The 71840-nt window shown below is 37.2% G+C and overlaps 6 protein-coding genes and 1 pseudogene across 13 annotated transcripts in view; 3 read left to right on the top strand and 4 right to left on the bottom strand.

The window, feature by feature from the left end:
- The window catches only part of LOC132133827 (E3 ubiquitin-protein ligase znrf1), a 29275-nt gene extending 14199 nt beyond the window's left edge, over window positions 1–15076 (bottom strand). Inside the window, exon 1 of the mRNA XM_059546822.1 lies at window positions 14176–15076. Coding sequence (XP_059402805.1) covers window positions 14176–14563 — 388 coding nt within the window. The 5' untranslated portion in view covers window positions 14564–15076. The remainder of the gene's footprint in view (window positions 1–14175) is intronic.
- Window positions 15077–26718: 11642 nt separating this feature from the next.
- On the top strand, window positions 26719–50320 carry LOC132133089 (protein NDRG4-like). Of its 8 annotated transcripts, XM_059545792.1 has the most exons (18): window positions 26730–26873; window positions 28291–28364; window positions 32950–33040; window positions 33635–33769; window positions 37364–37402; window positions 41459–41564; window positions 43297–43417; window positions 44022–44084; window positions 44163–44223; window positions 44312–44455; window positions 44710–44813; window positions 44964–45020; window positions 45097–45148; window positions 47956–48003; window positions 48107–48142; window positions 48633–48684; window positions 48962–49000; window positions 49991–50320. In XM_059545792.1, the coding sequence occupies exons 2-18, from the start codon at window positions 28291–28293 to the stop codon at window positions 50143–50145; spliced, it is 1377 nt and encodes a 458-aa protein (XP_059401775.1). In that variant the 5' UTR covers window positions 26730–26873; the 3' UTR covers window positions 50146–50320. The 8 variants fall into 8 exon arrangements, with proteins under 8 accessions (XP_059401777.1, XP_059401781.1, XP_059401776.1 ...); XM_059545794.1 differs by lacking the exon at window positions 28291–28364 and having other exon boundaries at window positions 26719–26873; XM_059545793.1 differs by lacking the exon at window positions 48962–49000 and having other exon boundaries at window positions 26729–26873.
- Window positions 50321–54139: 3819 nt separating this feature from the next.
- LOC132133507 (olfactomedin-4-like) lies at window positions 54140–56672 on the bottom strand. Its single transcript, XM_059546361.1, has 5 exons — window positions 56478–56672; window positions 56232–56354; window positions 55916–56134; window positions 55516–55669; window positions 54140–55424 (listed from the first exon to the last, which is right to left on the bottom strand). The coding sequence occupies exons 1-5, from the start codon at window positions 56532–56534 to the stop codon at window positions 54595–54597; spliced, it is 1383 nt and encodes a 460-aa protein (XP_059402344.1). The 5' UTR covers window positions 56535–56672; the 3' UTR covers window positions 54140–54594.
- A 123-nt stretch (window positions 56673–56795) lies between these two features.
- On the top strand, window positions 56796–59748 carry LOC132133508 (olfactomedin-like). The gene is made up of 5 exons (XM_059546363.1): window positions 56796–56905; window positions 57345–57503; window positions 57584–57796; window positions 58592–58724; window positions 58880–59748. The coding sequence occupies exons 1-5, from the start codon at window positions 56873–56875 to the stop codon at window positions 59689–59691; spliced, it is 1350 nt and encodes a 449-aa protein (XP_059402346.1). The 5' UTR covers window positions 56796–56872; the 3' UTR covers window positions 59692–59748.
- Window positions 59749–60872: 1124 nt separating this feature from the next.
- On the bottom strand, window positions 60873–61579 carry LOC132133319 (olfactomedin-4-like; annotated as a pseudogene).
- Window positions 61580–63715: 2136 nt separating this feature from the next.
- Window positions 63716–66363, bottom strand: LOC132133318 (olfactomedin-4-like). The gene is made up of 5 exons (XM_059546113.1): window positions 66307–66363; window positions 66062–66190; window positions 65702–65920; window positions 64775–64928; window positions 63716–64687 (listed from the first exon to the last, which is right to left on the bottom strand). The coding sequence occupies exons 1-5, from the start codon at window positions 66361–66363 to the stop codon at window positions 63861–63863; spliced, it is 1386 nt and encodes a 461-aa protein (XP_059402096.1). The 3' UTR covers window positions 63716–63860.
- Window positions 66364–68082: 1719 nt separating this feature from the next.
- LOC132133061 (olfactomedin-4-like) lies at window positions 68083–70066 on the top strand. Its single transcript, XM_059545754.1, has 5 exons — window positions 68083–68207; window positions 68338–68496; window positions 68584–68796; window positions 68935–69067; window positions 69202–70066. The coding sequence occupies exons 1-5, from the start codon at window positions 68175–68177 to the stop codon at window positions 70011–70013; spliced, it is 1350 nt and encodes a 449-aa protein (XP_059401737.1). The 5' UTR covers window positions 68083–68174; the 3' UTR covers window positions 70014–70066.
- Window positions 70067–71840: the final 1774 nt, after the last annotated feature.

Genomic DNA, 71840 nt, shown 5'->3' with positions numbered 1-71840 from the left:
TGACCCCATCCAATTGGATTGTTGCTCTTCAAGAGTTTTTCAAAAACCTTATAATCTCATCTTCATGTCGGTCTGAAACAGTATGACTTTCTTTGATCTTTGTCTTGAATGCTGCTTTTCACGTAATAACAATGAATCGAGACTGAAGACTGAGACTTCCAAGCTTTGAAAGGGATGAAAAATATCACAGACGTGGTCCATAGGACTTTTACACTATAACTTAGATTTTCTGAAGCAAAACGATTGCTTTGTTTAAGAGACTGTTAACTCACTGAGACTCATTGAGGCTATTATTGAGATTCATTGAGTCAGTGAATTGAACTCAAGAACCGAATGAGTGCAAATAGTGAACAGATCATTCAAACCAGTTTTGTGAACTCAATCAGAAGTCAGCTGAAAAAATATTTAGAGTAAATAGCACATTTAAAGCAACAGCAGTTGCTGCACAATGTAGAAAAATGAAGAAACTGTGTGAATTTTTTTTTAAAAGACCAAACTAAACAAACAAACAAAATAATAATAATAATGCAACTAATATATATATATATATATATATATATATATATATATATATATATATATATATATATATATATATATATATATGCACTTTTAAATATGTTAAAGCACATAAAATAAAATAAAAATCTCTTTTCAACTACAAATTAAAATATGTACGTACACAATATTTTGTAAGAATATAAGAATAAAACTGATTAAAGAGAAGGAAAGAAACAATCTATTAATTAAAAAGAACAATGTGAATTGTTACTTTTGAATGTTACTTTTCTTAAAAACTGTTGATGAGATTTTTTGTGACAAATTTCAGTTTGCTATGACTTTAGAAGACTTAAAACATAGCACACAAATTATATGGACTACGTTTATGGTATTTTACCTTCTTTACACAGCTAAAAAATACAAATGGACGCAGTCCCTTTTACAGTCCTGTTCCGCATGTACATACTATGTAATTGTTATAGTAATTACAATAACTGGGTAATAACCAGGTACTAACCCTGAATCTACTGAACGCAAATGAATAAATATAAATGTAACCCTAAATTTCACCTTAACCCAGTTGTTAACCTTATATTACCAGTACTCTCTTACAGGGGCGTCATGTATTCATGATTTTTGAGGGGGCACATTTGGGGGGGTGGGGGGGGGTCGTGAGTATAAGTCATTCTACGAAAGCACTGTATAACTGATATAGGCTTATTTTTTGTATTATTTTTTTTCCTTTTTATTCAAAACAATTCCAAACATGCTTAATATATCAGGAAATATCTCGTTTCTCAAATATGTGTAGGTAAACGCGTTTTGCACCTTTATAGATTGTTATTTGATCAATATATGGAAATGTAGTGTAATCTATTAACTACACATAAAAACCTGACTTTTTACTTAAGTGCCATATCATGCCATAAAATATTTTTAATACGACTGAATTTGCATTTAATGTAAATTTTAATAACAATATTGTAAGTTACTTATTTTAACACTTTCATTTTACAGAGAGTAGAGAACATTTACATTATCAAAAAACATTTTCATTCAGTCTAGCCAGAGTTCAGGCACTCTCAAAAACTCCTATTAAAATCACTGAAGCACTTTACATTAAACGAATATCTTACTTACATTCGTACGCACATCTGCACTTTTTGTTGTTTCTGATGAGAGAATTCGCTAAATAATTCAGTCAGCGAGCAAGTGAACATAACACCGCGTTTCAGTGATGACTCTTCTGGACGTCTCTCATTGGCCATTGCATCCATAAGTGCAACAGAATAGTTTCTGATTGGTTATCATGAAGCGTTGTACGAACGCGTCTGTCTCTGGCTCAGCGCCAGCCAGCGAACACAGATTTGAATTTAGCAGCTGATGCTGTGCACTGAACGATCTAATCACACCGCTGTGATTGTATCAAATATATAAAAAATATTATTCTGCAATTTTTTTTTTTTTTTCGTTTGGAAGCTGCATTTAAAATCCACTTGGCTCAGAAATCTGAGGGGGCACTTTGAATGGGCACGATGCCTCTGCTCTCTTAGGTTAGTACACTGTAAGTCCAAGTACTGTAAGATAAAGTGTAACAAAAACAAAACAAAACTATATTCATTGTAATTGAATGGAAAACAGTGATTAATGCAAAATTTGATGAATAAATGTGAATAAATAATGGCTTAGTTTTCATTTTTGAGTGAACTTTCACTTGAATATGAATTCAGATGCCAGGCAGCGTGGCTTGAACCTTTATAAACAGAGTTGGGGCTCTGATGAGGGGAAGAGTCTGTGTAAAAAGGCCAGAAAAGAGCCATGGGCCCCTCAGTCAGTGGAATCCTAAAGGCTGCTGGGAAGACCAGCAGCCTGCTCTCACAGTGCGTGGCTTAATTAGACACTCTATTGGTCTTTAATGAGCTCTGGCTCAAGTCAGGACATTAATGGGAGACTGAGCGTTTGGAACTTTGTGTGTATTTGTGGGTTAATTGCCACTGTTTTGTGTTTTAGTGGTAAATGGGAACAGTTAATAGTCAAAAAGACACTTTAATTTGAATTCAGCCTCGATTTACTATATGTACTTCATTTGTAGCACCAATCAACGTTCATAAAACAATCCAGGCTCAAGACTCAGAGAGCATCTCGTCGTGCTGTTTGATGAACCTGTTAAAGTGTCCCCTGACTCTTGTTCTTTGAGCTGACGTGTTTTTAAAGCAGAGCCGACTGCTCTGTCTGATATCCATGCATTTTTGATGATACTTCCGCATATAGTTCTTGCTCTGTTCCCCATGGCCGAAGATGAAGAAGTAAAAAAACTTAGACGGACGCTTTATGCTCTTGCTAAACAAAATTCCCAAGACTCACTGACAGTGTTGCACTGTACAAAATACCATTTTTTTCGTTAAAATTGAAATCATGGGACCTTATTCAGTGTATCAAGTCAAAGAAAAGCAGGCAGGGGCGTTGCACAAGATCCCGGGCCCTATGCATAGGCAGTCCTGATGGGCCCCCATGGCCCCGCCCATGAAAATATCCAGGTAAAGAAAAATATATTCCAGACTTTTCAAGGGCCCTCTCTTCCTTTGGGGCCCGGGTAATCAGTACTGGTTTTACCCCCAGTCCGACGCCACTGAAAGCAGGCAAATGTAAACATTTACTAAAGCACTTAAAAACAAAGGCAATAGTAATACTTTTTTTTGTGCTGTTTTTAAATATATAAAACAGATTGCAATATGCAATGATAAAAATTTGCTATCAGTGATAAACTGTCTACAGTATAGTCACACTGTCACATTTAATTTAGAATATACAATTAATATAGAAATAAGAAATTTTAAAATTAAAATAATAAAAAGTTTGAAACATAAAACAATTGAACAAAATAAAACTATCAATATTATTAATAATATATATTATTTGAGCTGTAACTCTGTGTAGTTTTGTATACTTATATTAACAAAAACCTTTGTTTTCATTTGCGTTTATAACCCTAGTCAACACTCAATCAAACGATTGATCTGTCTCTTCACAGGGTGGCTTGAAAAGATCAGTGTGTTTCCTAAACACTATTCAAACAAATGGGTTGATTACAATGAGGACATTTACAGACAGTAGAGATGCTTAATCAATCAGCGGCAGCATGAGTCTGTGAAAGACTCAATGATTACATCACAGAACTGCATTAGGAAGGACTCGAAGCACGGCTGACAAACCATTTGAGATGTCTTAATAAATCCACCAAGTGAACTGCACCTCCAGTTTGGTTTCTAAACAGCTTGAACATTAAGAATACACTGATATATAGGAATATATCATGATGTTTCAAACAAAAGCTATGAAATGAGTAACCATAGTCACTGGTAAAGACAAACAGGCCTGTGTACAAGCAGGAAACACAGCATGACTCAGCAGAAAACCACATACAAAACCAGGTCAAATCCTTAAAAGGTGTTAAGCGCCTCAGGACTGACTAGAAACCGCATCTGGCCAGACAAGTGATGACTTCCTGTGACCATTCATTTGTCATAACACACTACAGCTCAGCACGGAACACACATCTATCAATGCAAGCAGAACCTTAAAGCTCGGTTCCAGTCGCCAGCTTCTTTCCTTACAAAATATTGATCTGTAAAATATAGAACTACTCTGGGGACATAGTGAACCATCTCTAACGCTGAAGTCAGAGAACTTGGTGTTTAATGTCTTAGTGCCATTAAAATTCCCGCCTTTCAGTTAATGCTTGACGAGCAGTGCTAATTTCTCCCAGTCTGACCTTCATTCAGGTTTATAAAAGGACAACACAGGATGCACATCTGCACTGATTCAGTACTTCATTGTCTGCTCTTCTTAGGTGAGGTTTCTGTATATTGTCCATCATACAATGACTCTGACAGCAAACAGAAGAAGAGAGGCCATTTAAAGAGATACAGGTCTGTGACAGAGAATGTCCAGCAACAATACATTTGTTTCCAACTGAAGATTATATATCCATCTGTTCAAACTGTGTTCAGTAAGCAATGGATGATATTATAATGGAACAAATAAGTAGACAAACAACAGAATCTATATTCAGACATAGCTTTTATGATATCAATTTTAATGTGGGATTTACAAGCCTAAGACATCATCATAATTCAATATCTGTGATATTATATATGTATATATATATATATATATATATATATATATATATATATATATATATATATATGCACTTTTAAATATGTTAAAGCACATAAAATAAAATAAAATCTCTTTTCAACTACAAATCAAAATATGTATGTACACAATATTTTGTAAAAATGTACTAAAACAATTTGAAAACTGAGCTACACAAGGAATATTGTTAATTTATGCAGTTAACTGATTTTGCAAGTATGAGAAATCATAGCTATTCATACAGTAGATACATTTGGAATATAGCCTACATATAACAATATATCATATCATAAATTAATAAGCAAGATGTATAGGCCTGTATGTATTAAAGACATGAAATATATAGATATTAATAAATAAATAAAGGATTTTTTTATTAGAAATATAATTTTTCTCTACACATGATTACATGATTCAACATTTAATTTTACACAACATTTGTAAAAAAAAACAATCACTCAAAAATATTTGAAAACTGTTATTTGCCAAATGGGTTATTTATTCACTAAAATCCATGAAGAATATTGTTAATTTATGCAGAGTTAATCGATTCTCCAATTATGAGAAAAGCACATGGGATTTTGTAATTGGCTGGTTGGTTTACATATCACTTTCATACTTGTTCAATTGGTATTATAAGTTCAACACTCTGAAAGGAAATTTCAGCGAGAAAAGGGGAGGAGTGCTGGAGAAGAGTGAGACAAGGACGTAAACATGGTGACACAGCACTGTCGAAGGAGGGAAGAGAGCGAGCGAGCAAGCGAGAAGACAGCATGACAGCTTCTTTTAAAGTACTGCCCATCAGGACAGTATTCCTGCAGCTGCATGCCGCCGCTCAACAAGCGGCTTTGCTGTTTGAAGCCTCGGATTCGAGAGCAGATGAGTCAAGGGCATTCCCTGTCATTAGTTGCGAAGTTGTTGTGTATTAGCTCATTCAGTGACGTATTAGTATTATTCAAAAAGTGTGTTTGTGTGTGTGTGCGTGTGCAAGTGCCTCCATATCTCTTTGTAGGTCACACAAAAATAAAAATTTTAAGTGTTTATGCTTTACAATCTCAGAGGAAGCTCAGGAGCGTTTCATTTATGTCAGCTCCACCTCAGATGTTTTTCAAAAAATATTTTACACAAATAAATTATAATTCATTATATAAAAAAAGCTATAAAATAATTGTGAATAAAACAGATCTGATCATTTTTTCCAGGAAAAATTTGACCAGAAATATTTGAAATCTCATTGACTGCAGACTATTATGATTGTTGTCTTAGCACAGTTTGAGATATTGTAGAATTATTTTTTGAAACTCTAGAAAATACACGTGAGATTACAGAGATACAGTTATATTAAAATTACGGCTGCTACTGATAAGCCAATACATTTTTTTTTTCTAAATAAATAACCATACTACCTTTCATAAGTCTGGGGTCAGTAAACACACACGCACACACACACACACACACACACACAAACAAAGACTTTTATTTAGCAAGCATGCATTAGAACAAAAGTGACAGTTTTATCTTTCATTAAACTATCCCGATAACAATGTATCATGGTTTCCACAAAAATATTAAGCAGCACAAGTGTTTTCAACATTGATAATAATAAATGTTTGAGCACTAAATAAGCATATTAGAATGATTTCTTAAGGATCATATGATACTGAAGACTGGAATAATGGCTGCTGAATATTCAGTTTGACATCACAGGTTAGAGAGTTTGACTCCTAACTCTTAAGGTTGTGGGTTCGCGTCTCGGGCAGGCAATACCACGACTGAGGTGCCCTTGAGCAAGGCACTGAACCCCCAAATGCTCCCCGGGGACCACAGCATAAATGGCTGCCCACTGCTCCAGGTGTTAGTTCACGGTTTGTGTGTGTTCACTGCTGTGTGTGTGCACTTTGGATGGGTTAAATGCAGAGCATGAATTCTGAGTATGGGTCACCATACTTGGCTGTATGTCACTACATACTAAAAAAAATAAAAATTAAATATACTAAAATAGAAAAAATGATTTAATTGGAAACAATTTCACAAATTCATAGTTTTTCCTGTACTTTTGGATCAAATAAATGCATCCTTGGTGAGCATAAGAGAACATTAAAAAAAAAAAAGTTACATTTATTAGTGTTCTTAAAATATTCAAGTTTATAAAGATTAACTTTAAGTGAGCATTAAATGATAGCAAAAGTAATCTAAAATATCTGTGAAATATCTGCCAACATCGACAGATAAAACTAACCAAATTAAATAAACAAACAACTAAATAAAATATTTAAATGTATAAAAGATATAATGAACAAATTCCATAAATTCTAAGGCATTATTTTATTTAGGATAGTTTAGCTGATACTTGCTGACAAGCCATGATGTTCACCATAATAATTGCCGGTTTACCAAATAAAATGTTGCTAGTTAAGCTATTCAGGAAGCTGGGTCAGGGATGCCAGCACACCAACATCCAAAATATAACATAAGCAAAATAATTCTAGATTTTGGAAATTACACAATTTTCCCTTCATTCAGTCAGTCAGTCAGTCAACTAGACACTTGTTATCCACCAATTACAACAATCACAAATTTATCAGTCTGTCACTACATGAAATACATAAAAAGAAGGTTAAAGGTGCCATAGAATGCATTGATACAATATTTTAAATTGTTCTCTGATGTCCCCAGTGTGTGAAGTTTTATCTCAAAATAAATAGCTTGTTGAAATTGTCATAGTATGAGCCAAAATGCAGTTTTTTGTGTTAGTCCCCTTTAAATGAAAATGAGCTGGTGCTCCCGCCTCCCTTTTCAGAAGAGTGCGAAGTATTAAGTGCTCATGCTCGTGGGCATACCAGTATTACTGACCTCAAATTGCTTCCAAATGCAATTTTTAACTACCACATTCCGATTTACGATCATTCTGGTAACATGTGAAGGCAGCATTAGTGAAAACAGGCAGAGACAATGGGAGTTTTAGTAACATTAGCCTTACAGAGAGCCAAGAAGCTCTTTTGAAAAAAAAAAAATATATAACGAATGATGCTTACTTTGTCTGGAGTCTGGACGTTTGCGTACGAAGCATTGGTATCGATCCCTCTTTCAGAAGTAATCTCACAACTCCAGGGCTGAACTGACCCTCATTTGTCCAGTGTAAAATGTTAGCACAAACGTATAGGACTTTTCTGTTTTCTTCCGGGACATTTTCTTCGAAAATTACATTTAACCACCTTGTCCTCAGCGGTCTATGTTCGTTGGTGCATCCAAACACACAACACTTTTAATGGCTCTTTGGCGCTGACAATGTACCTCCAGCAGCTACAGCAAGAAAACAGTAATGGCGGACCGCTGCTTCTCACTCAGGGCTTTGTATATGCTAATAGAACAGGAAGCTACAATGGGCGGGACTTTCCCTAAAAATGACATCATAGTAGTGAGAAATCTGGAACTGCTCGTGTGGAGAGACTGTTTATAATTTATTGGGATTATAAAACAATTAGTGGGTGGATTTTTATCACTATAGGCTGGTCATTTTGACACACTGCAGCCACACAACTGTGTTCAAACACCTTATAAAAGTGATTTTTGCATTCTATGGCACAAATGCATTTAAATGTGAAGCACACAGAGATACAGCGCATAAGAAACTGAAAGCAGTAAAAAAAATTAATAAATCAATATTGCATGTTGTTTTCACCGCTTATCATCTCTCAAAGAACACTGTCTGCAAGGAGGGTTATTGTGTCTTGACACCAGTGGCGGCGGTGGAGGGCCATCTGAATCACAGCCTCCGACGCTCCTGAATGGAACGGCCAGGATGCCCAAACATGGGTGCAACGGTGTTCACATGACATGAGAACGAACTCTCCTCAACTAGTTTCAACTTATTACCTTCAGTGGGAAAAGAACAGCTGTTTCCATGGCAACAGCAGAAGAGAGGGAGGTAATGACATGGAGAGGGAGAAGAGTGTCTTTGAGTGTGTTTATATATCTATATATGTGTGTGTGTGTGTGTGGTTATAGATGCAGACATACTGTTTTCCTCTGTAAACTTCCTGATTACAGGATGTTGTTTTGGCCCTTGAGAGACAAGACGGGGCTATATTTTTCTCTTTGATAGCATGCGGACAATCACATAGCAATGTGTAAGGTCTCAAAAGACAAGGAAGTGAGCACACAATAGCAAAAAAAACATTGTAAAACTACATCGCAGAAGTCCCTTGGGCGACACAAGCCAACCTTGTGCTTGACACAGGTTTATCTTTAGCTGGTCTCCACTGTATAATGGCAAGGTTTGGTCAACGCTCCATGGGAACTGTTGTCATGGCCTCATCTAGGCCCTGCTAATTGGCCAGTCGTTTGCACTAGCAGCTCCTCCTTCAGTGAAGGAGCTCTGGCAGCTGTCATTCACAGGAGCTGCTACATGAGGGAAGTGTGAGTGACGGGGCGGGGGAAATGTCTCTCTCTTTCTCGCTGTCACTCTCCCTCCCTCTGGGTCTGAGTGAAATGAGTGTCTGAGTGTTGTGGGGGTGGCAGGCTTGTTGAGGCCGCATGTAAGACTGCAGCCTGAAAACAGTGGTGGCAAGCGACAGGGTTGTCACAGCAACAGCCAACCTTCTTTAACTCTGCGGTGTGTGTATCTGCGTTCCGATTCACAGGGGCGCTACGCAGTGTACACTGCTCCCTATATGCACTGACAAGGGGATATGTGTAGAAGTTCAAAGGCAACATAGTCAAACCTGAGTTCAGCAAAACAGGGGTTGAGTATGATGACAGATGTGTATATAATATAAAAAATTTATATTTAATGAATATATGAATATTGAATATAACATCTGATATATCATTTTGTATTATATGTTCTTTTATATCAAAATATATAATACTTAAAACAATACCCATAAATACCCAAAACCCCTAAATTAAGACCCTCAAATTTATCATACTTTTTTAAAATAATATAGTTTATTAACATATTCAATATATTTCTCAATGTAAAATGATATCAAATTGACTATTCATTTTGTATTTAATTAGATTTTTTTTATTACATAAAAATGAATGCCATGTATAGTTTATTTACATTATCATATTTCACTTTCTTCCCTTAAGATGGCCAAAAATCCAGTGAAATGCACTTCAGAGGATACCACTGGGTGAGTGGAACACAACCTGTATATCTGAGCATACGCGCGTGTCTGATTTTGTTTTTGAGACTCTGTGTGTTGCTTTTGTGTCAGTAAGATGCAGCGCAAGTGTATGTGCATCTGTGTCTTTGCATAAATGTATTACATCCTGAGCTGAGAGAGAGAGAGAGAGAGAGAGAGAGAGAGAGAGAGAGAGAGAGAGAGAGAGAGACCAGTGAGGCAAAGAAACAGCAGAAACAATTTGAGAGTGACCTATATTTCTTGAATCCTGCTGCCAGACAGATCAGCACAGATGTTCCACAATCCCAACATTCCTAAAAGACTTGCCACCAAAACAATTGCAATCAATGCAAAATGTTGATGTTGACTTACAATGTAATCTTAAAGACTTCTGTTGTGATATGAGGGCTGCGTTAAAAGCAGGAAACATGCAGCAGAGGAGGCCAGTGAATGATTACTCAGTTTTCTAATGGGTGAGCAATAATGATTAAACAGAGCACTTTTAGCAGAGCGATTACTGTTGCTTGTAATCAGCTTGCATGCAGCAAACAGGTGAGTGAAAGCCTCAATGAGCTGACCAGCCTTCAACACAGACGATACATCTCTAACATGAATGAACCAACTTTGAAATAAGCAAGCTAGTTACATTATGTAAAGACTGACATGGCATCACAGAATGTAATTCATTATTTAAACAAAAATATTAGCAAGAAATACCACTTTTAATTGGAAATTAAACAGAGTTACTAACTCAGTGAGCCTACAATTAATCTGAACAACTTCCTCTCAATAAACAACTATCAATGAGTCAACTTTTAATCACCAGCATGCTTACTCTTTAAATAAAAGCAATTATTGATGATTAGTAGTGCTTGCTAAGAAAAACATAACTACTATTGCTCATACTTCATTTCCAGCCCATAACTCATCCCACATGTTTGTGCTATGAACATGAATGACATGACAAGTTGTGTGGATTGTTGAGGAGAGGTGTGCTACTTTTCTAAGCAATCAATTTTCTCCTGGCAGGCAATAAAAAATTTCATATTATAGGATCAGAATATCAAAAAACTTGAGGACATAAGAAATTTCGTGCTACACCCCAGCCACCCAGAATTCACCGGCAACCATTAAGAACATCCTAGCAACGCCCTAGCAACCACCCAGAACACATTAGCAACCATTTAGAACATCCTAGCAACACCCTATATAAAAATATATTCCTATATATTAACAATCAATATATTAAATTACTTACTGCACATCGAAAATATAATGAATATATTGTGTTAATATATTCCAATATATTTAACAATACACAAGGAATTGCCAGTTTTCAACCATTCAGAAAATCACAGACAACTATTACAGTGTGGCAGTAAGTTTTCTACAGTTAGCACAACTTTCTTTTTCAGGTACATATTGTTTGTGTTTCACTGATCTGAACCATTTTCAGAATTAAATTCACCTTATTTATTTCTAAGAAAAAAAATGCCCCTATTATGCCATTTTTATGGTTGCTAATATTGTTTTATGAGTCTCCTAAAACAGGTTTACATGCATGCAAGTTAAAAAAATACATGAGTTTTCTCAAAAAATAGATTTAATTTGACCTAATTTCTAAATTATTTGTAAACGACTTGTACAGTTCACAGAATCAATCTCTCTAAACCCCTCCTTTCCATGACCCCTCACTTCTGTGATTGGTCAGATGTCGCAGTTCTTTTGTGGATTGGTCTACCACGTACAGCGCATGTCAGAAATGAAACGCCCATTGCCATGACGGAATGACAGCCCTGTAGATTTGTCAATACATAGAAAAGATGGTATCGATTGTATCTTACCAATTCGAGCCGGAGTCTGATGATGAAACGGTTGAACTGGCTGATCGACAAGAGACTGATTCACAAGCACGACTGGAGCAGGATGTTTCTTAGTGGTAAGTGTCAAGTGTTACCACGTTTATGGTAATTATAAGATGTGATAAAACTAATTTATTATCACAGCATAGGATACAGCATCTTCTCAACATAATGTAAACCACACTGAAATAGTTTCATGTTCACATACTGCTATATGACACATGAAAGTAATATTCGAAAGGCATAATAGTGGCACTTAAATTATCTTATTGTGAACAATTAATTCATGCAAATTTTTTGACTTCATACTTTTTAATCAGAATGTATTAACTGGATCTTCCAGTGAAATTACAGACTTCTCTCTGGTAACAAATGCTGGACTACTGTAATTATTTAGTCTGCATAAATATCACCGCTTTCTTACAATTGAAGTTTGACACAGTTTGACACAGGAGATAAATGAATAAAGCAGGTAGGCTTAAAGTTCTCTACAATGTGTTGCAAGTGGCCCAGCCACTCGTGTAAACAAAACTTCTGTTTGCCTAGTGAGAATAAACAGAAATTACTTGTAAGACACTGATTGAATCCAGGCTCATTCACGCCTTGTGGAGCCTGTAGGGGTTGAGCTCAGATATTAAAACTGACCGCTTACTTAAATCTATACATTTCTAATCTAAAAACAAAACTGTAATCCATAAATGTGCAGTCGTTAACTAAAGGTGAGGTTTATGTGGCACTGGCTGAATCGAATTGCAAAAAAAAGAGAGTGTCAAACAGGTTTCCTGACCACTCCCTCCATCTGCCATTGGCCAGCGAAACAGATAGTCCCACCGTGAACTCACACCATTGGTTAAGCCAATGTTTCTGTTGCTAGTTAGGATGCTCAAACCAAAAGACTATCTGTCTTAAAGGACTGCTATAGAATAAACATGTAGGAACATTTTATTACAAAATAAATAAAATAATTTTTAACGAATCCAACTGTTACAGTACAGTATGTACTTACAGTATGACTTATTTTCTTCTGTGCAACACAAAATAAGTTATTTTGAACAATGTTTTTAACACTGTAATGGGCAGAAAACCCCAATAATTTTTTTAATATCTGCTTTTGTCTTTATGAAAAGAAATTCATCAAGGTTTGGAACTACATGGGAGAGAAAAAAAGATTCCGGTCTCTTTAAAATGTATTCACATTTATGCAGCTTTAAATTATAGATAAACTGGGCTGATATGAGTGGGTATGTTCTATTCAGCGTTTCAGATGAGTCTTTCCCATTTCATTAAGTGTTTGACATGAGAATACCTATTTACTATGTCTTACTTTCAAACATAGGAGAACAGGCAGTACTTTTCCTAGAACAAGTTTCCCCTCATGATCCCTGAGCCCCACCCTTCAGAAAGGCACCTGACCTCTCATGTGTTCACTGTGACATTCATTATCTCACAGTAGCAACCTGTGGCTGATCACTGTTTAGAAGCCAGATCACACACCATGACATTCAAGGCTGAACCCCTCACCTGTTCACATGAGCGATGTTCCCTGAAAATGAGGGAAACCTCATTTGATGTCAGAGAAATAACCTTTAAGGGGAAAATGGAGTTGAATTGTTTACATCTGGCAGGTTTCCTCTGGAGGCCACATCTGGGGCTTGCTTAATGAGCACTGAGCAGCTGAGGCTGGAAGGCATCAGAGCGCTGCGGCTCAGGCCTTGACAAGCCCAGCAGTGGTGTTTCAGTCATTAATGAATCGTTCTTGTACACTTTCAAGTGCTGACTTATATTTCTGTCTTCTTTAGATGCAAGTGACCGTCCTAAAGGACTGATATAGCATGAATATGTAGCTTTCGAGTAGTGCTTGTGAAGAGCATTTTAATGGTTAAACTACTACTGTACGAATCACTGAACAAGTCTGAACAAGACTCAGAGCAACAAAGAATGAGACATTTTATTGAGAACAAACTCAATGAGTCGCGAAAGACAGACTTGGGCATTTATGTTTATTTACTGACTATTATTCACTTAGTTTGTCAAGTGAGTTAATCATGATCTCAATGAGAAGAAAAAGGTGCAGACTATGAATATGTTGACTTATAACCAACTGTGGTTAAAATAATGTAGCTACTGTAGGCTACTGAAACTCAAATTATGTTATGTTTTGAAGCTGACAAAAAGTGAGGAAATAATTGATCAAATCTTTAGAGTGAAGTGATTCAAAAGATTCGAGTCATTGTTATTAATTAAAATCCCTACCACAGTCGCCGAGACACATTGTGGTTCGAGCTAAGCGGATGATACCCATCGAGTCCCCCTCATTTTGTAATCCCAGGCTAATCGTCCCAGTAAGATTTGGCAACCTGGTTTATTCAGTCGTTGGTCAGACAGGTCTCGTGCGCATTGCCCCTCCCGCCAGCGCGTAAATTGGAGCAGCAGCGTGCCCCTCAAGTGATATTTCGTACTACATGTGGTGGCATCGATGGAGCTTGCCACTGCGCCCCGTTTATGCTTAAATTACCACTTACCGCTATGAGCGCTAAACCACCGGGGCGCGATGTGCAGGGGCAACGTGTCTGCCAGCGACGCCCGGGACCCCAGGTAAAGCATACCGTCCGTGTGGTGCCCGCCGCCCGTTTCTTGGTATCCATTCCCGCTATGAGCGGGATCTGAGCCAGACCCCCCTCCGGCTCTGTCCGAGTCTGTTCCCCTAGGGGTGTAAAACCCGAAGGGCACCGTGGCGCTGTGATCTATGCCCATCCCTGCCACGGAGCTCACCGAACGGCTGCGCAGTCCCATCGTGCCACCTGGCCGGTAGTGCCCGAAGTGGGCCGAGGGTGGCACCGCGCTGTCATCAGTCGAGACACCGGGAAAAGCTCCCCTGGGCCGCCCCGTCGTACTCTGTTTACCCCCCATCCAAAAGTATCCGCTAAATATGGGTGGGGGTGTCGCGGAAAGGGTGTCACGGATCTCCCTGCGGCGCTTCTCGAACCTCCTTCAAACAAGCGACACAAACAAGCGCTAAAATCCGCGGCTGTCAAGTCTGACTAAAACAGCTGTGTCTCGCAGACGCAACAGCCCATTTTCCTGGTCGAATCATGGACTTAAAGTCTTAATAATCACCTTAGGGAACAAGGGGGTGATAATAAAGGCGTTCGCGCGAGCAAAAACGCAACACGTTCTCCGCTTATAAGCAACTGACAGGACAGCCCAGAATCAACACGCGCAACAACACATCCGCAGTTCTCTGAATGCAGAAAGCTCTCTCTTATTCAGAGAGGACTGACTCAAAATACACCAGCCATGATACCCGTCCAGTGCACGGGTCCAGGTCCGCTCGTCCTTCCTCTGTCTGCCTGGAGATTCGGGTCAGCGTGTGCCGCTCCCCTGCACGCGCAGATCCGTCCGTGCGCTGCTGCTGCTGCTGCCGGGAGACAATAGAGACGGTTACTGCGCATACGCGGATTAAACAGTGGCGAGATGTGCTGTAAACGCGAGCATGGATTTACAATATCTAGCCCAATCAATCAATTTTTAAGAAGTGTCCTGTCTTTTTTTTTTTTTTACATAGACAACGTCTCACCTCCAACAGCCGATTGGTGATCTGAATGAATGGTGTTAAAGGAGGACAGAGATGTGACCCAGCTCTAACGAAGTTAACACAGAGGCAGCACTCAGACATGATTTAATTTAGGTTTTCCTCATGTTTTCATTTGCAACACTTCAGGCAGATGCCTAATAAATGCTTCAGTTGCTTTCTAGAGGAAAGTGATAGATTTTCATCTCCATAATGGGCCCAAAAATGCGAGTGTAGTTCAGCAGTAATGAAATCTCAGGGCATTTACTGACAGAAGGAAACCCATGGTTTATTGTAAAGATCACAAACTGATATGTGCATAATTTTCATTTAGTTTCCAGTATCAAAGTACTTTATTGCCATGATTTAGTATGTTGACAACTCATTAAAAACACACACATATACATAACAATTATCAGGAAAAAGTAAAATAGTACAAAAGTTAAAAAATGTATATATAAGCTATGCTGATAGATTGCAGGACAGTCAAATAATATGCAATACAGTCAAATAAACTTTCAGTAAGACAAAGCATCTATCCTGTATTTTACTCATCACTTGCAGTAAATCTATGTATAATGCGTATTAATATTTCTGCATTCATAAATTATGTATGGGCCACATCACTAATATCATAGTGTGCATTGCATAAATCTTTTAAGAAGACATGATCTTGTAAACAGGACCATAACAACCACAGACACTGATGTAATGATTACATTTGGTTCCCTTGGGGCTATTTAAAATGAGCATAATATATATGATTATTATATTACTTCCTACCGCCTGCCTATATTACAATACAAAAACATTTAAGTTAAAGTAGTCTACAAAATACGTTCAGGGCACTGAGCAATGTCACACTGTGGATCATTTTGAGTAGCCTATAATGTGCACAATAAATAAAAACATAATTTATGTCCATAGAAAGATGAAATAAAACAGTACTGAGTCTGTTCTGTAAATTTGGCAGTGAACTTTAGACTGCTATTCTGTGTTTTCTCTTTAAAAGAAGACAATGTCCTGGTATTGCCTTATCGTGAGCTTATTTTTCACATATTTCTGCTGTAAATCAAAGTGGAATTGAGTAGGCCTATATAATGTCATTTATTTGAAGATGAAGAGCACAAAAGCATGTGGCAGTCCAGATAGAGATAATATATTAACTGGGACCTTAAAGAACAGGGACAGACTAATTAAGAATAGAACTGACTTGCAGTTACGATACAAAAACTTAGTTTAATTAAGAGTTCACTTAAACTGTGTTGTAAACAACTTTTGAATTTACAATATACTAATAATAAGATGTTAATATTATAATTCTCTTTAATGTCAGGCCACTGATAAACTATTGTTATGTTTAGATGAGACTATTCTTGGAATGCTATCCAGTTGTAACTGACAGACAGTGATAATCGCTGTTTCGTGAGTAAATTAAAGCTATAGTGACATCTGATGGCCAAAGTGATAAATGCACATGATAGATTTATCAATCATCGTTTTATCCACACAAAACATAATGCAGAAAGTAGTATTGATTAAATGTTACTTTACTTTTTTGATCCTTATTTTTATATTGTTTTCTTTATTCTAAAAATAGCGTTGCTGATTAAAACGATTTTAACATGTTGTAATAAAATAAGTAGAGTAGCCAACCAAAAAATTTTTTCACCCTTTTTTACTGATCTGTTATTTTCAGTAAGTGTTCTATAAATTTTGAGGATTTGAGATGCTCTCTGTCCTCATCAATCTGTTATCGATTGGTCTCGCCTGTTCGATACTCCCTTTGATCGATGCTCTATAACTTCTTCTCATTTGAAGTTGCGCGCCAAATGCTGCTATCACAGTGCTGTTGCTTTGACATGTTCGTCTTTATTTTACTGTCTCTTTATTATTGTTTGCTCATTTAGAAATCACGTATCTTAAACAATAATAATGGACTTGCAGTCCTACATGCCCGTTCCTCCGGGTATCGGAATGGAGCAGAATTTATTTTCTCTGGATGATATTTTGCTCTCTCATGAGCGGCTGCCGAGCAGGACTGAAAACGCGTTCCCGCGACTCGGGTTCCTCGAGAAATCAAACGAGACCAGCGACATACCAGAGGTACTCGAATACATCTATATTTTTAAAGGTGCTCTGTGTAAGTTTTTAGCGGCATCTAGCGGTAAGGTTGCGCATTGCAATCAACGGCTCAGTCCCCCGCTCACCCCTCCCTTTAGAGAAGCTACGGTGGCCGACACAGGTAAAGATATCGTCGGTAAAGACAGCAGAGCAATGAGATTTCTGTACAAAGTTAAATCAAGGAATTCAATTTACTTTATTCAATAAATCAGTGTTATTGCAAATGTTAATGTACTTGTTCATCATTGTGTAAGTGTTTTATTTTCATAAACGAAGTGGCGAACTTCCATGTAAGGGGACCCGCGCGGTGTATGTAGATAGAAATAGCTCGATCTAAGGTAATAAAAACATAACGATTCATTAAGAAAGGTCTTTATACACCTCTGAAAACACACACACACACACACACACACACACACACACATATATATATATATATATATATAAGCTATATTGCATTTCTGTAAATAGATCTTTATTTCACATTTAATGTTAGTATTAAAACAAAAAATAATAAGGGTATTTAATCACATTTCGAGCTCTTGTGTACAATAGGTTGAAACTAAGTTTGCTGTATAAAGGTAACATTAAAGCGGCTATTCAAATGTTATTGTTGTTTTAGGTCTCAGATCTAAAGTCCTATGAAAACCATTTAAAAAAATCAGACTTTTGAAATATACTAAAATATTTTTTGTTTACAAAATTACCTTTTTAACAAATGAATACATTTTTCAAAAATTGTAAAATAATTTTCTAGACAATCAACAATTTTGTTATCACCAAGAGTTTTATTATTGTACTCCGTTACAAGTGAGACCGCAGTGTAAGTGAAGAGAATTGAACGATTATCTCTTCTGTGCATTTTTTATTAATTGTGCGTATAAATGTCTCAAATTGTGAAAATATTACTTCTGTTTAATATGCATAAAATGCATACTATGAAGTTAGCCTCAACAAGACAAAAGTTGTTTCATTAGACAAATATTAATTTCCATGACTGTAATTTTCACCACAGAATGTTACAATTACAAGTGGCACTGGAAATATTCATGACAGAAATTATATTGTTAACATGAAAATCGGCTAATTTGGTTTGATTTTGGACTGTGTTGCATGAATAGAGAGTTCTTTGCATACTCATTAAATAGAAGTCCCTGACCATGACACATTTGTTTTCCGGTTTAATGTCAACTTCATATGAGAAAGAGCTTCTGTCCTTTCACAAACATGAGTACGTGATTGATTTATACTTGTGTTTTTTATGTTTCAGGCCACAAAGATGGAGATGCCACTCTGGCTTGCCAAGGGCCTGTATGAACGGAAGCGAAGAGTGCTGTCTGTATAGCTGCCAAAGGTGTATCGTGACAGCTGGAGAACAGTGTTTGGAGAGGATCCCATTGTTGTAGACTTTCTCAAAAAGATAGGGCCGTATTACTATGGTTTAAGCTCCCAGATGCTACTTTTTGTCAACCCAGAAAGCCCAGAGATTACAGGTGAGCATCTCTAGATAGGTAGTCAATCCACAATAATGTCTGTAAAAATCATGCTCAATCATACGTAAATAATGACCATACAAGACATTACCTTAACCTGTTAGTAATGGGTGGTTAGAAGAAAGCTTGGCCTTAAGGTTCACAAGCTGAAATCTTGATCTCATGAAATTGCGTATAAATAGTACGCCAAATAAAAAGGAACACTTGTGGTATTGATAAGCAAAAATGGACTTTGGCGTGCATATGCTATGCGATGGGTAGGTCTAGGGTTGTGGGGTAGATGTGTATCATATATGTACGCGAAACCTGCGTATCATATGCACACGGACAACAAATTTTGTATCATATGCATGGCAAAGTCTATTTTTGCGTATCAATACCACAAGTTTTAGTTTTTATGTGGCGTACTATTTACGTGTTTTCATGAGACTGGGCTCTTATGTCCTGTAATCCATCTGTTATTTCTTAGCTCAACCAGTAGAGGGAGCAGTATGTTTATAATCATTACTAGTACTGACCAGTAGCTGGGCTGGTTGATAATTAATACTTTTCACATGACCCTTACAGGAAAGCCCACATGGAGATTAAAACAAGGCTTTCCTCCACTGAGCACCAGTTATTTTTATGAGGTTTGCATTAAGTAGTAATATAGTAAGACAGTGATATTTAAAGGCCAAATTCAGTACACACCTTACTGATGATGCATACTTTGTACAGGCAAGCAGATGAACCAAGAATATAAACACAATGTGCAAAGTTACATTTTTTATGTTTGTTTCCCGTAGAAAACCATAAAGAAGACGCTTAACAATTTAGCACATTGCACTCATATTCCGAGCTCATCTGTTTGCCTGTATAAAGCACGCATCATCAATAAGGTGTGTACTGAATTTGATCTTTTAATGTAACTGTTTTAAAAGCATTTTAAGTGTTTTCACATTAAATATTTTAAAATGCCCTTCTGTTTTTAGTGATTAAAATGTTGTGGTGGGTGATTTATATGGATTGCTAATTTATGGATATTTATATGGATATTTTTCTTACAAAAATGCATCGATTAACCCCCCAGAGTAGGAGCACTTTTTTTATTAGGTGGATTGGCATAGTTTATTGTACATTACTTACGCTGGCCTATTGAAAAATAACACCCATTCACTGCCATTATAAAACTTGGAAGAGCAATTTTTTGTAATATAACTCTGATTCGCCTGAAAGAAGAAAGTCATATACACCTAAGATGGCATGAGAGTGAGTAAACCATGAGGTAATTTTAATTAAAAAATGGCTGGTTTCTGATAATCCATGAGCTCTTATATTTAGAATACTGGAGGTGACATTTGTATGCGTCATCAGGTTGCTTGTGACTGTGTGTGCGAGCGAGACTTATTTGCATCAGTCAACACAAGGACAAATCAAATCACTGCATGTCTCCACAATTCATTTCCCGTTTCTCTCTCCTCTCACCTCTAAAAACAAACACTTATCCTTCAGATCTTATGTATATTTGAATCGGATATCTCTTGATTAGATTTCAAATGTCTTAGGCTTCTTCATTTTAATGAGCATCTTTATAAATACAGAATCCTAGCTGCTTGTTCTAGTGTAAAATGTGGGTCAGCTGATGTGGACAACCTCATCCATGATTTCGGAATGGAAGTTATTGATATGTCCCTCTGGGATGGTCATATCGACCTTGTTATCTCTCTGCAGCCTCAGCTGAGTTGGCTTGGGTAGGGCAGGAGGGATTTATTGACTTTCTGAAAGGTCTAAACTAAAGAAAAATAACTTATTGCCCTACAGTTACCTTGAAGTTACATCATTTGGTGGCTTGATTACAAATGAGGCAATGATTTATTTGAATAAGCATACATATTCAGACAGTAAAATAAAAGTGCTAATGTTTGCAAAGAGTAAATTATATTTTTTTCATTAGAATAAATTAAGAATCATTAAAGTGTTCTCACTCTCTCTCTCTCTCTCTCTGTACCTTAACTTCTTATCGAATGGTGTCAAGTGTTTTACCATCACCCATGCTGGGTCTCCTAGAACATTACTTTTTAACAACATTTCTTGTTGTTGCTCAGTGAATCACTCCTGACCTGGATTCACATTGTGGCTTTTCTGGCATGAGCTGGAGACATACTACTCCTCTTAAGAGTCACGAACATGGAGCTAACCCAACTACTGCCAAACAACCCTGTTAATAGTCTGTTTTTCTTTAAGAATCTGTGACTGTGGCATTTAATGTGCAGTGACAGTTCATTACCAAACCAAGGCTATCACAGAGACTGTATGCAAGCACAAAGCAATGCTGCATATTTTGTGTAGACTGTGCTAGAACATTTCATTGTTCCTTAAGATTGCATTTCATTTGAATAACACACAGAAAATATTCGGATGTTAACTCAAAACGTTAAAACATTTTTTTAAAAAGCACTGACGTCTTTCCACGATCCCTTCCTCACTCAATAGACCTCTAATTCATTGTAGAATTATTCATGTTTTTGACTGTAAGAATCCTGCAAACAACTTTGAGATCCCATCTGTCCTCAGCTGACTGTGTTGCATCTCTTTTTAAAAAGAGTTGGAGGAAAAATATCCAGGACTGTTCCCTTGTCTATATTTGAGCTTCTTTTGTGAACTGATTTTCAGACTTTCCCATTTGAAAAGAACAGACAGGACTTGGAGGCATTAGAGGCAAAAGAGTGAGAGATAGAGAGAGAAAAAGAGGTGTCAGGATTAGCCGTATCTAAGCTAACGCCCCCGCGCCACTCTTCAGATGTGGCTAATCTCTCCCCAACTGGGTTTGTATTTGGTCTGAACACTGGTTCAAACAAGCCTGTGCACTATAGCAGGTGGGAGGTTGAGAACAGTGTTTTACCCCCAACCCCCCACCCAAACACACACACGCACATACTTTTTAATATTTCTGATGGTGGAACCTGTGGTGGACTTCTAAAATGAGGATGCGAAGCCCCCCCTATATTTTTTTTTTTTTTTTTCCAGAAATGTATTTAAGTTAATGACTTAAAGAAATTTTTATATTCGTACCATTTGGTTTTGCTAGATTATTATTAATAATTACCTTATTTTCAAACTATTAGTGATAAGATCTTTTGTAAACACAACAAGGTGCATATCAATGAATTAGAATGTTGTAGAAAATTTAATTTTTTTCAGTAATTCTACTCAAATTAGGAAACTTTTTGCACATAGACTGAAGTAATTGAAGTCTTTGGTTCTTTTAATTGTGATTAGTTTGGCTCAGATTCAACAAAAACCCACCAATTCACTTCAGAAGACCATAATTTTTTTTAGTGAATTGTTGGCCTTCTGGAAAGTATGGTCATTTACCGTACATGTACTCAATACTTCGAAGGGGCTCCTTTTGCTTTAATTACCGCTTCAATTCAGCGTGGCATGGAGGTGATCAGTTCGTGGCACTGCTGAGGTGGTATGGAAGCCCAGGTTTCTTTGACAGTGGCCTTCAGCTCATCTGCATTTTTTGGTCTCTTGTTTCTCATCTTCCTCTTGACAATACCCTGTAGATTCTCTATGGGGTTCAGGTCTGGTGAGTTTGCTGGCCAGTCAAGCACACCAACACCGTGGTCATTTAACCAACTTTTGGTGCTTTTGGCAGTGTGGGCAGGTGCCAAATTCTGCTGGAAAATGAAATCAGCATCTTCAAAAAGCTGGTCAGCAGAAAGGAAGCATGAAGTGCTCCAAAATATCTTGGTAAACGGGTGCAGTGACTTTGGTTTTCAAAAAACACAATGGACCAACACTAGCAGATGACATTGCACCCCAAATCATCACAGACTGTGGAAACTTAACACTGGACTTCAAGCAACTTGGGCTATGAGCTTCTCCACCCTTCCTCCAGACTCTAGGACCTTGGTTTCCAAATGAAATACAAAACTTGCTCTCATCTGAAAAGAGGACTTTGGACCACTGATCAACAGTCCAGTTCTTCTTCTCCTTAGCCCAGGTAAGACGCCTCTGATGTTGTCTGTGGTTCAGCAAATTCCTTGACACGTCTGTGTGTGGTGGCTCTTAATGCCTTGACCCCAGCCTCTGTCCATTCCTTGTGAAGTTCACTCAAATTCTTGAATCGATTTTGATTGACAATCCTCATAAAGGCTGCAGTTCTCTTGGTTGGTTGTGCATATTTTTCTTCCACACTTTTTCCTTCCACTCAACTTTCTGTTAACATGCTTGGATACAGCACTCTGTGAACAACCAACTTCTTTGGCAATGAATGTTTGTGGCTTACCCTTTTGGTGTCAATGATTGTCTTCTGGACAAGTTTCAGATCAGCAGTCTTCCCCATGATTGTGTATCATAGAGAACCAAACTGAGAGACCATTCTGAAGGCTCAGGAAACCTCTGCAGGTGTTTGAGTTGTTTAGCTGATTGGCATGTCACCATATTCTAAATTGTTGAGAAAGTGAATTGGTGGGTTTTTGTTAAATGTGAGCCAAAATCATCACAAGTAAAAGAACCAAAGACTTAAACTACTTCAGTCTGTATTCACTGAATTTATTTAATACACAAGTTTCACAATTTGAGTTGAATAACTGAAATAAATGAACTTTTCCATGACATTCTAATTTATTGAGATGCACCTGTATTTGCATATGGTGCACCTTCGATTTAAATGAACTGAGTGGTCATAAAAATATGGCAAATACGTTCAGTTTTTTTTTACTAGGCAATGCCTTCCTTGCCTTTTTGGAAAAAACAACCCTTGTGGAAACTCTGCTGATGTTGGATATGTCAGAAAGGATAGGGTGTTGGAAGACATTGCTCTCTTCTTTCTGAGGTGCACTTAAAATGCCTCATTCATCTGTTTTGTTTGCAGTATTTCAGTGACCTTTATAAATAGGGTGCGTGTTTGATGTGCCTAAATAGTGACTTTTCTTGTGGTTTTGTATGTCTCTTTGTCTCACCACCTCTCTCCTCACCTTGTTTTCCATTCTCTCTATCAATGTCAGGTGATGCCAGTTTGACGGACAAATGCGTTCAGCTTGATGAGAAAAAAAAAACATCCATAAATATCACAGCCGAGTGACCTGTTGTCCTTCGTTCCTGCTATAATGGAGGGATGAGTCATAGCTCAGCTGTCCATCTCTCGTGTTCTTTTTCCTTTTAATTCGAGTGGCACATCACCACATATAAGAAGGATCGTGCTTCAGACAGAATCCAATTTGTACTTAAGCATTTGCTGAGACAACTTATGTGCTGAAACATCTTAGTAACCGAATAGCAACAACTTACAGCTTGTGGCAGTGATTTATTTCATGGGCAGCCACACATTGTCTTAAAAAAATTACGATCTACTTCTTTTTTGGGGTAGTGTGGCATGGTGGCCAGCCATGAGCTGTCATCAATTTGTCCTTGAGCAAGGCCTAGGCCTAACCTTTTTTTTTTTTGCCAATCATGTAGTATGTTAAATAAAATGAGCATTTTTGTGATTCAGACAAAATCCTGTTCTGCATTCAAGCATGTGCTAAGGTAACTACAGTCTGCATGGGATTCAACATCAAGGTGGTTATTGCAGGCACAGGAATATCAGTGCTATAAAAGCAACTCAAATCACACTCAAAACAATGTCGATTCTCCACCTTCAATGCAAAGAACAAGCTGTAAATTTGGATTAACAATTGTAGTCCTAAATGTAATACTGAAATCCACACCAGGATTATAGTTTCAATTTATTTCCATTTATTTTGCATCCCTATGTGCAATGAAAACATAAGGCATTGCATTGCAATTGTGATGACCATTGTCTGGATTTGTTGCCTGTGCATTTTCAAGCAAATGATAATTCAAAAACAACTCCTTTTTCTGACCATCAGTATTGACACTCCCCAAATTGCATTGAGTCAGCTGTGTTGTCTCTGTGATAGCACTTGTCTTGGGTATGTTGCCTTGCTTACCAGTGAGCAGTTTAAGGTTGTCACATTGGCACATGTACAGACAACCAAACCTCAGATAAACAAGGAATCAAAACGTGCTTAGCCTGTCAACTGTGGTCCACTCCGCTGCCAGGTTTTTTCTAATTCACCACTTAAAACCTGGATAGAGTCCATCTTTTGTTCTAGACCTCTCCCAAAAAGGTGACTGACCTGATTTCTCCTTATCGCTGAGCTAATACAGGGACAAATAGGGGTCAATTAGCCTGCAAGATTGTGAGCCTTTAATTTGCAACAAACAATGAAGCAGGGAGATGTGTATGCTGCACTGTTGTGTACAGCATGTGGTGATAACTAGCCCATAATTCCTAATGAAGGTAAATATAATCATTAAGGGCTAGTGAGTCAGACTAGCCAGCAACATTTCTCTCAGTACAACATTAAAGAATAATGAAGACAGTGAGTTCAGTGAGAGCTTATGGGAAAACAAGGCATGGTGCAGTTTTTCCAATTCTTTGGATGTATGATTAGGATATTGATTTGCAATGATTCAATGCTTTTGGCATCTTGCAAATGACGAGCAAATATCACACTCTATGTCATCTCCATCAGTATCTTCATCATTATCAATATTACCACCACACCATTTATTTCTTTACATCAGAAGTATGTAGTCGAGCATGCAGCTATTTTTGAATGACCATTAAAGTTTGTGTAAAGCAATATTAAATGTGTTCTGAGTTTGTCACCCCCCAAGAAAATGTGTTAACCACCCAGCAAAATTTAAATAATAAAAAGTTATCAAAAACTTGAAAAAATATCTCTCTCCTCCACAACTATAACTGGTGTGTGGTGAGCGTACTGGCACCGATGTACAGTACTGTGGCTGCTGTCTCATTATCTAGGTGGATGCTGCACATTAATGGTGGTTGAGTAGAGACCCCTCATGATTGTTCATTCATTGGGGAGGGGCCATACTCAGTGGCTCCAATACATAATTGAGACATGATTTCATGCCCGCCCAAAAAATCCTGAACACAAAAATGGTCTAACTCCACAATTCAGTACTACATAGTTCACAGTCTTTGTAACATGTTTTTTTTTTTCAGTGTTTAGAAACAATTCTCTGAATTGCCTTTAGATAGACTTTAACTGAAAAATGTATTGGTGTATTTACAGTATTTACCAACAGGATTGGCTAACTGGACCATGTTAACCAGCCTTGAACCCATATACAGCTCAGTGCATTGAGGCAAGCCAAGTTACCTGTAGAAGGTATACTAGCAAAAACTGACTAATTCCAAGAGTTAAGGAGAGGGTGAAAATATACTTATTATTACAACTGTTTTTGGTGCAAGATTCCTTGGCTAACATTAGAAGAAATCTTCAGGGAAAAAAAGAGTATAAAAGAGTACAAACATTTGCTTGGTTATATGTGTCAGTATCTTCAAATCACACTGTGATAAGTAAATTTGTGGGTTTTTTATAGCAGTGTTTGGTTGTGTATATGAGTATGTACTTATAATCTTGGGAGAACCGTTTCTAGTAAAAACAGACTTGATAAAAGCTCATGCTGCCAAATGTGTGCATTCTCCCTGAAGTGTAAGAATCGTTTGTACAGAGCTGCCACTCGTGGTCTTATTGGAAAGCCTGTCCTTCTAAGCCTCCAGGCTTTACTCAGTATCCCTGTCTCACAATTCTTTCTCCTCTCCGTCTCCTTGGTTTCTTCCTTCCTGTCTGCCCTTTGCTATTCTTTCATTCCTCTCCTGTATCCAATGTCTTATCTCTCTGTCTCTCTCCATTTGTGTCCCTCTTTTCTGTCCTTCTCGGTGATTGCTCTTTCACTCTCCCTCCCTCTATCTCACTCTCATCTGTTGGTATAGCTCAGGCTGCATCATCCAAGAGGACACGTGTTCTCTGTTTATTACAGAGCAAAAGAAGGGAGGGGAAGAGTGAGCGAATGAGGGAGGGTGGAACAGAGGTAGAGAGATTCACACAGCATAGCCATCACTGGGTAGACAGCATCCTTCCGAAACGCACTCACGAGCAAACAAAAAAGAGGCTAAACACATCAGAATCCTTTCAGACGACAACAGAACACAAGTCCTTCAGCAGAGGTAAGAAATATCTCTTTACTTACTATGGTCATTGCTGTAAAGAGGCACAAATTAGAATGATCATTCAAGAGAACTCTAAGACATCTGTTGTTAGGCCATGTTGAATACTTGCTTGTTTTGGTGCAAGGTGTACTGTACGATGATATAGATACATCAGATCAAAAAGTGCTTCAACACAGGGCCTTGAGGGACTCAATCTCAAGAGAAGTATTAGAGTCCCTGCTGCAAGTATTACAGTGCTTGTATCATAAGCTACGCTTCATAATTCCAGCCTCTGCATTGGCATGAATGGGAGGTCGACAGGTTAAATTTATTAACCCCGCAAAAAAACTGCGTCAGACAGGGAAGCTTTGCCAAAAACAGAAAGCCAGTCACAGTCCGTCCAGACCACCCCTTAAATTCAGGGTAAGTCTACTAACAAGTGTCCTTTCCTGTTCACTGGAGTAATGCTATCTTCTGTGGTGCTGAGAAGTATTCATGTCTGTGTAATAACAGATAAGCAGAGCTTTTGTTTTCCTAATCTCAATAACTCTTCACAGAATATCTGACGCCAGTGTCTCTGGCTGGGTGCCAGCTTGCATAGGAGGCCAGGAGGGCCGTGGAACTTTTCAGGGTGGATAGACTGTGAATTATCGTAAGGCTTGACACATTCAGTTTTAACGGGGGTGATGGATGATGTTGTTAGCATGTGCCTTAAAATGAGAACATTTGTTGCGTTTAAAATAAAACTGTTTTATGCTACAGCTAATGGCAACTGCCATGCTGTTGTCACACTTGGTTGACAACAAAGCATGCAGTTAAAATACATTTTGTTTGTGTAACTGAAATGTTGGTGCAAATTCAAGCATGTACTTCAATTACTAATGTGTGGGATGATTACAGCGGTAAAGATGATTGATAATATGTGGCATGGTTTTGAACATAAGAAAACAATGGATATATTTCAGATACATTCATCCTTATAAAAAAAGAAGGCTGTGATTAAATTTTTTTTTTTGGCTAAATCTCCCAATTCTACATTATATAACAATGCAACAGACGCCTTGGAAACTTTTCTGTCTCACACATAGAAAACCCTTAGCTCCTGGTAGTCTTCCCTGTTAGAACTCTTCACTGAGCATGGGAAAATATCCTTCAATAAACTGCATCTTAGCTTTACTTTAATAGAAACTCTCCTGGCTTGAGATTTATATAAAAAAAGTTATTTATAAAGGATTTTGTAAATTGCCTGGAACCTTTACATAAAACATCTCATGCTTTGGGACAAGTTTGCTTTTTAGTGTACATAAGCTAAATTCTGAGGGGGCTTCCTCAATATCTTGCCCAGGTTAACATACTTACTGTGAGAGTTCTCTGAATAAAGAATATTGTGTATACGGGAGCTGAATTACAAATGGATCTTGTTTTGTACTGATAGATGGGGCCCGGATTGTTCTGGATCTTCCCATCCAAGACTAGCTGCATGGTTCCACAGAGCCTGCTGCAGACAATGTACGTAGTTCTGCCTGTAACCAAGGTTGTAGCCTTTCTTTTCCGTTTTATAGCATCCATTCCTTCATTTTTTGTTTGTCTCTTTGCTTGTGAATTCCATGGCCCGTTGCTGTGTCTGACCACATAGTGATCACACCTTGATTGTTGACCAATCACTGGGCAGTGGCCAAACAAGATCAAGTGTTAGTAACCATTATTACTCTACCGTAGATCATTATTCATAATTCATTGCCCAATAGCTGTTGATTGTTCCAGCCTTCAGTCGCTGACCAATCCATTCATGTAGATTTATGTGTCCAAGCTGATTTCATGTAAAAAGATTATTTGATACTTTATTGTAAGTCTCATGTCCACTATATAGGAATCTGAATTATGAAGTCTTGAATGTCTTTCAATCATTTGTGGCCTGAGCTACGTGTTATTTGATAATGAAAATGTTCATATGCAAAGATGCATATCAATCTTGCTGTCCATTGGTCTGTATTGGTGGCTTTTGTACTTTGGATGCTTTTCTGTTTCAAAACTTGAACTGCCTTCTGCAGTTCTTGACCTCCAGTGCCCACAGTCTAGCTTATAATCAACTGAGCCACGTGAGACCAATTTCATGTTAATGAACAACAATAAATGAAAAATCTCCATGAATAGTTTGACTGTACATAAGTGATAAGGCTAATATGGCCTTAATTGTATTCTGTTCTGACCTAAATAGGTGTGCAGCTGTGATAAACGCCCAAGCTGGGGTGAAAGATCCCTTCATGAAAGATTTTAGATACAGGCTATTTATCAAAATGGAACCAATAATATTTGAAGAAAACCACACCTAACATCCTTGGATTGGTTTCCTATTGATCCATACAGTAGAAATGTTTTTTTTTAAGGAAAGTATTGGCCAGGTTACTGTACTTTTGGCAAGGGTAAAATGGCATTATGGAGGACCACATACCAACTCACCTTCTGTCAGCCTGGCTTACAGCACTAGGCAGCTCTTGACAAGAGGCAGTGTGAAGGGTTGGAAACATGGTTGATTCTGGTGGTAAAACACTATCAGAGTGTCTTTAACAGCCAGATAGCCATAATTGGTCCTTCAGATGTTACCCAGAATCCCATTGGAGGTGTGAAGTGAGCTCTCTGAGGGGTTGAGGTTGCAACTAGTTTTGTGAGTTCCACAGCAGCTTTTTGATCTCAATTTTAACTTTAAACATATTCTGTTATTCAGTGTCAACTCCAGTCCTCCAGTCCAGTCCTAAGTAACCTCCTAGAATGTTTTAGATGCCTTCATATCTAATACACTAAGAATCTGATGAGTTGAATCAAGTGTTTTATTAATGAGGCATCTTAAAACTTTCTGGTAGGTGGGTCCTCAGGGTTGTAGGTGAGAAACACGGGTCTAATGGGATGTGCCTTAATGAATGACTGTGAAGATCCTGGAAAAGTCTATTTGGTCTGAGGTTTATGTAAGCGAGTTGTGTTTTTAGTTGTGGCAGTTATGTTTTGTCTTCCATCACCCTCAACATTTGACCTTATAAAGTGGATCCTTATAAGAATCTTAGGCATGAGTGATATATACACATTAGAAGAACAAGAAGATAATTAATTCTATAAAAACACAGTGAACTCACCAATGGAGCCAGTTTTTAGTGGCCGTAAAAGAAAGATGTTGCCTTGATGTTTGACTTTTTCCAGGCAGCAACAATTGCTTTTTAAAAACTACAAAATCTCAGATCTTCCACTGATTTTTTTCCACACTTCCACACTAAAGTAAATAATTATTTTTTTATTTCCTGGTATATTTGATTCTGCCAGCATGAGGGGTGGTATTTAGCACTCTCTGCACCTTGGTTGTACAGCCATGTTCTTTCTATTTACCTTGATTATGTTAGCATCCAAATGGTTAATTAAAACTTCGGTCACTTGTATCCTAGTAGCAATGCAAAGGAGACTGTACTGCTCTGCTACAGATTTTAAATATCTGTCTGACATAGATTTAGTTGTAATAGGATTTTTTTTTGTGCACAGCATAAACACACATTGTCCTAACCCAGTTTCCAAGTACTGATTGGGATTTTGTATATTAGGTCTGACCCTTGCATTTGAGTATATTTATTGATTTGGTGTCTGACAGAATACTCTTCCAATGGTCTTTCCATTGTCATATTCTCTTATGCACACTTCTTTTTGTCTCTGAACAGAGTCATATGGCAGCTCTGGCTAATGTCATCTGTTGAACGTCTCTCAATACAAGAAATCCAGCATGCTCTAAACATGTCTGAGAGTGACCACATTATCTTGGTGACTCCAAACTCCAAACTTTTCTAGTACTGCAGTTAAGACTAGCGGTGATGCCGTCAAAAAAGGACAAAGAAGGAATGATAAGGTTGTCCAACTCCCTGAAGATTGCAGGGGAATCTACTGGAATTAGAGGTTACCATGGCAACACTGATGGGCTTCAGAACCCACAATAAAATGAATCTCTGCAAACAAGTTGATTTTGTAATGAATGTATTTATCTTCTTTTATACTTTAATTTTGTATAAGATGATATTAATATAGTTGATCAGGAATTCAAGTGTACACATCAAGTGTAATATTTAACCCACAGGTAAACTGACTTTTAAAAAACATAGATCCCAATTTGATATCTTTAGCCACACAAAAGAAAAACTAGTCAGAGTTTAGTTATTGTTGCATGCCATTGTTGCATGGACTCTGTTGACTTAGGGTAGTCAACAACCACATGCAACAAGCTAAAAAACACTCAAAACACCTTAGAAACCAAATAGCAATGGTGGTTGCATGGAGGCACTGGCAAGTATCACTCACATTCTGTTTAGAAAGAGTAAAAATGTTGCTCTATGGTATAGCAAAACAGAGCAGTAATGATTATAATAATGATCAGAGAAAGGTCTGTACATGTGGGGGAGGCGGGAGGGCGAGAGAGATTAACGGAGAGATCGTGACAGAGAGAAAGGGTGGGAGAAACTGAGGCAATTGAGAGTATTGTGGTAATGTCTAGACCTTGTTATAATCACCTCATAGGAGGTGTTATGCAACCAAAATAATCATTTCCTGCAGGGCTCTGAATCATTCTATCCATTCACATCCGAGGGGTTCGATTTGCACTGCTCATGAGTCCAGATTCATGCAGTTCTTGGCACTGACAGGAAATAAGAGTGGAATGACTTTTCTGTGGACTTGAAGTGTTTTGAATTAAACCCAGTTATTATGCAACTCTTTCAAGAAATATCAGTGTTCTGTCATCTTTCGAGACAAGGTGGCAAATATCTGCACTAATATTTTTTTGTTTTTTTAGTAGAGTTTTTTTTTCCTTTTTTATTTCTCATTCATGTTTTTGTTTGCTAATTTTAAGAAATGTTAGAGGTTAAGAAATGCTCCTAAGAGATGCTAACGGCTATCTCTTAGCCTAAATGATTATGCTAGCAATACTTCCATTAATGTTGTAAAAAAAAGAGGCATGCTTCATAATCCTCATCTACATATGCATATGTTTGCTGAACTATTACAGACCAATAAAGTTAGCAGGATGCTGTGGAGGTGTTTGTTAGCTTAGCATTGTGTTATGGATATATCAGTTGACAATGACGAGCTCCCATGAGCTGACTACCTTCAGCTGCACAGATGGAGTTTAACATGTATAAAATGGAAAAGCACAATGTCTCTTCCATCAACAGAAAACCTGTGAGCTAATGTCACAATTGGCCATGTGTTCCTGGAGATTGACAAGTCTGTGTCTTTTTGTGTCATCGTGAATCTAACCACCAAACAACATTCAAGCCATGTTCACAATGCCACTTCATTTAAGTCCACAAATCTCCATAACCACATGTAGTTTTAAATGGTTTGGATCCAGTTGGATTAGCATGATGGTAGCTTGTTTTACATGGAGTGTGTCTCACATTAAACTGTTTAACTGTTTAGTTGTCCTGCCACCCAGTGGGGCAGAGATCAACCTTGTCCCCAACAGCTTAGCTACTAAATATTCCAAAACACAGCTTGACCAGCTTTATCACCTTAAAGACCCCTTGGAAATTGTTTAACAAGTGCTGTACATATTTCCTATTGAAATATGACATCAAACAAGTTTGGAAGTCAAGGCATACTGAAGAGGTTACATCTCAGCCATAAACCTATGCATTTGTGAATTGGTTACAGGTGGTATAAGGGGACATTTGGATTCTAAAGAACATATTAGACAAAAATGTATAGTGCAGGATGAGTCATTAACATTTGTTTTTCAGAAAGAGTTCTGTCCATTTGAAATGTGCACATCTGATTAAAATTAATTTAGTCAACTTTTAGGAGTACTCTACAATACATGGGCTAAAAGCTACAAAACTACAATTTTGATTTCATGACGAACTACCATTTCGATATCATGATGGGGTCTATATGCTGGTATGAACCGGTTTATTCATTTTTTTTTTTTTTTAGCAGGGACTGTATACAAGGTTTGAGTGGTGTAGGTAATATTACAATTTTGGAGCACCAGACGAATTTGATTCGATTTTGGTTTGCTCTCGAATAGCCTTGTTAATCTCAGGTGTGTGTGTTGCCATGGTGATTGCAGGTTGCTCTCCAGGATGGCTGGCATAAAGGATCAGCAGTTCACTGAAGAGAAACCACTACTGCCAGAATCCAGGGGACAGGAAACGGAGATGGTGAGTATGTGTGTGAGTGTGTGTGCGTGTAAGCGAGTGTGTGTGTGAATTGCTAAATATAGTAGACCAGTTAAAAATGGCCCCCTGTTTTTAGTTATGTGTGTGTGTGTGTGTGTATGATAAAGGATTTATCTATGATCACCAAACACCACATTTCATCTTAATCCACACATCTGTATTAAGATAATGTGAATTGAAAAAACATGAAGGGTTTAAGGCCTGTAAAAAACATTAACATTAAGTGATGTACTACTTTTATGCTTTTCTTTAGAATTCAAAATAATTAATAAGAGCACAATTAATAATAGGCATTTGAGTGATATGTAAATTTAATAATTTGTCTTTTTGTCAAACTGCAGTGTAATCTCTATAAAAAAAATATAAAAATAGCAAAAAAGTCATCAAAGCTTGTTGTGTGGATATTGTGTCTGCTGCTTATTTTCCTACATATCACACAGTACCATTCATGCATATCATAATTTCTTTCTTCAGCTTCTCACTTCCACCACCAAAGTATTGTCCTCCAGTCCTATAGAGGACACTGTCTGCTGTAGTTTGCTGTAATAGTGTTTGTGTCTTTGTGTAACGTGGCAGGCTAAAGGACAGTGTGTGCACGCGCTGCCCTGTGCTACGCCCTCCCCCCCTACGGCTCGCCCCCCAAAACGCTGGCATGCCATCGCCCGACACTGGCTCGGCCTGACGCGCCGTCGGACCAGCGGGTACTTCCCGGTAGGCTGATTACCGCACAGAGCATGTCCACGCTTCCAACTAAAAGATTTCCAACTAAAAGATCATTTTTCTCAATTCCTTTGTTACCTTAGCTCTATTAGAAAAGACCAGACAATGTCTAATATTTGCTCTCTTCTCAAGTCTCTACCTAAAAACTCATTCAGTTTCACATAGCCTACAGTCTGATTTGGGGAAAGTTACAGATTTGAAATTGTGATGTGTGCAGCTAAAAAATTTTCTTTTTGGAACAATGTTTATTTTTAAACACACTGTTAATTAACATAAGCACAATTTTAACCAATTACTTGTGTCTGTTTTTAATTTAATTTTATTCTATTTGCATATTAATAGTATTATTAACTCCTTGGGCTAATTTCTTTGTACATGATAATAGTATATAAAAACAAACAGCCATGAGTCTAATCAATGAAAGTCAGATCAGTGTGCTTTGTAATCAGGACTGCAAAACACCACATGAAATCTGATTTTTACAGATTAATTTAACTGATTTTCACTGATTTCATATTTTTGTTGCATATTTATTGTAACATGACTGTAACGTCAGATGTAATTCTTAGAAATGTCAATAGCTGTGTCTGAATTCAATCATTTATGTTTAACATATGGCATTCGCTGTAAAGTGAATGCGTAAACAAGAACGAAAGAGCGATTTTGGACAAAACATGCTTAAATGTAGGGTTGCCACCCGTCCCTTAAAATCCGGAATCGTCCCGTATTTGAGAATAAAATAGCGCGTACCGTTTTGAATCAATACGGGACGGGGTTTGTTCCGTATTTTCGGAGTTGTCTTCAATGCAGCATCTAATGCAGATCATCCCACCGGCATTCTGTGAAGACTCGTCCTATTCAGCCCCTGATTGGATAATACTCGCTGCCATCGTTGGATTGATTGGTTTGCTCAGGTTCACGGCCAATCAGAGTCGGAGGAGGGCGGGTCTCTTGGCAGAGAGTCGATTTGAAAGAATGGCGGAGGGAGGCTGCTCCAGATACTCGCCCCGCGTCCAGCACTGAAACGAAAGCGGATGCAAAAGAACCGACGAAAGTGGGAATAATCAAAATACTCGGCTGGAAAGTGTCAGCGGAAATTATTATCAAGCCAATTGCACAATTTGTCGTGCTCTGTTGCGCACGGTGGCTTGTCAGATGTCCGACAGCATGCCTCGGGAGAACAACATTCATACACTTTACAATAAGGTTCATTTATTAAACATTAGTGTATTAACTAAAATGAACTAACAATGAGTAAGAAATGCATTTGTTACAGTATTTATTAATCTTTGTTAATGTTTGTTAATAGAAATTAAGCTGTTCAATGTTTGTTCATGTTAGTTCAGTGCATTAACTAATATTAACAAGATTTTAATAATGTATTATTAAATGTGGAAATTAACGTGAACAAAGATGAACAATTGCTGTATAAGTGCAGATCATTATTAGTTAATGTTAATTAATGTAGTTAACTAATGAATCTTATTTTAAGGTGTTAGCGATTTGTTTATTACGGTTAAGGTGTAGGCTACAGTCAGACACATAAACATTATTTTAATAAGAGAAAAGATAGATATATTTAATAATAAAAATACAGTGCCTATGTGAAGCAAATAAACAACTTAACTAATTTAAATGATTGCATTATTCAATGGGCTACTGTAGAATTAACAATAGACTATATAAAGTAGATTAACTTATCAATAATGATAAAAAATTGTGTGTTTTACATGAATTTAGAAATGTTTGTAGATCGGTTATTTATAATGTGGTTTCACATTTTGGATGGTGTTACTGTCTGCAAACAATGACAAATATTTTATCCAAAATCTGTGTTCATGCAACCTTATACAATTACTAAAGTTCATTAGCAATTAATATTTTTATGAAAACATGTTTTAAGTTGTAATTTACCACCACTGGCACGTCATCGGACCTGTGGTCATCGTGGCCCCGAGGGGTGTACAACCCCCTCCCCCCCCCATGCGTCCCTTATTTTTCTGTATTGAAGGTGGCAACCCTACTTAAATGTGTAAATAGTACAGTAATGGCTTTGAATATGTTGTTGTGATAGCAAGATATCATGATGGAAATGAGCACAGACAAAATTCAGTTCTCTTTCCTCTCCACACAGACTCTTGTCGAGCATTGTGCTAACACCTATCATTATATTATTATTGTGCATAACACTATCATTGCTATGGGAACCTATGTTGATATGCAGGATTCTGAATATGGATCACTTGCAAAATGGCATTGCTTAAAATAGGATCTGAGAAAAAAAAAACAGCTTATGTATATGTGCAATTTCTACAAAGCTTTATATACTACAATGTCATAGGTTTCAGTTCCTCAAGAAGAAAAAAACACATTGTTGTTTACCCGTAAGACTGCCCCCTTTTGCACTTCTGAGGTACAGCATTAGAATTTTAACCCTGAAAAAGAGAAAGGAGTGACACCTGCTGGTCCGACATTAAAACTGCTTTTGCTTTTCTGCTGCCAACAGCTTAAACTGCATGCACTAACCTCTTTCTTTGTGGGTTTCTTCCTGCTTCTCCCAGTCTGCACAAGAATCACATTATAAGTGATACTTGCTTTGCCAGAATGGATGCTTTGTTTTAATCTTATTTAGATTGTGCTAACTCATGTTTCCTTGCCTTTTCAGAAGAATGAGATGGATTTTTATGTTGTTCCTGTGGTGATTGTATAATGATACAATTATTTGGCAAGGAGATGTTGTCCTGTTCTCAAGCTGTTCTTTTACAACTGTGTTTTGTACTCATTTCACCTTTTTTTCATAGCACAGTGTGTTCTTAACAGTGTCTTTCCTCATTAATACTGCGGTTGGACCAGCTCAGGCCATCAAAATGCTAACCATTATACTAAAAAATATATAATGGAGTTAAACAGGCCTCATATCAGCACTGATGCAAGCTCACGTTTTTTATTTCCACAAATAGCTGCTGATTTGAAGCCAGCTAAGCCACCCACACACTAACCAACCATGCCTAGTGAAACAACGAACAGGGGTGTAAAGTACTTGAGTAATTCTACTTTATTATTGAATGTGGAATCATTTTGGGGCATGTTTACTTTATTCAGATTAAAATAAATAGCTGCACCCTTTCTTTTGAACTGCTTAAAATTCTATTCAGACCTTTAAAGAATATATCTGCTCATCATTATGTAAATCTAGATTCCACATCACAGTTTTCTTCTTGAAAATCCAGTCAATTTCAGATTTAATTTAAAATGTTTCTTCTGAATTGAACAATTACATTTAGGAAATGGTTTACTTTCACTCTAAATGTTTTTTGGCTGGAAATTTAGACATTTGAGTATAATGTTGGCAGAGTATCTGTACTTTAGCTTAAGTAAAATTTCTCAGTACTTTTACACCCCACAACTAAAACTCACAATATCCTAGAAACAACAGCTCAAGTAAATGTTTCCATCACAGAAACTCTTTCCTCGCTGGCGGAACCTTGCAGAGTGTTGCTCCAATCACTGCTTATTTTATTCTGATAGCATATTAAAACAAATGTTTTTTGGCTTTGATGAAGCTGACCTTTTGTGTTCCTGCAGGAAAACTGTGAGACCTTTGTGGCTGAGGGAGATTGGAAGGTACGGTGATTCTTCCTTGTGCATTTCTGATACTGACTTAACATTTACAATTAAACAGCCAGTCCTTGAAGGATTTCAAGTCATGTCAGATTTTAAATGCCATGTCTGACAAAGCCTCATTATACATTTTTTGGCGTTTGATGATTAAAGACTTATTGTTTGTCTTGGTTAGAGAGAGGAGTGTGCTAACAATTATGGTTAATGAGAGAGCACGAAAGAGAGAACGAAAAACATGGATGCGCTGCCATGACCTCCTGAGTTTCAATCAATATCACTTTCAGAGCACTAACAGCAATCTGTAGTACCAGCCTGTTTGTTGGAAATGGTAGTTTTTACCGGTTTGGAGCTAGTTATAAGACTTTTTTTTTATTACACCTGTGAATTTTAAATATCTATTCACATAAATCTCTTTAAAGTCAACATGACATTAAAATCGACCCTATTTACATTTGTAATACATGTTTTTAGTCTTAATGTGCATCAATATAATATAATGCTTTTAGTGTGCTCTAAGAGTTACATTGAATTACAGAGATCAAATTGCAATTGAAGTCAAACTACTGAGATAAAAGTTGAGGTAAAAGAACTTTATCACCTCAGTTTTGTTGCTGTCTCACGGTTTGCAGCCTCTCTTACACCTCTGACAGAAAAAGAACTAAATCACAGAGAGAAGATTTTGAATAAAAAAAGTGAGAAATCCAAATAGCTAAGGGGGCTGAAGATGATAGGATTTGTAAACCACACGCTCATCGAGTGAAAGGTTTTAATTGTGATGGAGAACAGATAATTAAATAGGTTTTCTGTTTGTGCCATATTAAAAAATTAAATATTTTAGCAGAACCCAAAATATGTTGCTCTAGGTATAAATCGCTATAATGGCATCGTAAAAAAATCATTTTTACACTATAAAGATGATAATTAAAGTTAATAAACCAAACATATTCTGATTCCTTTCAACATGCAACTAATAAATTCACTAATTACATATTAAATAAAATAATATATAATAATATGTGAGTACTGTTTATTTGTATTGAGATGGGCAGTAACTATTTCATAGTAGTAATGCAGCACTCAAGGCTGAACAAAAATTCTTGTAAACATGTCTAAAACACATTTTTGTAACTTTTTCTTAAAGATTACAATTAAAATACTTTTTTTTTTAAAGTTTATAATTATAATTTGATTTTAAATTTAATTGGTTTGTACACTATAAATGGCTGTTACATTAGATTAAGCACTAAACCTGTTAGCATTTATGTGCATATGTATATGGCATGATGTAGTGGGTGGTGCCCATCCTTTTATGAAAATAACAATGCAACTATATTTACACCCATGCATTTGAGAGAGGGAGATCGAGGTTGTGCTTTTAAGCGAGACGGCAAAAGCCAAGTCAGCCACAAAGGGATTAGTCTTCCACGTCCTCAAAGAAAAATTCAAAAACTCAAAGGATGCGTTTGAGTCAGCATGGTCCTGTTAGACAGAAAATGTTCAAATAGAGGTAGTTTACTACAGAATACAGCACAAGCAAATACATCCTCATCTCAAAAGTAGGCCATGTGCCTCGAGTCCATGTTTCAGCACTCCATCATGTGCTCATGTCGGTGCGCACGTACACAGACGCTGTCACAAACTCATGCCATGTTGACTGTGATGACCTTTGACATGGCCCAATTTCCATCGGTGTTGTGTGTTTGTCTGATAATAATCTTTGGATAAAAAATTGCATGTGTAGAAGAATTTAAAAGTAATTAGATAGTAAATAATTACACATTTATTCATAGAAAATTTAGTACTGTATCGCTGCAAAATTGCAGCAGAATTATAGATGATCTATACTGAATAACTTCATGAACACGCAGAAGATGAAGATAGCAAATATGGGACAAAAACAGACAGAACACAAAGAGTGACATAAAGCCCAGCCAATAACAGGGAACCTTTTTTGCAGTCAGCCAATGAGGGAACAGGGGTGGGTTATGAAAGGTTCCGGGGGGAGGGGCAGCAGCACTGCAGAACTCCCCTGACCAGAACAAGAAGACACAAAGAGACGCCGTAGCAACCGCAGCATCTCTCTGGTTGCCTGCATCTGAGCCTAGTTTAGTGTCTTCTCCCTGCTCCTATACACCTTTAAGTAAGCGTACACAATCTGCAAGCAGCCATGCCGGAGTGCTGGGATGGGGTGAGTGGGATATCTGTGATTTACACAATGCAAATAGCGAGTGCGAGAGACAATGCTTTTGTTTTGCTACAAATAAACAGCTAAAAGGGTGTTTCATAACAATATGTATGCTATATTATAATTCTTAATTGTTTTGGCTGGTTAAATAAATTGCTATTGATTTGCCTTGTGGTCAGAATTGACTAGACTTGAACTGGTAAATGTGGAACACTTCCATTGCACATTTACAGTATATGTTCCTGATGGCTAATTATTGTAATCATTCTATAATTATTAAAAAATATTTTTATTTATTAATGGCTAATTATTATACTCAAAAAATCTGAAATAAAACAGCATCCTCTGTAAATGTATAAAATGTTCATAATATTTAATAAATATGTAATTAATAAAAAAAAGAGAAAAATCTACAGAGCTAATGAGCGTGACCTACTGATCTGGTAATTGTGGAACAATTACATTGCACATTTTCCTGATGGGTAAATATTTAATATGATTTTATGTTAATCTATGATTATTTGCATTTACAATGGCTAATTGTTGTACTAAAACATCAAAAATATAAAACCTAAGTAAAAATCTAAACAAAACAAAACTTAACATTTTAAAATTGTTTGAAAATTATTAACAATATAATAAGTAAAAAATAAAATGTATTTCTACCAAAATAAATAAATAATACATATTTCATATATTTTACAAGTGTGCTTGTGATGCTAGAATTCTGTGTTGTGCAGAAGTGTCCAGTCATGTGTGAGGTGACACACTAACACACTGACACGTCTGATGTATCTCTGCAGTGTGTTCAGAAATGTCTGTTTGCACATGTGGTGCTGATGGTGAGTCTTATGTCTGCAATCTAATAATAAATATCTTCATACAAGGTCAGTTGTGTGACCTTGAGAATGAAAAATGAGCAGAAGAGAATTGTTTTGACAATTATGGTGAACAGTTTTACTATTTCCTGCCCCATATTGTTATATATTGTTATATAATATTGGAATCTAGGTCACATTTCCTGTTTATCCTGTCAGTGTTTGTTGCATATTATCTCCCTATAAAACATGCTCAACATTTTGCAGCACTGTGTCAGCTGCCATAAGATTTTATCTCTATCAAAACACAGAGAGACACAAACAGTTGTCCTAAACTCACACACAAACACACAAAGACCCTCAAATCTGCTCTGACCCTCCACGATTTTTCCAACATTAAAAACACCAACTGACAGGGGCTTAAAGAAGATTTATTTCCCGTCTCTCTGTGGATCTGCCTTCAGCTCTGAAGTGGGCTGCCTGTGAGGTGTTTGCTAGGATTTGTGCATAACACTGGAAAGCTAGAGATGCTGAAATAATCCTCAGGACAAGACAAACAACATGCACACATACATCCATCGCTTCTCCGCTTGGAATAAAGTCTCAGACTAAATGTGGGTCAGGTCAGATTAAGATGCCTTTGGAACTGGCAATTAAAAGAGTGTTACATGACTGGTTTTTAACTCTTGATTAAATCGATTTTTTCTTTACCCAGTGAAAACAGTCGATTATTCTAAGTCAATAATTAATTAAGGTGTAATTAAATGTAAAGTTTATTCTCACGTGCGTTATGTATTAGGTACGTTATAGCTTCTGAAAGACAGCATGTTAAAGCACTCAGGCTATCATTTACTACTTTTAGGAAAGCAATGATGTCCAAGCATCCGGTAGTGTGGGGTTTCCAAGTGATAAATTTACTTTCTGGACTGCTATTTCTTGTAAATACTACCATGCACTGCGCACATTTTATTTATTTATTAAAAATTTTTTGACAGACAAAATGTTACATTCAACTGTCACAAATTTGTTGACAAAAGTATTTTTTTTTTTTTTTAGGAACATGACATTGAAACCCCTTATGGGATGTTGCACGTAGTGATCCGTGGGGCTCCCAAGGGCAACAAGCCAGCTATCCTGACCTACCATGATGTTGGGCTCAACCGTAAGTAAACAGAGTTGTGTGTGTGTGTCTATGTGTGTTTGTGTACCAAGGTTAACTACACCCACGCTGCTCTCCAATACCCTAAGCAACACAAATTGCACGATTTCAATCTTGATAGACCATCTGTCTCCAAGCAATGACCTGGAGTTAATTTCCCCATCTTCACAACCAACAAGAAATGGTTGTGTGTAAGTGTGTGTACTTTTGCATGTGTGCATGTTCAAATGCCCTCTGGAAGGGATGAGCGTGGGCTGTGATCAGAGCTGTAATTTGTTTGCCAGCTGACTGCAGTTCATCAGTTCTGATAACAGATTACATGCAGTGTGAGACGAAGCTGATCTCAGGTGGCAGGTGATCTCAGCACCACATATGTGGGAAATTATCATAAAAGAGAAACACAATTATGGCTTGGAGATTAGTAGTACAAACTAGCTTCATTTTTTTATTTTATAGTTATATGTATGTATGTATTTATATTATATAGATTTATAATACTTGCATTATTTACAAAAATGGTCTTGGAGAGTAGTAGTACATACTAGCTTGATCGTGAGCTTAATCTCATTATTTATATATTTTAATAAGCTGTATATATTTTCTCATCACTCACAGCATGCTTTCCCGTCATCTGCTCCTCTTACCTCCAATTTCTCCTCCTCCTTCTCTCTATCCATTATTCGTTATCTAGTCCTGAAGTGTATTATTGTCTATCGGTTTTTATTCCTATGCAGTGCATGCGCATGCATGAGAGAGAAATATAGGTCACAAAAACATACCCATCATGCAGTAATTGGGAGGGGAGCGAGGAAGGTCAGCACTGCGGCATAGAGTAACTCTAACTCTTCTCTCCGCTGCGGATAAATGTATTAGTATGCATGGCCATCATCTATCACAAAACATGACTCAGTGAGAGAGAGAGAGAGAGAGAGAGAGAGAGAGAGAGAGAGAGTGACATAGGGAACACTGGCCTATATAAAAAATTTAAAGTGAGCAATACAGCCGAGGGGAAATGTGAAAAAATTGGGTCATTAACTACAGGGTAGAGAAGCTTGGATATGATTCATGCAAAAATGCAGCACCTTTAAAACGACAAGTATTTTTTGGTTCAAGGCCATGAGAAAAGTCGTTTTTTTCTTTGATTTGATTTGATTTTCTGCAGACTTATAATACAGCACACAAGTTATATGGGCGACTTCCAAAATTTCTACTTTTCTGCTCCACAGAATAGGTAACAGCATATGGGTTTGGAACGGCATAAGGACGAGTCAGCGTTTTGGGCGATCTTTTTCTTTAAATAACTTGAAGACCTGCCAAAACACCATTTGATGTTGATTATGGGAGATGGCACGATCTAAAATGAGTTATTAGTGCCGCTTGGGTAGTTAGCTAGAACATTGAAGTTGTTTTGCTTCTTTATTTCATGCTCTAAGTAGGCCAATGATTCGGGCACAAGAGATGAGAGGACAGAGAACACGATTTACAGAAGTGGCCCATATTTGAAGTATTCTTTTATAATCACAAAGGTTATATAATGTATGATATTACGAAATGGGATCGAATAGAATCTGGGATAACAATGTATTATATACGGTTGTTAGAAAAGCACCATGTAAATACCACTAACACAGTATTAAACATGATAATCATCCTTTACCATCTGATATCATTTTACCAATGGAATAGCGCAATATGTTTTCGTTTCTACAATGTCTTGCGCTCTTTCTCTGAGCAGACAAGCTGTGCTTCAACACGTTCTTCCACAATGAAGACATGCAGGAGATCACTAAACATTTTGTGGTGTGCCACGTAGATGCCCCAGGCCAGCACATTGGTGCCCCCCAGATGCCTCAAGGGTATGATTAATGCACACATGATTATTTGCCATTTTACATGATATGTTTGTTTTTTCAGCAGGGTATGTATGTAGAGTCAGTCAGTCTTTATAGCACAATATTATAGCTACAACTATATTGTGATGTAGCATAATAATGTAATGCACTTATTACATGGCTATTCACCAAATAAATTATTACGTTGCTATATATAAAATATTAGTTTGAATTGGGATTATTTTGTAATCTTACCTGTATATCATCTTAAAGCTTCCGCTAAGAAGAAATAGTCCGTTTCAAGGTACAAACGAGCGCTGCATATTACAGTAAAATTAATAATGAAGTCCTCTGAGTGGATTTTCACTACAACCGATTACTGAAACACTAGATGGCGCTAGATGTGTTTGGATTAAACAAAAGCGCGCGAGTCTGATGAAAGTAGCACCAGTTACATTTACGGATGAGCGGACTGATATAAACATTTCTGTGTAATAACTACTAGATGGCGAATATTTAAACGTTGTACGCCGTGATTGACAAATCAGAATAAAGTATTGCGGAAAGCCATGTAAAAACATATTTATACATTTAAATTTATAATATTTTCTGATCTTGTTGTTCCTAGATATCAGTATCCAACCATGGATCAGTTAGCTGGGATGCTTCCTAGTGTGGTGCAACACTTTGGGTGAGTGTGGTCAGATTATAAAAAAAATTATGAGCTCTAATAATAATGTAATGTAATGATAATCCATTCCTTTCCTAGCTTCAAGAGCATTGTTGGAATTGGAGTCGGGGCTGGTGCCTACATCCTCGCCAAATTTGCGGTTAGTAAAACTCAGCTTTTTACTGTATCTTGGTCATGTTGTTTTTAGGTTGCATTCAATACAATTCAGTTGTGCTCTCCACTTGTAGCTGATTTTCCCTGATCTTGTGGAGGGTCTGGTTCTACTCAACATTGATCCCAATGGGAAGGGATGGATCGACTGGGCCACAACAAAATTGTCAGGACTCACCAGTGCTTTACCAGACACTGTCCTGGCCCATCTCTTCAGCCAGGTGCAATATTAATCTACATTACTTATGTTTCACTGCGGATACAGTATACAGACACCTTTAAACATAAATTTCAAGGCTTGAAACTGATTGAAATGTATGCGTTCAGTTCAGGGGCGTTTAATGTAAAAAATATTTATTTAGCTACTTTTTTATTTTAAAAATAATAATAAAAAAGATTACATTTTTAGAATTTTCAATTGAAATTGAATTCTCAAGCAAAATATTTAGCTAATATAACATTCACTGCATTATAGGAAGAGCTTATGAGCAACACAGAAGTGGTTCAGACTTACCGTCAACAGATCAACAACACCATCAACCAGTTCAACCTACAGCTCTTCTGGAACATGTATAACAGGTAACCGCCCACTACCTCATTAATATATAAACAGTCGTGCATAATGCATGAGTAGAAAAAAAAAAAAAAAAAAAAAAAATATATATATATATATATATATAAAAGAAAAAATTACTTGCTTTAAGATAAGGATTAAAAAAATTTCTACAGCCGCAGGGATTTGGAAATGAACCGCAGTGGATCTGTGCTAAATGCTAAGACCCTGAGGTGAGAACTAAGTTAATTAGAATCATTCACAAATGACTGTGTAATAAGACTGAATTCTAAAATCTCAATCTTGCAGGTGCCCGGTCATGCTGGTCGTTGGAGACAATGCTCCGGCCGAGGAAGGCGTGGTGAGTTTTTAATAAGAGACTTATTTGATCATGTATTTCCCTACCCTTCTCATTTTTTATTCCTCTTACCAAACTTTTCTCTTCTTTCTGTCATAAACTTATCTTTCTATCTAATATATCCCAAACTTGAATGTTCTTTTGTCATTCAGAGACCGGTCTGTCTGCTCTGTATTTCTTTCTTTTTGTACCTTCCTCTTTCTCCGGTTGTCTCACGGGAGCAGATGGCACTGGCCCTGGGGTTGATCTCCCAGGCTTTGCCAGCTTGAGTGCGCTGGATATATTTAACTCCGCACCAAGGCCCTTTAATCTAACATATGAAAGCTGGGTCAGTTCCTCATCACATCTAATCAGACACACAGGGCGAGAGATGAGGAAAAAGATTGACATGACGAACGAGAGTAAGAGATAGAAAAGAGCAAGAGGCAAACCAAAAGAGGATAAGAGAAGAGATGGATTTCAGTAATTTAGGGCAAGAGGAGGAAGATGAAAAAGGGGGGAGCAGAGGAAATAAAAGAAGGATGAGGTAGAGATTAGGTTGAAAAAGCAGGTGATTTTGAGCAGAACGAGAGATTAGAAAAGAAAATATGACTCTAGTGAAACCTACTAATTCTTGATTATTACAATATATTCCCCTTTTTAGAATAATATTGACAATAGTAACATTACTTGACTGCTTTCCTTCAATACTGTACATATATATACATATATATATATATATATTTATATATATATATATCCGATCAGGCACCTCATTTTGGCGGATCCCCCTCCTCCAGGGGTGGCGTTTCCGTATGGCAGACAGAGAATAGCCAGATATGTGCTGTGAAAAATGATCCAAAATTAATATCTCTATTATAATTCGTTATTATTATTTTAAATCACAGGGTTTTAGAAATATTTAACCAATGATAAGTATTTAAAGGAGCTTGTAAAACTTTGTAATGCCACTGGATCCTCAAGCTCTCACTTCACGCGCCTTCACTCAGATTGACGCGCGCGCACAGCCTGGAGGAGACAGATCTCCGCTTATCCGCAAAGCAAGGGTAAACAAATAACTGTTTGAATAGTACATCATTTTCTTTACTCAAACACTATGTTTGTTAAGGCTATTTTTGTGTGTGCTTGACGACTGGAGAAGTAGGTTTTTTGCCATCTAGCCAAAATACTTTTGTACGTTTTAAATATCCTGCTGTGCATAAGTGCTTAATCGTTTATATCATGAGATTTTGGCTAAGTGTATTAAACAACAAGAAAAAACTAAGTGCCCATAGCTACAATAAACGTTATACCCTAACCTGTAAAAGGTGATGATGGCATTTAATGTGCTGCACTTGCCTCAGATGCGGACAAAACACAGATCTCCTCATTCGCCGGCCAAAGACCTTGTTAACTCCATTTGAGCTTGTTTTTATATAGCCTAATGTTAATTGCACGTGTCTGATACAACACAAGCAGTGTTGTTTAATTATTGATTTTTCTGCCCCCCCCCCCCCTGTATTTTAGCAGAGTGTGCCATGATACTCTTATTTGTCAAAATCCATCAGACATCATATTGTTTGTATCTGGATGCTTAAAAAAAAAAAAAACTATGAAAAATAACTCGTATATTATACTCACGAGGCAGCTTTATACGCGCGAGCTTTGGATGTGAATGTAAGGGGCACATAATACCGCCTGTGGAGTGCGCGAGTACCAAATGGCTTAAAATACTTAAAAGGTGTTCAAATTATAAATTTTTGTGGCAATGCAACAATTACCTGATTAGTCAAGTGACAGTTCTGTCAGCTGTTCCGATCGAAATGCGAGTGAGTCTTGTATCGCAGCGTGCAGCAGGTCGCTGTAGTGCAGACGAGATGCGCTGATGAGAAGCGCGCTCCGAGAGAGTTTATGGATTCGAGGACTGGGTTCGATTGACTGATTTAATCTAATAGTTTGTGTTGATTTATTTTATTATTCAAATCTATGTTGAATAAATGCAGGAATTTCCCTCATTATAAACTTGAAAGCTGCGAGAATTATTAAAACCATGCGATATAGCTACACCCACAGAAATTTAAGACCTGATTAATATTCCACAGAGATTTGAAAAATAAAATTCCACAACTTTTTCAAAACGTTTTTAGTACTGGAAATTGTTGTTTTAAAATCGCATGGCATTTCCATGTTATTCATGACCTTACAGACTAAATCCAACTGGTGCACGCTCTTAAAATCACTTAAACTGGTCCACCAATGTGTTTGCGCGAGTGTTCCGTTACCTCTTCCTCCTGTAATCACATGCCGGATCCGTTACCCCGCTTTGTACCGGGACCTGGCAATTTACAAATTAAGCACTGTATATATATATATACAGTATATATATGAGGAAATATGTGTTCTCAGCATCAGTATCACCTCCATTGACTAATGCAGACACTTGTAGTGAGAGTTTTCATTAGAATTGTGAACATGTTAGAAAGAGGGAACCTGTCCCATTCTGAAAGTGTCTGCAGTGGTCCAAACAGAGCCCACAGGCGAATGCGTCTGTGCAGCTGTCTTTCTTTAGCACTGGAATATGACTCATCTCTGCAGTACTGCAGTAACTGGGTCAGACCTCAAACACACACACACACACACACACACACACAGACACACACTCTCCTCCCTCCATCACACCACCCATCTTACCGCCCTTCATTCAATGCCTACTGAAGAACTTGTTTAATCTTCTCCATTTTCTCCATTGTTCTGCTCTGTAAATGCCCTGATAGATATGTCATTGTTCACAAAAATGTATAAAATACAGCATAAATGTTTTCTACTCCTAGGTTGAGTGCAACTCTAAACTGGATCCAACCAACACCACATTCCTAAAGGCAAGTGAACAGACATACTGAAGAAATACAGGCCAAACCTAGACCATTTTGGCACATTAAATTTCAGAAAAAAATTCTTAAAAACAAATATGATTTGTTTCAGATGGCTGATTCAGGTGGAATGCCTCAAATTACACAGGTGAGAGTGCTTGACGTGTCTGATCTCAGATCAGTCTGTGATAGTATTACAGTGGTAATTAAAATTAAAATATTTGATTTTAAGGACATTTGGATCTCATTTGTACAAAATGCAATTTTGGTATTGTGTTTGGTCATACAATACCAAAATTGCATATTGTACAAATGAGATCCAAATGTCCTTAAAATCAAATATTTTAATTTATGAATGGATATATTTATGCATTTAGCAGACACTTTTATCCAAAGCAACTTACAGTGCATTCAGGCTAACATTTTTTACCTAACATTCCCTGAGAATCAAACCCACAACCTTGCGCTGCTAATGCAATGCTCTACCACCTGAACACTAATAATAATAATAAAAATGATTAGTAATATCCAAGAACTTGTTTCAGTGTTTGATTTGTAAATACTAAAAACAATTTGATTTATTTTTTCTTTCTTTTTTCTCTCAATTTAACTATGTTAATATGTTTTGAATCCTGCAGCCTGGAAAACTCTCAGAGGCTTTCAAATACTTCTTGCAGGGAATGGGTTACAGTAAGTCTAATTTATTTCATATTATTTTGAACATCAGTGTATTTATTAACAATTAGAAATGTTTCTGGGTAAAACAGAACCCCAGATCAGTTAAATAGATGATTCTTTCTCTGCCATAGTAAACTGATCCAGTATGATCAGTCTGTCCTTTCTCCCATGTGTGTCTGTTTCCCATGATGAGATAGTTATGAGTGTATGCAAGCAAATAAGTGTGTGTGTTGAGGTGATGTATTTGGTATAATCTGTACTCTATGTGTATTTTCCTGCCCCTTCTCAGTTGCTTATATGAAGGATCGGAGAATGAGTGGGGGGCCAGGTACTTCCTGCTTCCTGTTCACGCCTGCCCTCTCCCCCATTTAAATTATTTATTTAGTTTTCTAATCCCTTTTTTGGCCTTGTTTAATTTCTGTATTGATCCTTCCCAGACTGATATTCCCATCCATTCATTATTTACTTTACTGATCAGTGATTTTTTCCTCTGAAGGAAACATGTGCTTTGAGTGTGCTCTCGTGTTCTCTGCATGGCAGTTATTCGAAGTTGAACCATTAAAAAACATGGCATGAAATGCAATTTTATTTTTCTTTCTAGCTTAGAATTATTTTAAAACGTTGTGAACTTGCAGTTTTATGCACTCTTTTCAGAAACTTCACATTTAAGACAGCACTTGTAGGCTGGAAGGTCTTTTCTATTTGAAATATTGTTTTTTAAATAAATATTTATATATTTTACTTATTTAAATATCTATAATAGTTATATATTTTCATACGATATTTTATTGTTTTAAAAAACTAAGTATCATTGGAACAATTGTCAATTCAGTTACAGTATTTTTTTTATCTGTGTACTGTATGTAGGTTGCTTTTTCTTTTTTGGTTAAAACGCAAAAATGCTTAAATGCTTAACAAGAGGAAAGAATCTAATGGAGTAAGGGAAAATAATTCTTATTTCTACATACTTAAACTTAATTTTACTTACATCTTTCTTATTTAAGGATGTTTAGATTTATATATATATATATATATATATATATATATATATATATATATATATATATATATATATATATATATATATATATATATATATATACTATAAAACAAAAAAATACTGATTGAGAGAATTTGAGTCATTCTGTATTTGAAGTGGAATGCTGTCAGCTTGAGGCTGAATTTCTTTTTTTTCGACAAAAAGTTCAAGCATGTCATCCCTGCCTCCTCTGCAACACATCATGCAGCCCGGACGAATTTCCCTGTGGATATGGAACGACTGTTCATCTCCGTCTCTCTTTCTCACTTTTTTCCTCAGTGCCCTCGGCTAGTATGACTCGTCTTGCTCGCTCGCGAACGGCCTCTCTGACCAGCGCCGGCTCCGTGGATGGTTCTCGCAGCCGCGCATGCACGCACTCCGATAGCAGTGAGGGCGGCGGGCAGGTCAGCCACACCATGGAAGTGTCCTGCTGAACCCTTGTGCACTGTCTCACATGCAAACATTTAGAGAGACGTGGCATGAAAGGAGGGCGTGAGAAGAATGGAGGTCTCATATTGCTTTCATTATTTCTTTCCTAGCCATTTTCTATGTCCTTTTCTCTCCGTTTTTTCATTGTTAGCCATCTTAAAGGAACAGTTGACTCAAAAATTATTTAAAAAAAAAATATATATATAACTATCTCGTCTAGATGTCTTTAGAAACCTGTATGACTTAATTTCTTTTGCGGAACACAAAATGAGATAGTCAAAGGAGCTATTTTCCATATAATGAAAGTGAATGGTGACCACAACTAAATTTCATTGAATAACAACCTTTTTTTTCTGTGTACTGGCTTCAGAAGCCACTGTATGGAAGAGAGCAGCTTGAACCTTCTGCTAAACATATGCTTTTGTGGTCCACAGAGGACATAAAGCCATACAGGTTGAGAATAACCTCAGTTTGAGGTTTCATTTTTGAGCTGAACTATTCCTTTAACCTGTAAAATGAAGACTTGTTGTCCTTTTCCACCCTTCAAGACAGTGTTTGGTTTCCCCCAACTTTGTAACATGGTTACTTATTGCTCTACATGTCAGTATTCCTGCACCCTTTGCTTGCTGTTTCTGGCCTTCACCTCCTAAGACAAAACTACAAGTCCCATAGGCCCCTGCTCTCACTCATTCCTGTCCTGTGACAGTCTTTGAGGAGAAACTGATGGATTGGGTCGCAGGTAAAAGGGATTGGTCTTGAGAAACAGCATGAAACAAAGCAAAAGAAAGAATTCTTAAACCAGAGAGCAATTAATAAGTAACATTTATAGCTCTCCCTCTCAATTTACAAAGCCACTGTATAGTCGAAAAGGGCGAAAATCTCCAGTAAACAGTCGCTCTCGGCTAATCATCTCAGCTCATTTAGTCACTTGAAGTGTATTTTTCGCCACAAACTGTAAAAAAAAAAAAAAACTTAAATTTTTATTTTTATTTTTTTATTATTATTATTTAATACCATGATTGGTTTTCTAATTTTAAATGTCATTAAAGCATGAAAAACATTAAAAAAATGTTTTCTTCCATTAGAGTAGGAACAGAAGTTTTATGACTTGACCGCTGACTTGCCTTAAATTGAATTTTGTCATGTTAGAATGCTTAATTTTGCCATTCCTTTCATATTAAGCACTAATATGATCGACCACACTTTCAAATCAAGTCTCATTTCATTAAATACTACATGCCTAGTACCCTTTTAGTGTGCTCTCGCTGTCATATGAAAGTGGCTTTGTTTGGGATCGGTTCTGTACGGTCTCCATTTTATAGACAATCAGCTTCTGACCCAAACCAAAGCGGAACCGTAGACTGAGGTAGAGCCTGTATGATAGAGTTTGCCCTGCGTTAGCAGTACAGAATCAAGGCCTCACTTCCCTTACAGCACCCAGCCCCGCACCAAGAATATACCAAAGCTACTGATTAAAAAAATGCACACATTACATTTCCCAATGAGGGCTGGGCTCTGCAAGGTAACAGAGCTTTTGTATGTACACACACACACACACACACACACACACACACACACACACACACATACACACAATTCATGTACTCACATGCAACTTGCATAAAAAATGACACTGAAAGATTAATATGCTTTAGAATCATATTCAGTGCACGCTTATTTGATAATTTACTGTAGATCTGTGGATTCGCATTTAGTTATTTTTTGTTGTTTTTTTAAATGGACTCTTGTCAAATTTCCACATTTTCTTCATCGTTTGGTAAATTTCTAAAGCGCTAAATGAAAACTACAACAAACATGTATATTTTTTGTGCTCCCATTCACTTTCCGTTTTATTAGAAATGCATAACAGCAGCCACGGTAATGTAACAAAAAGTGTAGTGTTATGAAAAAAATTGCTAGATTTGCAATGTTAATAACTGAAAATGTGCCATCAAATTCTGTGAAAAGGGTCCATTATTGTAAAACTTAACTGTTGATTTATGTGCACAAACTGCACAAAATTATTGGAGAAAACCCCAACCTAAACAATTGCACGCATGAAAGTAGTGAATGAACAAATGAGCAAAAAAAACAAACGACTGAGCAAGCTAATGAACGAATGCACAAATGATTTGAATCAAGTGACATGAGCTGAGATCTGATTGGCTGACGCGGCAAACATGGAAATTACGAGGGCGGAGCTACCGTTGGCTTTCAATTCCACACTCACTTTTTTCTGTCTTACTGAATGTTCGTTTTTCTGCTGCTTCCTAGAACAGGAAGTGCATAATTACGACTTCTCAGGGGTGTTTCCTTTGTGTTTGTCTGTAAGGGGCGGGGCTTTCTGGAGCATGATGCTCCAAGCTCGGAATGTAGGGCAAATCCCACCCCCAAACAAACCCAACCCCCAAAACACAAGGTGCCCCTCCCCTCACAGACACTTCCAGTCGCCCCTAAAGGGCTATCGACCCAGGCAACGCATCGTGATCAACCTCACTCCATGCAAAGCTGGGCGCAGTACTGTAGATACTGTAAAAAGAGAAAGAAGAATGTGTGATATGGAATAAACGGTGAATGTGAAAGAGAAGAGAGAGAGAGGAGTAACAAAAGGACACGAGGTGGGTGTTCAAAGTGGGAGGGTGAAAGTCAAATGCAAAATATCAATGGGTTTCCTTCTAAAGACTGAATGGACAAAGACACGTTCTTCCCCAGTATTGATTTGCATGAGTTTTGATAATGCAACCTTGTGTTTGTGTCGTTTTACTTGATTTCCTGTCTGAAGTATCCAGTCGTCAGCTCTTATTAAGAGATCAAGAGCATGCCCACCCTTGTCCACCTGATCCCTGATTTCTGCCTGGGGGCCCTGAATGTATTATGTCCTTTGGAAGTGCTGTAGAGTATTGTCATTGTGGCCCCAAATCACCTTTTCTTAAATCAGGGCTCACACCAGTTTGACCTGCCACACCTGCCTTTCCTTGCACTCTTTCCCTTCTCAGTCTATGTTCTCTGCTGTAGATATTTGCAATATTTAGGGCATAAATCTAAAAATAGGTCCGTACCACTAGCCTTGTTATTGTGGAACTGTTATACTTTGGATTTCCCATGAGTTCCTCTTTTTATAATACTGTAGTTCTTATTTAACCATGTGTTGCATCTATTATTGTGAGGATTCAATGAGTATTGTTATTATGAATATGATTACAATTGTTAAGATTAGCCATTGTTTTATATTAAGCAATAAGTTGTTCGTGTTTATTTTTTGGATGGGGGCTGGTTGTTACAAATCTGTCTAAAGATACAGTAAGAGTCACTCTTAACCTGCTTTACCATAAGAAAACAATGAGAAAAAATGTGTTTATGAATATGTACTATCTATTTACAAGCTGTCACAGTCTGTGTACTAAAGATCTGAATGTGCAACAAATAAAAATGGATATACAAAACGTATAAGGGCCTTTGTTTTGTTTTGTGGCAGATGGTATCAACGCCCATTGAACATATTATATATATATATATATATATATATGTATATATATAATTATATGTATATATATAATTATATATATATATATATATATATATATATATATATATATATATATATATATATAATTATATATAATTATATATAATTATATATAATTATATATATAATGGAAAGTTGTTTTTATGGAGACCCATTTTTGCCACATAAGAAAAAAAATCATGCTTTGGTAAATCATAATTATGATCACATTTATGACATAGTCATATGATATAAAAATCATTATGTGATAAAAAGCTTGAGTTGAGGTTATCAAAGTTATGTTATAAATCATGTCAAAGCATAGTCATAAATTAAGACAAAACATAATTAGGAAAGAAAACTGAAATTGAGATAAAAAGTCAAAATTGTTTAATCCATGAGGGAAAAAAAGCTAAAATTAGAATTTAAAAAAAGATTTACCTGTTAAATGCATAAATGAAAGTAATATAATATGTATAGTAGTAATCCAGCACACTCATTTTTCAAACTTGCTGTAATTTATTTCAAGAAATTAAGTTTGCGATAGATTCGTGAATTTCTGCACCTCACATAACAAAGCTAAGCATTTAAAGGCGTATCCAAAGTGAAAAAAAAAATGAAAAGGCGGCATTTCAATTCATATACTTCTATAAAGTAAAAGTAAAGGAAAGTACAGAATTTTGAATTTACTGAATGGCAAAATAGGTTATAAGTAATCATACGTGTTCAACAACATTTTATAAAATTGTGTCTTGTAAATGTAAAAAACAACAACAATACATTAGCAACTAGTAGAATACACACTTAAAAAAAATGCTATCTACTGTTACTGTCTGGGTTTTTTTTTTTTTTTTTACCATAAGACAAATAATTCTAATCGTGCATACTGTACAGTACAGACAGTATGTGAAAGAGGAAGCAGCCATATTTTCATGTATTGAATTAAGACTTACTGAAAGCTGAGCTCATAACTTAAAATATAGGCATCACTGAAGACATACAGCAAATTATCTCTGGGGTCATAGTTAAGAAACTGAAAATTAGCCTGCATCTTCTTGATATTTATTTTCAAATCATAACGCTCTTCTTTTGTTTTGGTGTCATAGGAGTAAAAGATCTGTTCTGTTTCTTTATCCACGTAACGAGTAGCATAAAGCACACCGCACACCATGAAGGTGTTTGAAGCAGTCAATTTGTACAAAGAGGTTTTCCAAGTTTGGCCCACAACTGGTGGGCTACTAGTGCCGATTTTACTGATAACCACATTTCCGAAGTTGCTTGTAGTTGCATATATAACATAAACACCAGATTCATCTGTGGCAAAATCCATATCAGTATAGCCGTATGCTGTGCCTAGGTATCCGAATGGATACTTGTTGTTGTAACCTGTATCACTTGGTAAAGCCACAGTACTGACAGCACGAGTCGCCATGTTGAACTGACAGACAGAGTATGTGTTGTAACAGCTATAGTAAAGCGCATTGGCGTACATGACCATGTTTGGCCCCTGAATTGTGTTTGTTGTGGGATTGGAGCTTGATACGTATGTATCTGTTGCTCCTAAACCTAATAAAAGAGTACTCAAGGTGCCGAACTGTCGGACATAGTTGCCATATACGTTACTACTTGTCAGCACCACCAGCCAGTATTTGTTCTCGTCTCCTGGAGCGGGTTTTGCATCTCGACCCCAAGCACCAAAAGTGTAAGACGTGCTGTGTATTGTGAGGGAATACGTTCTAGGTCCCACCACATTTGCTATTTGACCCAGACCACAGCGTTCTGAAAACACAGAAGAAAAGTATTTCTGCTGATTAATAATGAAAATGCCCAGTTAGCTTGAGTTAAAGGACTATTGAGGTCTTTAGCTTACTTGGGGAAACCGTAGGAGGTTGTGGTGTAGCCTTGAGTTCATTTTTGCACTGTTCCAGGTCCCTCTTAACACGCTTGTTCTCTCGATCTTTCTTTATCACCTGCATGGTGTCAAACTTCTCCAGCTCCACCATTGTGTTCTTCATATCGTCAAGCTTTAATACAAATATCACTTACATTTTTACTTTATGCATTTAGCAGACACTTTTATCCAAAGCGACTTACAGTGCATTCAGGATAACAATTTTTACCTAATGAGTTCAGTGGGAATCGAACCCACAACCTTGCGCTGCCAATACAATGCACTACCACTTGAGCCACAGGAACACTTATACTTATAATATTAAATATATTTACTAATTACAATAATACTGTAAGTGCTGTTTTGTACAGCAACTCACCTGAGCTGCAGTCTGTGCACCTAGTTGATGGTAATCACCGGTGGTCTTGTTAAGTTTGTTGAGGAGGTCCTGAATTTCGGCAAACTCTAACTCAATGATGCGCAGAGACACAGCTGCATACAGATTCTTGTCATCCTCCTTTTCCAGCAAGACCACAGTCTCCTCTAGTTGCTTGATACGTTGTTGTAGACCCAACAGAAGTCTGTCTAATTCTGTAATCTACAGATATTTACATTAACATTATTAATTTAATTTGATTTCAAATGTAAATAATTTAATTTAAAATCAATGAAATTTAAATTAGAAGAAAAAAAACCTTTTCTGAAGTTATGGTCTCAACGCATTGGGTGGCAGTGGTCTCTACTTTTTTTAGTTTGGCCTCTGGGAAAGCAGGATCTGAATTTTTTAGATCGCACACACAGTCCTTCCCTCTCACTGACTGTGAAGAACAAATCATGGGAAATTAAATTGTATACAGCAGCTAATAACCCTGAATTCCTTTGCTCGGACAGAAATAAAGTGTCAATAATTATTCATTGTAAAAGCATTAAATTTTTCTTACCTGAAAGAAAACGAGAGGGATGGTGATCATCAGTATGAATATATTAGACCGACTCATGTCTGAAGGCAGAGAGGGGTGCCTGTAACCTCAGAACAAACTACTTTGTGCGACAGAAACCGAGTTTTAAAGTTAAATCATTATGGTGAAATATCTGATAAAAACCGAGACAGATTTCTTAATTTCTTTTGGGTGACTCTTTGCAATCTTCATCTTATCTCTGTGGACACCTTTGGATGGTCCATGAATAATGGAAATTGTATTGCTTATTAGCTGCGTTTTCGACATTAGTTTTGCCTTACTGTCTGACCACAATTATTATTAGTTTTTTCTTTTGTTATACTTTATATAGTGTTTGCTAAAGCAGAACTTTTCGGCTTTTGGGTCATTTGCTCATCATGCTGTCATACCTGCTGGTCCTCGCAGTCCTAGTAAGTCCCATCTTTTACCTATTCTGGATTTCTTTAATTTCTTAAAGTTTGTTTTTTAATTGGAATTAAATTACTTTGCATTTATAGTTATTTACTGTATATTTACACTATTTTTCTACAATATATATGCTGAATTGTTATTGTTCAATTACATTTCTATATATTTATTATGTTTAATTTAATGTAATGATTGTAGATATTGGTGTGGTCATATAATAGATCACTTTTTTTCTCCCGAAAGCATTAATAAAGGTTACAGTCATCGAGATAATTTATATACTTCAATAAAATGAGGTAGTAATAATGTATTAAAAATGTAACTTGTGCATTACAAGTCATCATACAATTGTTTCAATGTCAATAAAAACAATTATTCAGTAGATGGCAGAATTGTGTCCACTGTAATTAGGTGTAGTAAATGTGTTTGTGTGTAATTCAGGTGACTGTCGATGCTCAGATAATAAAAGGTGAACAGAAGGATGATTCCTGCGTGTGTAAATTAAGCAGCTCTATCTGGGGTTTTCCTACGGCGAGGTTTGAGGCAGCTCAAAACCAAGTCCAGACCTGTGAGGAAAACCTTATTGAGTTTCGTAAGAAGGTGAGATTCTTCAAATTCGTGTTAGATTCATTTCTAAAAGAAATTAATGGTAATGACCTCATTTGCTGTGTATCTTTCAGATACAGGCCAGTAATCTACAAATGCCTAAGTTAGAACTCAGTCTTAAGAACATCAGAACCCGGCTGAAACCATTCGAGTATCTGGACACAAACGGCCTGTACAACGCTCTTCACCTGCAACAGCTGGTACAGGAACTTGACCAAATGTATTCTACTGCCAGTGATGTTCAGAAGAAAACCCCCAGCAAAGAGACAGAAGGCCTTCTAAAGGAGGTAGATCTTTCTCAGAATCCTACATAAAAACAAACAAACAAACAAAAAAACACGTTATTGAAAAAATATTGGTATTATTTATATAATAGCATTTATTTTGAATTAGCTTTTATATTTTATGTTTTGGGTTTTCGTTTTAATTTCAGTTTTAGTAATTTTGTTACATGTTTTGTCTTTCAATATTTTTTAAAAATATTTCTATTTAGGTTTTTTTATTTATTATTATTATTATTATTATTTATTTATCTCAGTTCATTTCTCATTTAAAGTTTTTCATGTTATATTTATTTTTTATTTCGCTTCATTTCAATAACTGAAAACTATTTTAGTAGTTTTAGTTGACAATAACAAGTCTTCTGAAAAGCCATACAATGAAAGTTTTGTTTTCAGTGTAAGAAACACTGAAATTTAAGTCATTATTCAGTATAATTACACTGTAAAAAAAAAAAAAAAAAAAAAAAACTGAGGTAAATGACTGGAAAAACCATTCCCATGATTTAACAGATTTTGCCTTTTTTGTATTATAATATTTTACATTAATTTTATGCTTTCTGTTTGCCAGTCATTTACTTTTTTTTTTTACAGGACTTTTTTTACAGTGTGCTGTTTTGAATTCATATAAAACAATTTAAGTGAGAGAAAATATTTTTTTGATTATGGTTTCTCATCATTTAAGTCATATGTATATATGAAGATGAACTGAAGATGACGACAGACAAATCCCCCCCCAAAAAAAGGAAAGCAAAAATGTATTTAAATATATGTTGACCATAATATCATATGTGTTTCTCTCAGTTGACTAATGCAAAGAAGGAAGCCCAGGACATGTACAAAGATAATATGTTCAATCTAGAGACAATGAAATCGAAGCTACTTGACCTCAACAACCGAGTACAGACCTGTAAAACTATACCTGAAGACTTCAGAAGTAAGTACAGGACTTCCAGTGAGTTGAGAAACATTTTGACATTTAAGTTGTGGTCTCATTGGTGCTCTTCAAACACTGGTTTGATGGATTTTCATGAAATAGGCAGTAAAATGCTTACCTTAATGTATGACCAATCCATACGATTCCACTTGCAGGCACTTGTCATCAGCGTATCATGTCCAGCATAAGTTCTCCAGTCGTTACCAAACTCAATTCCATCAGCAAGTCCTACATCTCAGGTGCTTGGGGTCGCGATGCGAAGCAGAACAGCAAGGAACGCTACTTTGAACACTGTCTGATGAGCGGAAACCAGCTTGGCATCACAATCAGGATGTACAACTCATACGAAGATTTCATGGCCAGCAAGAACTACAAGGACGAAACGATAGCATCATACTACACTGACAAAAATGCTGTTCAGGGCTCTGGGACAATATTGTACGACAACACTGTATTTTACCAATGCTACGGCACCGCTGAGATCTGCAGCTTCAACATTACGACAAAAGCAACCAAGCGTATGAAAATGGATGGTGCTGAAATCAACAACAAGTTCCCCTTCTGCTACTACAGCTGCCGTGATTGGACAGACATCGACCTGGAGGCTGATCAGGACGCCGTGTGGGTGATATATGCCACCGAGGAGAACCACGGTAACATTGTTGTGAGCCGCTTAGACCCGCTGTCACTCAATATCACTCATACCTGGAAGACGCGTCTCTTCAAGAAGTCCGTCACCAACACGTTTATGGTGTGCGGGGTCCTGTATGCTACACGCTTTGTTAATACTTACCAAGAAGAGGTGTTTTATGCTTTTGATACAACCACTGGTCAAGAGATAAACACTCTTTCTTTGCCTTTTGAGAAGGTTTCTTCTGGAATAGCTAATCTGAACTACAATCCTGTAGACAGGAGGCTTTACATGTATAATGATGGCTATCTTTTAGCATATAACACCTTCAACTGAGGGTCTTTCATGCACAGCTAATACAAAATATGTAACCCAAAAGTCCAAATTTCACAGCGTGCTGAAAATCTCAAGATACGCACAGTGGTTAAACTAAAGCTTTACGCTATATCATCATGTGATTGTGAGAAGTTTGAAGTGCTCAAAGTCAAATGAACCAATTTGTCTACTTTTGTCATTACAATAAATGTGCTTATTCTGCATTTCTCTTTTTTTAAACTCTTCCCTTTCCTACAACTTTACTAATTACTGTACTGCAAACTCCACAATTTCTTTCAGTACTGTAACATTACAGTTATCAGATTAACAATAACAGATACTTAAGAGCCAAAATGCGACGTCATTACACTATACAGCACTCAAAAGTTATTATCCTTTAAATTTTCCAGATCAAAAAATCACTGATTATTTTGGTTTACTATTTATGAGGTAATAGTTTTATTACAAACTAACGACCTGTAGAGTTTTGATTTGTGCGTAAAAAACATTGGGAACCCACCAGAGTGTGCAGATGTGTGCATGTGCATTCAGGTAAGAAGAAAAGTTCAGAGCTCGATGCTATTATTTATTGCATATGGTAGTTAAAAGATCATTTTAAAGTGATAATATTAAACTCAAAAATAATGTTATAAAATACTGGACATTAAGAAAAATAACGCATAATGGCACAATCCTGCATTTTACATAGTGATTGCAGTCATGCAACTGACTGAGTATTGAAAAGCTCATTTCAAGTGGCTACTTGTTGCTTGGGAAACTTCACTCAGCATTATTTGACGACCTACACAGGTAGCCTAGACAACTTTTAACCAAAATGACAGCACTGGATACAAACAACATGGTGCAGCGTCAGGACCCAATATGATCTACATTACAATGAAAATATGTTTTCCCATATTTGTGAACTGCAATAAAATAAGACTAGTGTATGAAAAGTTTGGTATATTACATAACCCATGTTTGTGTGTGCATTTAATATTTGTAACCTGCATATGTATTTTTAAATCAGCCATTATGTGTTTGCATCTGTTTTCCAGCAATTACATTTAATTTCATTCAGATTTGATTTCATTAACCAAATTGTGCTTAACATAAAAACACATGCCTTTCCTCCACAAAGCAAGCAGTTCTGGCATCTAAAATATGTAAAATCATATTTATTTACAGTAAATGTACATACATCACTGGTGATAGGAACGTACCTTTGAAATTACTGTAAGACAGGAAGTGAACCATGTTTGGTTGAAAACTGGCGTGTTACTTGTCTCGACTTTACTGATAATCACTTTTCCGAAGTTGCTTGTAGTCACATAAATAACAGATGCCAGATTCATCATGATTTGCAAAAGGAAACTTGTTGTTGTAACCTGTATCACTTGGTAAAGCCACAGTACTGACAGCACGAGTCGCCATGTTGAACTGACAGACAGAGTATGTGTTGTAACAGTTATAGTAAAGCGCATTGGCGTACATGACCATGTTTGGCCCCTGAATTGTGTCCCCTTGGAGCTTGATATGTATGTATCTGTTGCTCCTAAACCTAATAAAAGAGTGCTCAAGGTGTTGTATGGGCGGACATAGTGGACATATACGTTACTACTTGTCAGCACCACCAGCCATTGCTTGTTCTCGTCTCCTGGAGCGGGCTTCATATCTCGACCCCAAGCACCATAAGGGGAGGGTATGCCTTATGGTGTGATGGAATACGTTCTAGGTCCTGCCACATTGACCATTTGACCCAGACCACAGCGTTCTGAAAACACAAAAGAAAAACTCAATAGCCATTATTTGTAAATCTTCTTATTTCATCACGTTCAACTTCTACTGCAAGTTGGTCTGAAGTGTAACATCTTTTATAATATGGTTTATATTCAGCAGCCGCCGCCATGGATTCGTGTCCCAGTAACAAGCAGTGCAAGAAACACTGATAATCAATATTACTGAAATAAATCAGCACAAAATGCCCATCCTTTATTATGGCAATTTAGAGAACACTAAACATTAAAGGCATCATAATTTATATTAAACATTATTTACAATGTCATTTTTTTACATGGTTTTATATCACACGAATATATAGCTTATATTGTTGTTTGTGTGTATTTCTTTTATTTACATTTATAGTTTAAATAATTAGATTTTTTTTTTATTTCCTCTGTGTTATTATGTGAATACATAACATTGCAATAATTCTATGGACTTTTTTTTACATTTTAAGAACTTTCTTTGTACAGAAACTCACCTGAGCTGCAGCCTGTGCACCTACAGTAAATGATGATAATCGCTGGTAACTCGATGCGCAGAGACAGGGCTGCATACAGATTGCTGTTTTTTTTTCAGCATGACCACATCGTCTTCTAGTTGCTTGATACGTCTGATAAGTCTTTCTCTCTCTCTCTCTCTCTCTCTCTCTCTCTCTCTCTCTCTCTCTATATATATATATATATATATACCTTTTCTGAAGTGATGTTCCCAGTGCATTTAAAAGAGCTGGTCTCCACTTTTGTCATTTCATCTTTAGGAAACGGAGGATCTACATTTTTTAGATCACACACACATTATATCCCTGACGCTGACTGTGATGAACGATTCACAGGAAATTAAATGCTAAATCAAAAAAATTACAAATTCAATGCATTCTCTATAACAATATTTTAGACAGTACTTGGATAAATAAGGTATCAGTAATAATTGATAAATGGTAAATTTATAATTGGTAAATGATGTAATCTTCCTTATCTGAGAGAAACGTAAAGGAATGACAATCAAAATGAATATGTAGGACTGAGTCATCTGTAAAGTTGCAAAAGGATGCTATAACCTTACATAACTTGTCTGGCATGGCAGCAGAGTTTTAAAGCCATATCATTATGATGAAATAACTGATGAAAGTGGATAGAGAAGACTTCATATCTTTGTCTAGAGCAAGTCATCTGTTGCAACAGAGTTTGCTTTTAATTGTCATATTTGTCTCACTGTCTGATGCGGAACTGGACTGACAGTGTCTTGAAGATTTATTTCTCAAGTTCAAAGGTTTAACACATTGAGCTTTTTTTAGGCTTTAATAGGGTGTACAGAATGCAATAAAAGTTGTAATTTTTCATTAACAGTAAGATTTCACCCTAGATGGGCATTTTAGATCACTGCTTATAAAATGCTTTGTTGTTATTTGTTTTCTTTTAGCAATTTGTTTATTTTTAATGAATAGCAGATCTTTAAACAAAACCTTTTTGCGTTCGTTTTTAATGATCAGTTTAAAATGAATGGGGGAAATATGATTCATGAAGAAATAAGAAAGGATGTGTTGTCTTATCTCCGTGGACACATTTGGCAGGTCCATGAGTAAAGTAAAACAAATGTCTTGCCTTACAGTCTCACCGCAGTGTTGCTTTATATAATGTTTGCAACATCTCGTGTTTGCGTGCAGGTGTAAGATAGGATCTTTTGCTCATCAGACTTTCATAGGCTACCTGTTGGTCCTTTCTTCCTCTCTCATGTCCAGATAGTTCTGTCCCTGCTGTGAGGTTTGGAAGTCTCAAAATCAGAACCAGAGTGTGCACATGCGTGTCAGGTGACCGTAAGTGTTCCAGAACCTAGGTCTACCGAGAGCATACTGTATGTTATGAGAAGGTATTATTATTTTCATTTTGTTAATCGTTTTCCCCTAATTAGCTGTTTGTACAGACTGTAGATCCTCCACTGTCTGTCCTGTCACAGACAGACTGAATACTGAGAAGCTAAATTGTACTCATCTGCTTAGAATCTACATTAAACTGAAAATAAAACCGAAAAATCATCTCGGCTAGCAATACCCTTGTTTGTACCATTTAATGTTTTTGTTTAAGTGGCGGTATTTTTATATTTAATTTATGAAATATGAATATGTGACATTACTCATATATGTTTCCAGCTATGAATATTTAAATCAAGCATACTAGAAGCATTATGTTCTGCAAATGTATCTGTGTGCAAAGTGTTTATGTCTGTATAATGTAGTAAATCAGCACTAACATTTTCACTCAAATTTTATTTCAAGTACCAAAATGTGATACGTAATGATTTTCCACTTTCAAAACAATAATTTTTAGAATTTCAAATATGTAAAATCATACCACTTGAATAAAAGTGAATAAAAGACCGGATATCATTAATCAGGTTCAGTGAACTTGCTAAAACATGATTTCATGTGTCACAATGTAGGCATCACTGAAGACATACAGCAAATGATCTCTGGGGTCATAGTTCATATACTTAATATTAGTCTGCAACTTCTTAATGTGGATTTTCAAATCATAGCGTTCTTCGTTGGTCTTGGTGTCATAGTAGTAAAAGATCTCTTCTATTTCTTTATCCACGTAACGAGTTGCATAGAGCACACCGCACACCATGAAGGTGTTTGTCACAGTCTTTTTGTGAAGAGAAGTGATCCATGTTTGGCCCACAACTGGTGGATTACTAGTCTCAATTTTACTGATGATCACATTTCCATAGTTGCTTGTAGTTGCATATATAACATAAACACCAGATTCATCTGTGGCAAAATCCATATCAGTATAGCCGTATGCTGTGCCGAGGTGTCCGAATGAAAACTTGTTATTGTAACCTGTATCACTTGGTAAAGCCACAGTACTGACAGCACGAGTCGTCATGTTGAACTGACAGACAGAGTATGTGTTGTAACAGTTATAGTAAAGCGCATTGGCGTACATGACCATGTTTGGCCCCTGAATTGTGTTTGTTGTGGGATTGGAGCTTGATATGTATGTATCTGTTGCTCCTATACCTAATATAATAGTACTCAAACTACCATACTGGCGGATAAAGTTGCCGAATACATTACTACTAGACAACACCACCAGCCAGTATTTGTTCTCGTCTCCTGGAGCAGGATTTGCATCTCGACCCCAAGCACCAAAAGAGTAGGACGTTCCGTACACTGTGAGGGAATATGTTTTAGGTCCCGATACATTGACCATGAGGCCCAAATCACAGTTACCTAAAAAGATAGAAGCAAAAATGTTAGTCTAATCTTTTAATGCTTTAGCTGTGGTTGTGTAATCATGATAAACTAGTTCATATGTACCTGAGGAAAGTGTAGGGGCTGGAGATGTACTATTGAGGTCTGCTCTGCAATGTTCCAGGTCCCTCTTAATATGCTGGTTCTCACGCTGTTTCACCATCACCTGCGTGTGGTCAAACTTCTCCAGCTCCGTCATCGTGTTCTCCATATGCTGAAGCTGTAGAATGAGGGATTAAAGGGGTCATGTGATACGATGTCAAGCTTTCCTTTCTCTTCGGATGTTAAAGAGAGAGAGAGAGAGAGACATCACAGTGGAGTCAGCTCTCTTAACTGTCCATGTCTTGTGTTCTGCACTGGCTCAAGGAAGGAGGGACTTTGAAGAAAACGACACATTTCTTAGAGGCAGGGCATAGAGGACCTATAATAATGTACAATATTTGAACCAGTAATGTGTTTTTTGAACATGTCAACATATTCTGTTACACCAAATACACCAAATAATGATCTTTAAAAAAACCATTATATGACCCCTTTAAATAATGCAATGTAAAAATCACTGTTTAAGAAGTATTAAGAAGTATTTGATTAATTATGATTAATATCAATATACACTTTTCTTGACATGACATATATTTATACTTATCACAAATCACTGCAGAAAAAAAAAATTTAAATAAAGAAATACTTATTTAAAAAATAAAAATATATTTCAATTTAATTAGAATTGTATTACATTTAATTAAATATCCATATTTAATTTAAATACTAATTTTAATTAAATATAATTTATATATTTTCTTTAATGTAATACATTTAAAACATGAATATTTCACCAATCGTAGAAAAGAAAAAAATTATTAAATTAATTAAAATAAATATTCTGATTACATTTCATAAAATATTAATATATACACAAACACACACGCACACAGACACACACACACACTTGTTTCCTATTATTATACAAATGGAAATTGTACATAAACTCACCTCTGCAGCAGCTTGTACACTGAGATGCTGGTAATTGTTCGTGGTTCTGTTGAGTTTGTCCAGAAGGTCTTGAATCTCAGCTAACTCTAATTCAATAATGTGTAGAGACACAGCTGCATACAGATTTCCGTTGTCTTCTCTTTCCAGCATGGACACATTGTCCAGAAGCTGCCGGATACGGTGTTGTAGACCCAACACCAGCCGGTCAATCTCTGTCATCTTGTTGAAAAGATAACAGTTAAATAAGAAATTGTCAATCAGTAATAGGTTTGCAAAAAATTATTCTGCAAATAATAAACATTTTTTGTCATGCATTCCAGATTTGCAACCCTAAACATCACAGTATTGGTATGTTTCTACCTTTTCTGAAGTGATGTTCTCAGTACATTGTGTAGCAGTGAACTCAATGTTATTGAGTCTATTCACAGGGAAAGCAGGATCAGAACTTTGTAACTCACAAACACAATCCTTCCCTCTCGCTGACTGTGACTATGAAATAACATACAAGAAATATCATGCCTTAAAATTGTAATATATAAACAAAATGATTGAAAAATGGTGTCAGATACAATGTTAAATAAAAATAATGGAAAATTAAATTTTACCTGTGAGAAAATGAGAAGAATGAAGACCATCAAAGTGAATATGTTCGACTGACTCATGTTTGAGATAGGACAGGTCGGTATCCTGTAGTCTTGAGAATAAAGAAGAGTTTTGCATGTCAGAGGGACAGATTTAAAGCCAAAAACCCAGGATTGCTTAGTGAGTTGACAATTTCTGCTGACAAGAGAAATTACGAAATGACAATTTGCCATATGTAAGCAGAGGAGCATATCAGTTTTGCTGACATGACAATAAAAAGTTTGAAATTTCCTCTTCATGAATTGGCTTTTTTCTTGAGATTGTCATAAGTAAAATACATTTATTTTCACACACACACACACACACACACACACACACACACACACACACACACGTGTATATTGCCTTGTGTTAAACTGCTTTAAATGACCTTTTCACACATTTTCAGGTTTCTCCAGATATATTTAATTGGATTCAAGACCAGGCTGTGGCTGGGCCACTCGAGGACATCAACAGAGTTGTCTATAAGCCACTATTACTGTGTGCTTAGGATCATTGTCCTACTGGAAGGTAAACCTTCTGCCCAGTCTGAGCTTCTGAATGCTCTGGAATTGGTTTTCATTAAGGTTATCTCAATATTTTAGTGCACTGAGCTTTTCTTTTACTCTGATGAGTTCCTCAGTCCCTGCTGCTGAAAAACAGCCCCACGGCATGAGGCTGCTACCAACACACTTTACTTTTGGGATGCTACTGTGCAGGTGATGAGCAGTGCCTGGTTTCCTTTAAACATGATGCTTGGAATTGAGGTTCATTAGACCAGAGAATCTTGTTTCTCACAGTCTGGGGGGCTTTTAGGTGCTTTTTTTTTGCAAGTTCTAAATGTGTTTTAATGTGTCTTCACTGAAGAGAAGATTAAGTCTTGCCACACTGCCATAAAGCCCAGATCGGTGGAGTGTTGCAGCGATTTTTGTCCTACAGGTTCTTGTTCACCACTCAATCCAAAGCTCTTCTCCATCAATTGCTCATTTTGATCAGGAGGCCAGCTCTATAAAGAGTCCTGGTTATTTCAAACTTCTACAGAGACTACTGTACATGCTTATGTGAACCTTCATTGAAGCAGAATGCTTTTCTGAACTCTTCTCCAGATGTGTGACTTGATTCAAACCCGTTTCTGAGCTCTACAGGGAGTTGTTTTGACCCAAGGGCTTGGTTTTTGCTCTGATATGCATTATTAGCTGTTAGACCTATTATTAAGATGTGTGCCTTCCCAAATCATACCCATTCAATTGAATCTGCCACATGTTAACTCCACTTGAAGTGTAGTAACATATACAAGCAATATTAATACTCCTGAGCTAAATTTCAACTGTCCCAGATAAGGGTATGAATACTTATGCAATGGAATCATTTAAGTTTTTTATTTGTGATAAATTTGCAAAGATGTTAAAAATCTGTTTTTTTGCTTTACTATTATATTGTATGGAGTGTAGATTGATGTGGAAAAAAAGTAATTTAAAGCAGTTTAACAGGCAATATGCATAGATAGGCCTATTATTTTTAATATTGCACTGACATAAGAAAAAAAGGAAACATATTGTAACTAAAAGAGAGTTTCCTTTATGTCTGCTATCTGCATTATAAAAGTGCAGATATCTGCATAAAATTTAGGAGGACCTGGGGTGGTAATTTTTTTTTCTTTCTAAGAGAACTTGTGGTTGAATTTTCCTACATTTCTCAACTAAATTTCTTCCTCTATTTCATAAATGAAACACATGTGCAATTTTCACATCCTTTTCAACAGCCCCCAAAAACTGCTAATTTAAAAATTGCAACATAGTTCTTGTGTGGTGATTTAAAGCAGATCTCTAGTCTTTCAGCCCATTTGGTCATCATGTTCGTCTACCTGCTGCTCCTCACAGTCACTGTAAGTTTTTCTTCCATGAATAAGGTCTTATGTATCTAGCATTCCGACATCTCTGAAAAATAATGATGCTGAAAGAAAGTATGAGAGAATTTATCTATGATACAATAATCTGATTGTATTTGTACATTAGGTGACTGTCGAGGCAAAGCGAGTACCAGGTCAACAGAAGAATGGTTCATGTTTGTGTAAAATAAATAGCTCTATCTGGACTTTCCCTGCTGTACAGTTTATGGAAGTCACAAGACAGGTCCAGATATGTGAGGACAACCTGAATGAGTTTGAGGAAAAGGTAAGGTATCGATTAAGGTATTGATTTTCAAATGATGTTCAATACAACTGAGAAGAATATCAGTTAAGTATCTGTACTGACTTGCAGTTGAGGAACACAAATGCAGAACTGCCGATGATGGAAGCCACTCTGCAGAACATATCAGCCCGTCTGAAAGCATTTGGTTACCTTCATACAAGTGGACTGTACAGCGCACTTCATCTGCAACAGCTGAACCGGGAACTTGAGGAAATCCAGCAATCTGTCAATGAAACGCACATGCAGAACCCCAACAAAGAGACGCATAACCTACTCAGTGAGGTAGACATTGCAACAAATGATCACAAATATTTCTCTAAACTCCTTTCTTTCAAATCTACCTTGAATTAGATATAACAACCATCTCAACAATATAAAAGTAAAGGTATTCAATTTAATGAGACCATCTGCTATTCTCAGTTAAATAAGGCGAAAAATGATGTCCAGAGGATGTACAAAGATGATTTCTTCAACCTAGAGACCATGAAGAAGAGGTTACGTGACCTCAACAACCGTGCACAGAGTTGCAAGACCATCCCAGATGATTTCAGAAGTACGTTCATTTCTGTCTTTTATAAGTTCTTTTTCTTTATGAAGGTAGAACATAGAAACTTTTGTGCTTTCAAATGCCATTTTCTGAATTATGAATGGTCCAAAAAGATTTTAACAGAATTAAATTACTTGCAGGCACCTGCCATCAGCGCATCATGACCAGAATAAGTTCTCCAAGCATGACCAAGCTCAATTCCATCAGCAAGTCCTATATTTCCGGTGCTTGGGGCCGTGATGCCCTGCTAAGCAGTAACGAACGCTACTGGGAACACTGTCTGGTGAGTGGAAACAAGCATGGCAACACAATCAGGATCTACAACTCACGTGAAGACTTCATGGCTAACAAGAACTTCAAGGACGAACCCATAGCATCATCCTACAGCGACAAAAATGCTGTTCAGGGCTCTGGGACAATATTGTACGACAACACTGTATTTTACCAATGCTACGGCACCGCTGAGATCTGCAGCTTCAACATTACAACAAAAGCAACCAAGCGTATGAAACTGGATGGTGCTGAAATCAACAACAAGTTCCCCTTCTGCTACTACAGCTGCCGTGATTGGACAGACATCGACCTGGAGGCTGATCAGGACGCCGTGTGGGTGATATACGCCACCGAGGAGAACCACGGCAACATTGTTGTGAGCCGCTTAGACCCGCTGTCACTCAATATCACTCATACCTGGAAGACGCGTCTCTTCAAGAAGTCCGTCACCAACACGTTTATGGTGTGCGGGGTCCTGTATGCTACACGCTTTGTTAATACTTACCAAGAAGAGGTGTTTTATGCTTTTGATACAACCACTGGTCAAGAGATAAACTCTCTCTCTTTGCACTTTGAGAAGGTTTCTTCTGGAATAGCTAATCTGAACTACAATCCTGTTGATGGGAAACTTTACCTGTATAATGATGCCTATCTTTTATCATATGATACCTTCTTCTAAGGGCGTTTCAAATGCAGTTACCCAATAAAAAGAGTGCTGTTTCATATTCAAAACGAGTCTGTTTTATTTCCCACAGCCTTTATGTAGATGGTCCAGAAATGTCTTACTACGTGCAATTAAAGGGTTAGTTTATCCAAAAATGAAAATTAGCCCATAAATTACTCACCCTGAAGTCATCCTAGGTCTAGGTGTATACGACTTTCTTCTTTCATGTGAAAGTGACGTGACATTCAGCCAAGTATGGTGATCCATACTCAGAATTTGTGCTCTGCATTTAACCCATCCGAAATGCACACACACAGAGCAGTGAACACACACACACACACTGTGAGCACACACCCGGAGCAGTGGGCAGCCATTTATGCTGCGGCGCCCGGGGAGCAGTTGGGGGTTCGATGCCTTGCTCAAGGGCACCTAAGTCGTGGTATTGAAGGTGGAGAGAGAACTGTACATGCACTCCCCCCACCCACAATTCCTGCCGGCCCGGGACTCGAACTCACAACCTTTCGATTGGGAGTCCGACTCTCTAACCATTAGGCCACGACTTCCCTTTTCATACAAATTCAGTCAGAGTTATTTTAAAAATTGTCTTTGATTTTTTAAGTTGTTTCATGCCATTCAGCAGGTGCACTGCATCGGTCCATGAGAAGTTTAATAGAAAGCGCATCCATTAAAATAAAGTGTTTCACATGGATCCGGGGGGTGAACAAACGTCTTCTGTAGTGAATCGATGCGATTTTTTAAGAAAAATATTCATATTCAAAATGTAATAATCACTTTAATATAGCTTGCACTCACAGTTGTAAAACATAAGCAGTTCGGGGGGAATGACGAATGAGGTCAGTTTTGACCAGGAGCCAGTGAGTCTCGTGGAAACAAATATTTGTTAACAGGAGCAAAGGAAACAAAGTTTCCTTACTCTAGCAAAGGAAAACCAGTCTCCTCTTGGCTTATATCAAAATCCTCCAACATTCTTCTTTACAAATCTTCGTTCCCTTTCGAGAGTACTCTCGTACTGCGTAAGCTAGCTTACGCTATGGGAAAAGGTCCCCTTTTCTCGAGAATATGAAGCCAAAAATTATCCTTAATTTTTAAATAATGTAAAACGCAGTGCTGCAGCACAGCAGACCTAAGCGAAGCGGCTCGCGCGCTTATTGGCTGTGCTGTGGCAACTGCAGCAAGCTATGGTGAGGCGGCGGAGAGGAACGAACCAATGGGGGCGCTTCGCGCCCATTGGACGTCAGAGCGCGCCAAAATAGGCGTGGCTGGAACTATATAAGCCACCGCTTCGCCATAGGGATCAGATTTCATCTCCTTCAGCGATCTCACCTGCACTTCGCTGTCTTCTCCGGAGAAGCCTCTACACGCCGTCGAAAAGCCTCTCAGCGGGATAGCACTGCAACGCAGATCTGAGGACGTCGGCTCGTGCTTCATCTCGACGCCGCCTTCAGCACTCGCTTCCTGCTGCGCCATCCGGCGTGACTATATCCTTTATAAAGCTAGTGTGTTTGCCGCTGCATCACACTTTTTTCTCCAAAATTCGAGGCGTTGTTTCAAATGCCTCGGGCCTGCGCTTCCTGCCGAGGCCCTCTGCCCAGCGAGGACCGCCACATCCTCTGTGTCTCCTGCCTGGGCCGCGAGCATGCTGAGAACGCACTCTCCAAGGGCGGCTGCCCTGAGTGCGACAACATGGCTATATCGACCCTGTGGGCTCGATTAGCTCAAACCAGCCACGATGCTCCACCCGCTCCACCTCTTCTCTCTCAAGTGCCGCGTAAGAAACGCCGCTCTCTCTCCTTCGCCTGTCCTCTTCGTGGACGAGCAGCG

Source organism: Carassius carassius, chromosome 50 (genome assembly GCF_963082965.1).
Source record: "Carassius carassius chromosome 50, fCarCar2.1, whole genome shotgun sequence".
NCBI lineage: Eukaryota > Metazoa > Chordata > Actinopteri > Cypriniformes > Cyprinidae > Carassius > Carassius carassius.
This window is presented reverse-complemented; position numbering and strand designations above follow the sequence as displayed.

Coding starts and splice junctions, on each gene's coding strand:
- LOC132133089 (XM_059545792.1), top strand. CDS start 28,291: ATGGGGCCCGGATTGTTCTGGATCTTCCCATCCAAGACTAGCTGCATG. Junction 44,085..44,162: donor AGTGTGGTGCAACACTTTGG/GTGAGTGTGGTC, acceptor TTCCTTTCCTAG/CTTCAAGAGCATTGTTGGAA. Junction 44,224..44,311: donor ACATCCTCGCCAAATTTGCG/GTTAGTAAAACT, acceptor CTCCACTTGTAG/CTGATTTTCCCTGATCTTGT.
- LOC132133507 (XM_059546361.1), bottom strand. CDS start 56,534: ATGAGTCGGTCTAATATATTCATACTGATGATCACCATCCCTCTCGTT. Junction 56,135..56,231: donor AGACCATAACTTCAGAAAAG/GTTTTTTTTCTT, acceptor AAATATCTGTAG/ATTACAGAATTAGACAGACT. Junction 55,670..55,915: donor GTGCACAGACTGCAGCTCAG/GTGAGTTGCTGT, acceptor TTTGTATTAAAG/CTTGACGATATGAAGAACAC.
- LOC132133508 (XM_059546363.1), top strand. CDS start 56,873: ATGCTGTCATACCTGCTGGTCCTCGCAGTCCTA. Junction 57,504..57,583: donor TTATTGAGTTTCGTAAGAAG/GTGAGATTCTTC, acceptor TGTATCTTTCAG/ATACAGGCCAGTAATCTACA. Junction 58,725..58,879: donor TATACCTGAAGACTTCAGAA/GTAAGTACAGGA, acceptor TTCCACTTGCAG/GCACTTGTCATCAGCGTATC.
- LOC132133318 (XM_059546113.1), bottom strand. CDS start 66,363: ATGAGTCAGTCGAACATATTCACTTTGATGGTCTTCATTCTTCTCATT. Junction 66,191..66,306: donor TTCTTCTCATTTTCTCACAG/GTAAAATTTAAT, acceptor GTTATTTCATAG/TCACAGTCAGCGAGAGGGAA. Junction 65,921..66,061: donor AGAACATCACTTCAGAAAAG/GTAGAAACATAC, acceptor CTTTTCAACAAG/ATGACAGAGATTGACCGGCT.
- LOC132133061 (XM_059545754.1), top strand. CDS start 68,175: ATGTTCGTCTACCTGCTGCTCCTCACAGTCACT. Junction 68,208..68,337: donor TGCTGCTCCTCACAGTCACT/GTAAGTTTTTCT, acceptor TTTGTACATTAG/GTGACTGTCGAGGCAAAGCG. Junction 68,797..68,934: donor CGCATAACCTACTCAGTGAG/GTAGACATTGCA, acceptor TGCTATTCTCAG/TTAAATAAGGCGAAAAATGA.